This window comes from Echinops telfairi, unplaced genomic scaffold (genome assembly GCF_000313985.2).
Source record: "Echinops telfairi isolate 266 unplaced genomic scaffold, ASM31398v2 ScPeMD7_23;HRSCAF=83, whole genome shotgun sequence".
Lineage (NCBI taxonomy): Eukaryota > Metazoa > Chordata > Mammalia > Afrosoricida > Tenrecidae > Echinops > Echinops telfairi.
The window spans coordinates 59,920,890-59,984,710 of NW_022103920.1; the positions used below are offsets into that span (position 1 = coordinate 59,920,890).

At 41.2% G+C, this 63,821-nt stretch overlaps 4 protein-coding genes across 4 annotated transcripts in view; 3 read left to right on the top strand and 1 right to left on the bottom strand.

Annotated features, from left to right (window-relative positions):
- TFPI2 (tissue factor pathway inhibitor 2) overlaps positions 1-449 on the bottom strand; it is a 5,726-nt gene extending 5,277 nt beyond the window's left edge. Inside the window, exons 1-2 of the mRNA XM_004702813.1 lie at positions 368-449; positions 1-107 (exon numbers count right to left, since the gene is read on the bottom strand). The exon at positions 1-107 is cut by the window's left edge and continues 76 nt beyond it. Coding sequence (XP_004702870.1) covers positions 1-107; positions 368-449 — 189 coding nt within the window. The remainder of the gene's footprint in view (positions 108-367) is intronic.
- A 22,609-nt stretch (positions 450-23,058) lies between these two features.
- Positions 23,059-28,480, top strand: GNGT1 (G protein subunit gamma transducin 1). Its single transcript, XM_004702660.2, has 2 exons — positions 23,059-23,154; positions 28,295-28,480. Exons 1-2 carry the CDS (start codon positions 23,059-23,061, stop codon positions 28,421-28,423), a joined length of 225 nt encoding a protein of 74 aa, XP_004702717.1. The 3' UTR covers positions 28,424-28,480.
- Positions 28,481-37,290: 8,810 nt separating this feature from the next.
- On the top strand, positions 37,291-41,813 carry GNG11 (G protein subunit gamma 11). The gene is made up of 2 exons (XM_004702661.2): positions 37,291-37,482; positions 41,399-41,813. The coding sequence occupies exons 1-2, from the start codon at positions 37,387-37,389 to the stop codon at positions 41,522-41,524; spliced, it is 222 nt and encodes a 73-aa protein (XP_004702718.1). The 5' UTR covers positions 37,291-37,386; the 3' UTR covers positions 41,525-41,813.
- Positions 41,814-53,377: 11,564 nt separating this feature from the next.
- LOC101654395 (tissue factor pathway inhibitor 2-like) lies at positions 53,378-58,327 on the top strand. Its single transcript, XM_045288626.1, has 4 exons — positions 53,378-53,459; positions 53,753-53,935; positions 54,974-55,153; positions 58,238-58,327. Exons 1-4 carry the CDS (start codon positions 53,378-53,380, stop codon positions 58,315-58,317), a joined length of 525 nt encoding a protein of 174 aa, XP_045144561.1. The 3' UTR covers positions 58,318-58,327.
- Positions 58,328-63,821: the final 5,494 nt, after the last annotated feature.

The window sequence follows — 63,821 nt, forward strand, 5'->3', positions numbered from 1 at the left end:
CCAGAACCGCTGGCAGCTCTGCAAGTGCCTGTCATAGTAGTATCTGGCTATTCGGGCTCTACAGGGTCCTTTGCACTTGGGTAGGAGACAAATCTCTGCATTGTTGTCTGCCAGAGAGTCCCCAGAGAGGAAAAAATAGGGGAAAGGGTCAGTCACATCTACAGGGAAGGAGAGAGGGACTTCACAGGGACGGCTCCTCCAAGAGAGAAAGTGGAAACTTCCCAGTGGTTCCTCGGGGCTCCCCAGGAGCCCAGAGAAAGAGCAGAAAAGCACCTGCAAAGGGCGCAGTGGGGTGCTTGGGGTACTCTCTCCCACAGGGCATTTTTGGCTCTAGAAGCAAAAGTGACTCCTCTATGGGGCAACATACCTGCCGGAGAAGTGGCAAAATTGCCCAGGGCAGTCCCAAGCAGAGACAGAATCAGCAGCAGCAAGAGGCCAAAAGAACCCATCGTGCTGATTTCAAATGCACCCGTGGGCAAGGTCCTGCGATTGCTCCTGGCTATAGAAGGGTGCTCAGAGTCCAGCCTGAGGCAGCCTGGGTACCTGAGCAGGGAGTGCTCTATTTATGTGTGGTGAGTGTCCTCCTGACCCCTGACAGGGTGGAGTGAGTTTGTACTGAGTGCAGGACCTGTGGCGGATTCATGCTTCTTCTCTACCAGGATGATGGGAAGTGTGTGCAGGTGCGAGGAATCCCTCACCATGTTCAACTCTCTCAAACTTTCTGTTGTGATGCAGCAGAGGTTCACGTGGTGTGTTCTGTGTCAGTGAGGAGCAATCCACAGGGCAGAAGGAAAGGCCTAGAGGTAACTGCACAACCTAACAGCTTGCAGCATTAACTTCAAAGCCTGAGTCCACATCTTGAAAGTGAAAGTCCATGAAATTGAAGAACCAAGGGAAAGTATTAAATTCATGGGCTCATGATAGTAGATCCTTTAGAGTATGATAGCTATAGCAATTACACAATTTCATGTCAATTTGATAAATAAGAAGGAAGGGTGGAGTCTAGCCCGTCAATCACCGTGTGGTGATCCCTCTTTGTGGGCGTGGCCTTCTCATGAGGATTCTGAGACTTCTTCTCTTCCAGCCTGGAGGCCAGGCACACTCTCTCTCTGCTTTGCCTTCCTGTGGACAAGCCACATGGAGCCACGCCGATGGGAGCCAGAGCCCTGGAGATGGGTCCACTGCCATCAGGCCCACAGGACTTAACACCCACCAGCCTGTGATCTTGCAGCTTTCAACATCATTGCATTTGCTGCACGAGTGTGAAGAGGAATTCATGGGCTAATATCGGGTGTGTGGGCTAATATAAACTGTATGGACTTGGTCTGGACTGGGCTGGGATGTTTCATTGATGCATAATTACCTCTTGATAAAAAGTTCTCTCTGGATTTGTTTCCCTAGTCAACCTGGACTAACACAATAGTGTTATATTAATTAAAACCCACTGTTATTGCATCTATATTGACTTACTGGGACCCTCTAGGACAAGGTAGAACTGCTCCTGTGAGTTTCTGAGACTGGTTAACTGTTTACAGGAGTAGAAAGTCCCGTCTTTCTCCTAAAGGCAGCTTGTGGTTTGTAGCTGCTGATTTTGTGAATCACAGCCAACACATACCCAGTAAGTCACCAGGGATCCATAATTTATTATATACATATGCATGTGTATATGTGTGTGTAGAGATGATAAATAAATGGATAGATGATTGATAGATAGATCGATAGATCGATAGATAGATAGATAGATGATAAATAAATGGATAGATGATAGATAGATAGATAGATAGATCGATAGATAGATAGATAATACTTTATTCAGCAGAGCAAGTGAATGAATAGACTAAGTATTTCTTGCTTTTCTTAGGACACCAATGAGACTTTACGGAATTCTTCCAAGTTTCAATAAAGTCCTGAAAAGTGCAGGACTCTCACAGTGGTTTAATATTTTGGGATATTTCTCATCCTATACCCCCTACCCCTTTTCTATTATCCTGACCTTTGTCATAGGATCACAATCCTAGGAATCAGGGTCTTGAAATCCTCAGAGCCATTTACACTTTGTATAGTTTGCTGGTTTCTGTGATGTAAATACGTCCACTAAGCTGGTCTAGCATGTCAATCACAGAGACCGCCAGCCAGTTTTGAAAAGTCCCATTTATAGAAAAATCATAAGACTCGGTAAATCTATAGAGATATCAAGTAAATTCCTGGTTTCCTGGTGGTATAGCAAAAGAGATTTGGAGGAAATGGGGAGCTAGGAACAGTAAATACAAGAAAGAAGGATATGTTCTCAACTTGAATGTGGGGATGATTGTACAACTCTTCTTAATATGCTTGCACTATTGAATCATGATGTTGATTATATGCCAATAAAACGGTTAAAATGAAGGAAAAGAATAAATAAGAAGAATCATAAGAGGTGCTTCCTAGTACCCCCCCAAATATTATTGTTATTGGAAACCATGCAGTGGATTCCAAATCATAGCAACACAGTGTACAACTGAACAAGACCCTGCGTGGTCCTGCATGATCCTCACAATTGTTTTTATATTTCAGCCCAAAGATGAAGCCACTGAAATATTTTAAATTAAAAAACAAAATAAGAAACCAACAAAATCTCACCCACTGCCACCATCGGGTCAGTTTCCACTCATAGCAACCCTATATGACAGAGTACAACTGTCCTTGTGAGTGTATATGAGCAACTCTTTGCGGGAGGACAAATCCTCATCTTTCTCCAGTGGAGCTGCTGCTGATTTTGAACTGCTGATCTTGTAGTTAGCAACCTAACTCATAACCCACTGATCTACCAGGGCTACTGAAAAAAAGAAAAGAAAATATCTTTAGGGTAGGGAAATTTTACTGTTTACCAAGATCATGTTGTAGAGAAAATTCAAATTTACTTATTTTTCTGACTATGATTAAATACATTTATAAATAGACGAAAATAAAGCTCAAAGACTCATGTTAAGTTTCAGTTGAAATGCAACATTGACTATTGCTGCTTTTGTTCTTTGTACTCAGATATGGGTCTTTTCTATTTTTTGGCTTAATTATTCTTTGCTTCATATATGAAGTGACAATCTGAATCAGGACAGATATTTGGAAATATATTAAGGGGGAAAAAAACGTAAAAGTCAAAGGAGACACGGGTTTTATTTGTTTTTCATTCAGGCAAATTACCTAAAACTCAAGTTTCCATTTCCTTATGTGTAAAGTGGGGGCAATAACTTCTTCACAGGTCATTCTGAGAATAAAATGGGAAGGGTCAAAGCTACTCTCTTATGCTTTGAATATACATATTCAAAGAGATGTATATGTGTTTCTATCTCCTCACATACTGACTCAGATATTTCCTGTTCATCCTTTATTCCCCCTTATTCCAGGTCCCACTGTGGGCCTTGGCATGACATTTTTAGAGTGAGCATGAACTATAATCAGGAAGCTGAGCACCGTGAGCTTCTGACCTTCCATCCACGTCACCCTTCAGCTAAGCTCTCTCTGCAGAGGAAAGTGTCCCAGCAATCAGACATCACTCTGATGGCTTCTTCTGGGGTTCTTGAGCTCTAGGGCTTTCCGCCAACGCAGAACACTCAGTCCACTCAGGGCTGCTGCGTAATGGATGGAGCGGGAGGAGGAGAACAGAGGCAGCCTTTCCTCCTTCTGTGGAACCCCGGACTCTACACACGGGCAGAAACCAGTAGCCAGAAACTAACTCTGTAAAATGTTAGCTTCCTTTCCTTTCTCTGTACCAAACAGTGTATGTCTTTAATAGCTTTTTGGGAGAAAGATGAGGCTTTCTATTCCCAAGAAAAGTGACAGTCTTGGAAACACACAGGAACACCTATGTCTATTCTGTCCTACAGGGTCACTATGAGTTGGAATGGACTTGGTGGCACTGAGGTTAGTTTGGGTTGTAACACTTTTATGTCCAAGGAATAGGAACAGAGAAGAAGAGGTAAAAAGGATTGAAAATAATGGGTGGTTGAAGTTTTGAGATGGTCAAGCCAGTATTTCAGAAAGGAAATAATTCCTCTTGATTGCACAATACTTATTTTCTATATCCATGAAAAATATATTTTCCAATAGAAGGGAAGCTATATTTTCTAGAAACTACAGTACACACACAGACACAGACACACACAAACAGAGGCAGACACACACACACATACAGTACACAGACACACACACATACAGACACACACAGACACACACACATGCAGTATACCCACAGACACACACTTGCAGTACACACACACACAGTACACACACATGGAGACAGACACACACACATATTTGCAAATACATGCACCTTCTATATTTGCTTGCCAACTGATCTCTCTTCTATGGAGGTGTTTTCATAAGTGCCATTATGCCAAATTTGTTTTACATGTTGCTGAAAAAAAGGAAAGAAAAAGAAAAATCTCTTAGTGGAAGGAAGCAGTTGGAAAACAAATGTAGAAGTTGTGTTATTTGCACAACAATATAGATAATTTGAAATTAAGTTGACTAGTTGCACAGCAGTTGTTTCGGAAGCGCTGATGGCTCCAATTCACCTGCTCTTGGGAGGAGGAGGTGGCCATCTGCTTCCATGAAGATCACAGCCCAGGAAACCTTACCAAACAGTGCTGATTTGCCCTACAGAGTCATGGAGAATCCGAACAGGCTCACATGCAATGGGGGCTTTGACTTTGGAGAAGCTGGTTAAACTTGGTCAGCTACTGTGTTATGCTATCATTAGTCCACAATTAGCGTAGTCTTTCAGTCCCGATAAGCTTTCTTTTGAGCCCTTTGTTCCTGGGAAATTATCCCATCACAACAAGCAACTATCAGTTATAACGAGGTATGACGTGCCCATGATGCTCAGAAAGGACAATGACAAAGCACAGTTGACCCCAGAATGAAAGAACTTTGGTCAAGGAACAAAACATCTTTGAAATAAAGTCACCAGATCAACTTGAACAACATTTATGGGTTCAACAAGTAATTTCCTGACCAAGACAGATAATCATCCCTCAATTCTATGCTTCAGAAAACTGGTAGATATTGATGATCATTTTAATTTACTTCCTGGTGTACATGCATAAAACTGCAAATCTGTATATTTTTAAGGGCTTTCCTCAGAGATTTTGGTCCTAGTTTACTCCTTGTTTGATCAGCTGAAGTTAAACTTTCTCCTTTCATTTTCAGCTAAGTCTGACTTTTGTTTTTAAAGCTGTAAGGATAGGGAGAAAGGGGGAACTGATCACAATGATCTACAACCGAAAAGTGGGTGAAGGGAGACAACAGACAGTGTAAAACATGAAAAAATAATAATTTATAAATTATCAAGGGTTCGTGAGGGAGGGAGGGTGGGGGAGGGAGAGAGGGGAAAAATGAGGAGCTGAAACCAAGGGCTCAAGTAGAAAGCAAATGTTTTGAGAATGATGAGGGCAACAAATGTACAAATGTGCTTGACACAATGGATGGATGGATGGATTGTGATAAAAGTTGTATGAGCCCCCAATAAAAAGATTTAAAAACAATGAAACAAAAAGCTGTAAGGATGGACAACTGAGTTGGGAAAAAATCCAATTTTCCCTTGGTAATCAGAATCAACACACTAACCAATATGCTAACCTTTTTGCCTCTTGGTACAGAGGAATGAGAGCCCTAGGTGGCCTGAACGAGGGACCTTCTTAACATGTTTAATAGTGGTGTTAAGAATGTTCTCTCCCGGTGAGCACATTCCTCCTTTTGGACCTAAGATCTGTAGGTCCACAGAGTACAGGGTCACAGGGACAGGACGCAAACATTTTTCAAGTGGGTCCTAGGGGTAGTAGCAAATGGTTCCACTCCCATCTACATCCCTTGAATCTTGGAACCATGAATTTTCCCTATGGGAAAAACATCACAATAATTAAATGCTGGTTTAGAACATATGCAACTTCTTGGATAATATTCCCCCAACCCTCCATGGTATTGCCAGGGAACTGACGTTGTCATTGTGTCTTTAGAAGGCCATTCTATCATTATATCCATCTGCTTCAGGTTTCAGGAAGAGGCACAGTAAGAGCAGTGAACTCCACGAGCCCATTGCCTCGCCTCACTTACTGGGAAGAGACATGGGCGTTTGGGTCATGTCCCCGTGTAACTTACGTGCACATTTTGGGTCTCCTGGAATTTGTGTTACTTCAGGGTTCAGTGTCTGGTAATCTCTACCAAGTCTGATTACTTTCTTTTCCCTAGTGAACAGTCCCTCTTAGAAAAGGCTATAGAGTCCTTTGAGGAAGGCTAGGAGAAAGATGAAAAACATACATTTTTGGAAGCGTGATAAGATTCTTTTTCATGGCAACCACACTTCCGCTTCATTCAAGGGTATGTAGGTTTGTAACCTGACTCAAGTCTGAGAATTGTTTGAGGGGTTGCGACTCCCTATTCTGGTGATTCAAGTTAGACTGCTATGCATCTGGCCTAGAATTCTTCCCCTTTGTACAAATCAAGTAAATAGAGTCCCCATCAACTTAATTCCTAGGGACACCATGGTCAATTAGCCAAAGCCATCTTTACATGTGAGGTCACAATGAGCATTACTGCTTTGATTCCACTACCTATTAGGATATCCATGCCCACCTTTCTCTTTGTCAAGTAGGCGTGACCATTTGGCCCCTACCACCACAGAATCCAATAAGCCTGATTATAGTTGCTGATGTTTTTATGTACCTTCAAGTCAGTTCTGACTCAGAGAGCCCCTATGTACAACAGGATGAATCACCTCCCTGTCCTGAGCCATCCTAACACTTGCTATGTTTGAGCCCATGGTTGTAATCATGGGGTCGATCCCTCTCCTCAAGGGTCTTCCTCTTCTTTGCTCCCTGTCTATTGACCAAGCATCATGCACCTTTCCAGTCCCTGAGCTCTCTGGTAACATGGCCAAAGTACAGGAGAGGAAGTATTGTCATCCTCAATTCCAAGGAATATTCTGGTTATACTTCTCAAAGACTGCTCTTTTAGCAGTTCAGGATAATTTCTTTCAGTATTCTTTACCAGCAGTACAATTCAAATGCATCGACTCTTCCCTGGCCTTCTTTATTCAGTGTTCAGTTTGACATGCACATGGTGCAATATTAGGTGCCTTAGTTCAATTCGGATGATTTCCACTGTCAGCCCCGGCTTACATGAAATAGGAATCACAGCAAAGTTCAGGGATGCTCAGGCTACCTTCACAATTTTTACTCATTATTGTGGTTCCTCAGGACACTCTCTGAGTTTAACTTGATAAATCCACTCTGGCACTCAAATTTCCTAAGCTTTGGCTACATTTTCCCACAGCATAATCAAGGTAGGCCTGGCATTTCAAGTTGATTTAGTGTGGGCCACCACTTAAGTCATACTTCAATGAACCAACCAAATAAACATTAGATAATTTTCTAACCTCCATGGCTGAAACGCTGAATGGAGAATCTATTCTTAGTGAGCCCATATCAATAAATTAATATTGATACAACCTTATGTTCTTTGCACCATATCCTACATCCTTAATAGCCATTCCCTCACACATTCCTTAGGTTTCCGTTGGTCTGTATTAGAAAAAAAATCAAGCAGTGTTTGTCATGTAGCATACCACCTTCTGGGTCTCACTTTCTGGGCCTTTCACTTAGATATAGGTTTAAAAGCATAAATAAGTTGTGGGGTGGATCCTGGGGACATTCTTCAATATCTTGTGAGACCTGTCTCAGGTGATGCCCCATCACTTCGCAAAGTGATAGTTCAGGCAAAGACACTTCATTCACACCCAGATTAATTTCATTAGATCGGGGTGGAAGGGGGAAGATGCTTTATCAGAAAATGATGGTGTAATTTCATGAGGTGAGAGTCAGAGGGCTGCTTCTGTTGGTAGGAGTGACTCAATAGAGCCTAAGAATTCAGTGTCCCCAGATTTCTAACTATCTGCCCGGATGTCCACATTCCAAGCATCCAGATCCCGTTTTTCTCAACAATTACTTCAATTTAATGTCAAATACCGTAACATTTGGGGAATTCAATTGGCAGTATAATTCAGCTCCTCTTTCAATCAGACTCTCGGTTTGGTTTCAGAATGTCAGTTCTGTTACTACAAGAAAGGCGTTTTTTCAGGGGACAAAAGTCACTGTCAGGCCTGGGATGTAGTGTTGCGCTGTGACTAACCCTTTCTCTCATGACATTAAAAGGAAAAGCCAGAGTAGCCAACCAGATTCCTTATACTTATAATTCTGCGAAAGTAGTAAAAAGTATCAAATATTCAGTCCCCCGGGTCCTTGAATCTCACAAATATTTGATCCATTTGTGATGATATTTCGCATTAGCTGTGCCCACTTTGCCTTAAGCCAAGCATTTTGTGTATGTGTCTTTTGTTGTTGGTTTGTAGCTCCAAACCATTCTTGGTAGCAAATGTCTTAGGCTGGGTCCTCTAGAGGACCCAAACCTGTGACACATAGATTAATAGGTTGATCGATAGATAGATAGATCAACTTTTTTACTTACACTCCTATATTGAGCTAGGCTACATCTTTAAGGGAACTGTCCTTTTAACTGATGGGCTGCTCACATCAGATCACAAAATGGAGGGTGATTATATCTTATCGACCAAACTACTGAGAATTGTGGCCTTGCCATGCTGACACATGACCTTGGCCCTCGTAAGGGCTGCTTTAAAAGTTGGAGGCTTGAGTCTACTCAGAGGCAACTCAGAAGAAAGATCTAGAAATCCAGTTCCTCAAAATCAGCTGCTGAGCACTCTAGAAAGCATACGTCTACTCTAGGGGGTGTGGGATCGTCAGGAGTCACAGTTGACTGGACAGTAATGACGTGTCCTCTGCTTCCTTGACATTAACGAGCTTACACTTAGGATCATCCAGAAGGAGCAAAGTGATCTCTGCTGTAGCATTTCAGCGCCCTGAAAGCAGTCTGGCAAAAATGATAGGTCATTGTAAAAGCATTGGTTTATATACAGGAAGTGCAAGACTCTTTAAGGGGGAGCTGGGCTGAACCGTCATTCAAAGTATATTGTCCTGGCTGTACCAAGGGGCAACGGTGGTGGTCGTGTCTCAAAGAAAGGGGCTCAGTAGAGTTCAGTGTTCTGTCAAATAAGGCATGGAATTATATGCCTATTCAAAATTCGAATGCTAAAAGAAACTGTAAATATCATCTTTTACAGCATTTTTATTGTATAGAAGCTGAAAGTGACAACGAGAAAGATAAAATGGTTGGTCATAGTAGTTCATAGATCTGAGATTAGAGCCTATAGTTCTTGATTCTTTGTTTGGCATATTTTCCAAGTATCACACTATTCCAAACCTTAAAAGTGGGCCAGTAAATACAAGAATTCAAAAATGCCACAGTGAGTTCAAGAATATCTATATATGAGCCAGATGCCTGTCCTTGGCGTCCACCCAGCCCCTCTATCCCATAAAATTGGATATGAAGTTGAATTGGGCCACATTAGCTCCTAGAATTCACAAACTGATATGATGTTCTATTTCCTGAGCTTCAGGCTTAGTGAATGAATTTGAAGTAGGGACTGAGCCAGGAAGGACTCCAGGCACCTTGGCCATGTGTGAATGACTAGAATAGATTGAGTCCAGTGATTTGAGCTTACATATTATATTACATGACTTGGTCACATGAGTCAAATTTACACTTCCTTAATAAATCAAGGTAATTCTTGCAGCATGTTAATAGATAGATAGATAGATGATAGATAGATAGATAGATAGATAGATAGATAGATAGATAGATAGATAGATAGATAGATAGATATAGATATATGCCATCGAGTGATGCTGACTAACAGCGAACCCCTGTGATTTCCTGAGATGATAACTTTTTATGGGAGTAGAAAGCTCATTCTTTCTCCTTAGGATCTGCTGGTGGTTTGGAAGTGCCAACCATGCAGATTGCAGCCCAACTTGCAACCATTACACCGCGAGGATTCCTGTTTCTGTTAGTACAAGTCCTACTAAAACAAAACCTGGCAATGAGCACTAACAATGAGTTTACAAATCTGCTAAGAAAGGCAGTTAATGTGCTTGGAGAGACAAGAGGCCAGGAGGGTTTTGTTGAAGTTTAGCCAATTATGCCACCGATGAGCCATTTATCCTGCAAGTTGGGACGTGTAGGGAATATTGACTGCAGTGCTCCCTCTGTTGAACCCAGAGTGCATCCGAGTGTTAACTAAGAAGGTGGAGAACCATAAAAGGATGAGATATTTCCATCCTTCACTCACATTCTCATTCTCCTTAGAGAATAAGAGAGAGTGAAGGATATCATCTCTATTTCACTCATTAAAAAAATAAAACCAAATATTTAAAATACATTATACATTAGCTCCTCCATCCACCCATCTGTCGTCCTGTGATGACATCTTTTACCACGATGCTGGAAGCGATACTACTGGTACTTGAAATACCAGCAAGGCCAGCCATAATATACAGGTCTCAGCAAGGTTTCCAGACTAAGAAAAAAGCCTAAAATTTAGCCAATGAGAATTGTATAGATATCAATAAACTATTGTCTGATACAGTGCTGGAAGACGAGCCCCTTAGGCTGTAAAGTACTCAAAACACATGATGGCTACATCAATAGACTTGAGCGTAGCAGCCTTGTGAACATGGGACAGGGCAGGGTTTCTTTTTGTTCTTTAGGAGGTTGCCATGAGTTGGGGCTCATTTATTAGCAATTAACAACCACAATACGAATAAATAATAGGCAGTCTGAATCAGGATCCCCTGAGTTCACCCAGTCTTTTCCTCCAGGTTAGTTAGGGATGAAGTCGGGCTCACTGTGCATGTGTAGCATGTTCCCCTCACCCTGGTTCAGTCCCTAAAGTTCATAATGGAGGGCAAACAGATAGTTACAATTTAAATACATTGCTATAATGCTGTAAGAGGAACATCTGCCCGAATTGGTAATCAGATTAGAGGATTGAGAGGGTTAATCACTAAAATCCTCGTTTATAGAGTTATATTTAGCACAAGGTACTGGGCCTTGACCTTTCAAGGGAAGAGAGAGCTTGCCTTACAAAAATTTGGCTGCTTTTATGATATTCACAAAATCTCAGCTTCATTAAATTAGTTTAGTTTTTATTTACTAACTCTCACTCTCACTGCCATTGCATTAATTCTGACTCATTGTAACCCTGCAGCACAAAGTAGAACTGACCCTGTGGGGTTATTTACTATAGTGTTCCATAGATCCTTCAAATAGTAATTTGTTCAAGCTTCATAAGGAAAAAAATTGCATCTCAAATAAACCAATCTTGACCAGACATACTGAACCATCCAGGGAAAGGGGAAATGTCCCGGCTGGTCCATGAAGCTTCCATGTGCTCCCTCTTCCTTCTATTACAATGGAGGGAATGTTCCTGGTCTACTTAGAGAGCAGCCCCGTCGCTACTGCTCTGTGGTCTTGTCTCTCGGCTGCTCTGGGCTGCATTCCTCCCCATAGCCCCTCCCCCTTCAGCATACATGCCCAGATTTTAACAGTCCCAGTCTGGAATGTGCTAGCTTGGGTTTATTTATTTTTAAACTCAAAGTCAAATATGAAGGTCAAACATGACTCTAAATTCTTCTTTTGTCACGATTCTGTTGTCCTGCCCTATTTCAGCAAAATTTATCAGACGGTTATTTTCACTATCTGCCTCTATTTACTGATCTCTTATTTTCCCATATTGGGATAAGGAAGTACTCTTATTAGGGAAAACTTTCAAGTTGCTACATGTTATTGGGCCTCTAAATTCATGTGATAGCCAAAGGAGCTGTGACTAAGGTCACTAAATGTCACCTACATTTTGTATGACCTCTCAAGTAGTAGTTGACAACCTACCTCCTTCGTGAACTAGTTCTCGCCTAGTGTTCAATAAACCACATTCTTCTGTGATTTCTCCCTACTAATTAATTTCTTGCCACTCCTTCTCAATCTCTTTCACCGACCATGTTCTTCTCCTTGGCTGGGAATGTTTGGGTGACACAAAGACCAACTTTGAGAAGTTCCTTCTAAATGTATGCTTTTCTTACATGATTTCTAATAAATAGACACATAAGCTGTATGCACAATATATTATACACACACGGAGTCTCGATCTCTGTTTTGAATTCCAAACACTCAAATCTACTTAACATCTCCACTTAGATATCTAATAGACACTTCATACATTATGTATCCTAAACTGAAGTCCTACGCCCCCCCAAGAACCTTTCTGTAATGACACTTCCTTTTACTTAAATTCTCAAGGCCAAAAACTTTGGAGTCATTCTTGATACCTTTCATTTCTTCATCACCCTTTCCATCACAGATCTTTTAATTTCTAAATTCAAATCACACGCGAATCTTCCCATTTTCTTTATCCCCGCAGCACTAATATAGTTCCTATCCATCAGTGGGACCACACTAAGTTCTTATCCAAACTCAGTTTCTACTTTTGTTCTCCCTCGCTCAGCCAACACATAGCAGTAAGAATACTATTGACACAAAAGTCCAACCATGTCACAAGCTCCCAATCTTGCCACAAAACCCCCTACACAAGCTTTTTACTTTATTCTTCACTACAGCTTGTAGAACTCTCTATTATTTGGCCAGTATCTCCCTCAATCTCTCTTAATTTTTATCTAACTATGCAGTCGCAGGATTACAAACAAGTTCCCTCCCTAAATCTGTCTTGGAATTTAATTTGCATATAATCTGAACAATTTGGTGTCTCATGTCAGGTAGTCAAATCCTTGCCTTAGTTTATACTATGTAGGACACTGTACAAGGAGCCTGGGGAATTATTCATCAGACTGCTAACAGCAGTTCCATGGGGGCAAGATTAAGCTTTTTGCTTCTGTGAAGAATTAAACAGCCTTCGTTTTGAAACCCACAGAATCAGTCTTAGCCTGTTGCTGTGAGTTGGAATCAACTCATTGGCAATTGGCTTCCTTCTGGTCTTGGTTAATGTACTTTCCTATGCATAAAAATCATGAAAGATGCACTTCCACATACGTGAAAATATCTGACCATTATGATACTGTAATAATAATGTTTGGGTGCACATTGCAAAGTAGCATCTGTTTCTTATTACAATCCATTGCATGCACTTCAAATTTGTAATAGACAAAGCTTTTTGAGGATTGGTGCATCACTGCAGGCCTCTGTGGGTTGAACATTGTGTCACCCAGGGACTCCTTGTACCTAAGCTGCATGTCAAGTTCCAAGTTTGTCCCCCCTTTGATACTCTCTAAATCAGTGCCCTCTGCTCCCTGCATGAAATGCTTATTCCTGACCCACTCTACCCTTTATCCTTGGACAGTGAGTCTTGGTGCCCCTAGAGCTACCTTCAATTCGTTTACCTAATGTTGTTCCATCTCTCAGTAACTCATCCCTTAGTGGTATCTCAGCTGTTCTTTGTAGCATTAACCATTGGGGATTATCGTGCTGTTTGTTTTTATTCCACATGTCTTCTCCCTTTACTATTACACAAGCTGTGTGAGAACACAGAACTTACATAGATTATTCACCACTGTATCTCCAGAGTCAAGAGCAAGACCTAGGAAGCATGTTTACACATATCTGTGGAAAACACGTCACCATATGTTCTGGTGCTTCCTGCTAAGCTGATCCCCCTTCTTTGCCAGAGTCTTGAAAACGCTAAGGTCTCAGGAGAGACAGAGAAACAATTTCTCTGGGAAAGGAAATGAATTTTTCTGGACCAAATTTGCAAGTCTAAAAATCAACTGTGCCTTAAAAATAAGATGGTTCTCATGTAATAAAAGAACAGCTGATTCCAAAACAATCGGGTTTCAAAAGTTGATAAAATGTTGTGAGCTTGGTAGTTGGAAGAAAAACAAAAACAAACTATTTGAAATGGAACAGAAATATTTATCTGAGAAGAATGGTTTCTGCAGTGCTGACTTACTTCAAATAGTAAGGGACAAGAAAGATCATTTGTTTGCAGCTGCATCCCCAAGCCACCAGAAAAGTGTTTGCCTCCAGGGAGTTCTACACTCCTCGAGCAATCTAGGCCTATCCCTGACACACAGCATTTTCCCAGAGACGAGTTCAGGGGGCAGAAAAGGAGAAGTGAAAATGAAAATAGGAAACAAGGAAGAAATGACAAGAGCACAATCAGCATCACACACACACACACACACACACACACTGCATATATATTAGTTCTCCATTCAATAATTCATATATAATAATTCATACAATCAATTTACATATATATGAATTGTTGAATGGAAAACTAATTTGCTCTATAAACTTTAACCTAAATCTCAAAAATAGTTTTTTAAAAAAACAAACAGAACACTTGGTGTATGGTAATTAATAAATGATTTCTGAAGAAATAAATCACCTGTTTGCTGCTCCCACTCATGAGGCCAGGCAGAAAGGAGAGCAGGTACATTGTGAGAGATGCTCTACAGTGGAGGCATTGCACAGTCAGTAGCACACTATAAATGCTCAAACACTAAAGCTAATAGCGTATTAACACATGACCATGATCTTCTTCTCCCTTATTGATTCAATGTCATCTGCCTTAGTGCTCAGTTAGTTCTTTGTCTTCTCTCCTATTGACCCTAGAATTCTCTTCCATTCTCGTGGCTCTTTGATAAGCTCTCACCTTTCCCCCAGACTCTGGTCCTCCTACTCAAATAAATGTCGGAGAAAATCTGGATTCCCCTTCCTTAAAGAATTCATGATATTTGGAAAGAACAAATTCCTTCTTCTACTTGATCAGGCCAAAAGCATTGGAGTCATCTTGACATCTCTCTGTCTTTTTCACCCTACATCTTATTTGTTAGCACATACCATGTTGAGCCTATTCCTAAAAACACATGAAAAATTTCACCATTCACCCCCACTTCCTATTGCCCTCATATTAGTTACAATCATATCTCAATTCATATACTGAACTTGACTTCTAACTAGTCTTTCCTTCTTCCACCATTACACCCTACACTCTAGCCTCACCATAGTTACCAGAGAAATCCTGCTAAAACATATCACTCTATTATTTAAATAGCACTCTATTATTTAAAACCCTGAAATGTTTCCTAAGTCACTCAGAATAAAGACAGTCTTTGCAATGACCTTGCAATGACCTGCAAAACCCTCTGTTCACTGATATTACGCACTGCTCTTCCATCATGGTCGTGTGCCCCTGTATTCATTCTCACGGGGTCACTGCTCCTCTTGTACTTGCTGTAATCGGAATGATCTCTCAGGGTCTACATGGTGTACTACCTCATTGCCCTCGGGTCTTCAACCAAATCACATGAAGATATCTGCTTAAAAGATTTTTAAAGGAGTGAATAATGGGAGTTATAATTTATGAGGTAATTTCTGGGGGTAAAATAAAACACTTTTATTCTTATAACTCAATGCTCTGAGAATTCTAAAAAATCAAGATCAAAACAAACAACACCCCCCCACCCCAATCTAAAACCAGACAGTTGTTTCCATCCTAACATCAATCTTAACATTTCTAAGTCCCTTTTAGGCTTCATTGTTCTCCTTAGCACTTTTTCATTAATATTTGGATGCACTTGACTTTTATATTTTGTGTACTGATGGTGTCCTGGTGATGCAGTAGTTAAGCGTTTGGTTGCTAATCAAAAGCACGATGGTTTGAATCTACAAGCCACTTGGTAGTAGAGCACAGACTTGGCGATCTGCTCCCATAAAGGTTATAGACTAAGAAACTCCTTGAGACTGTTCAACTCTCTCCTACAGGGTGTATGGGTCAGAATCAAGGACCACACAAAAGAACAATGACACCTATGACTTTGTATCTCCCCTACTAGAACACAAACTCCTTGGATAAGACTCTTAAAAATGCAGATAATTTATTGTTGCTGAGAATATATACAGCAAAACATATGCCAATTCAAATTTCTATATGTGCTATTCAGTGTCACTGACAATGTTCTTTGAATTGGGTACTTATTATTACCCTCTTTTCTGAGTTATTCATCCCTCATTAACATAAATTGTCCCCAAATTTTCTATCTGATCTTTTGAGTTACTGTCATCAATTTGACTTACCTGGTTCTTAACAGAGTATAAGGCTCAAAGAACACCTTTTTTAATTAGGTAATCTAAATTACTGTTGGCTTGTAAGAAGACTTTAGATCCCACAGAAGAATCCTAATCGAGAGGGTAAGAAGCGGTACAGAATTCCAGGTTTCCATGGACTAGAGACTTCCTGAAGCCATGAAGCTAGGAGGGTAATTTTTCGGAGTCTCAGGTTTTTTAATCTCTGCCCTATCCTCAAGCACCTAGGATAGACGCACTCAATGTATGGTTACTAAATGAACACACAGAAAGTAGCTGTTGTCATTTTGCCATCCCAAGTTGAATGCCAGAACAATAGCAACAAACATAATGGTGTAGAGTTGGCACATTAATATCCATAGAATTATTATCAATACTGTGGTGAACAATACAGTAAAGGTATTTCCCAAAAGTGTTACATGGAATGCTTCTACATCAAATAGTATTTTACAGGTGCTGGTGACATTGCTAGTTCTAAGAATCTGTGATTTTTGGCATGTTCAGTGCATTCAGCTGTCACCAAAAGGGTGGAGGTTCAAGTTCACTCAGCGGCATCTTAGAAACCGGGCCTGATGATTACTTGTGCAAGATCAGCTATTGTAAACATTATAGACACACGGACACACCTATGGAACCCTGACACACATAGACTCAGAATTGACTGAGCAACGCTGGTTCTAACTTACACAATGCCAACCCCAAACGCATCACCACCGAGCGGAGTCCCACGCACAGCAGCCTTGTGGGACACCATCAGTGGTTCTATAAAATTTCCACGGCTGTACATATGTCCTGGATCAGAATGCCACATCGTTCTCCCCACACAGGACTGGTGACTTCTAAAGGAAGTCTGCCGGTTAGCAGCGAAATGTTTTAACCAACTTTCCCCCAGGGTTCCTTAGTTTTAAACCAACCCATCTTTATTCTAAATTAAATCAACAAGAAATTCATAGGGACTCTGAATGACACGAGTGAAATACTTGAGCTACTCAGCTATATCCTGCCAAGTGTTTAGAAACACACTGACACATGGCATCGTGAAGAGAGCCACTTACCCCTCAGGACAGGGCTCCTAGAATCAGCACATCCACTTAGTTCTCGTGTGCGTCACCAGTGGAAGTAACCCTCGCTGCTCGCTTAACACTACCACCGCTGGCTTCACTGTGAGCCAGGTTTTGCGATGAAGAGGTCATGCTGTTATTTAGACCACTGAAAGTACAAGGCAGCATGTTCTGCATCCCTTTCTCCTACGGCTCAATGACAGTGAGTTTTAACTCTATCTGACAAGCAATCTGCTTTTTATAAAAAGTAGTGTTTCATATTGGGCCATTTAAAACCACAATACAAAGCCTGGATTTTATTCTAATGTCTACAAAATTGCCACTGGAATGAATGCAAGTGTTTCTTAATATGAAAAATGTCCTCTTGGCCACATCAGATAGCATAGTGAAGTGGTTGGATACTTTCGCGTGTGTGTAGAATTACCATGGACACAATAACTCCAGTGAAAGAATGACTCGTGTACATCATACTCAGGGGGTGACATGCTGTTCCGAAAAGGTGAAAATGCTTGGGAAGGTCCTGATGTCATCAGAATATGGTCTTCTCTTAATATATGAACTATTTGCACAACTGGAAAATTCATTGTGTAGTAACCCGTGAATATTATTGTTTGCAAAATAAAGCTAGGTTAATAGTTCACATCGTTATGGACAGGGTTCTGTCCACAGGCGTATCAGCCATGTTCGACAGCATTGATGTGTGTGGGACAATTTCTAAACTGTAGAGTGTGGAACTGTGGACTACATGACTTTCTTCACCCACACACACAAAACCCGTAAAACCCATAAGCAAACTGACACATTTTCCCAAAACTCCGTGAAGGGGCAGTATTGTCCCCATTGGCAAGCACTGTTCTAAGAATGGGGTCGACTCTGAGACTCTGACATTTTCTCCTGGCCCTTTGTTGTAGTTTCCATGCCCTCCCCGTAGTGCAGGAGGGAAGAAGAGGCAGAAGTAGAAACCAATACTTACGTGGGTTGCATTTCTCCTCTGGGTTACCTGGAGCTGCTGCGTTAGCTTGTTCGTCTGTCAGTTCTCAGTTCGCCCCCTTGGATTCGGACAGAGTGCCATGGGCATGGTGGGTAGTAGGCCAGTAATCTGTCCTGTCTCATCACTGAAATCCCCGAGGACAGGCGGCTTCAACTACTTCAGTTCTGTATGATTAGAATATGGGGAAGAAGCCTGGCTTTACCACCACTCCAGGTTTTCTTTCTGTGTGATTCTGGGATAGTGGAAAGTAAATAAATTCACTCTTGCTACACTCGTTGGATGAAAGCATAGCTGAGGGAAGTGGGGTGGTATGGAAGACACCCCAGACTAGAAAACAAATCCTTGTGTCCCCACCTCAGTTCAGTCACTGTCCATTGTAGGATATTTCAATTTTGAACTCCCTTTGCATCAGCAGCATAACGGTGATGTTATAGCCAAAACATTTTTAAAAATCAACTCTTGACTTCAATATAACACTGAATGCATGAGGGCATCCTCACACAGTTGATCACTGCTGCTGTGGGGGTCTGAGTGCTTTGGAAGGAAGGGAAGGTTCTGACTCCCACTCTTGATTTTTTTCAGACAAGACCTGTAGCATTACATTTTGGCGACTGTTTTCTCATCTTTGAACAATACACTTCCACCAAATCAAGTGAATTTTTAGTTTAGATGTTACTAAACATTGTGAATCATAGCACTTCAGAGCTGAGGAATTAGTTGCTAATAAAGTGGGCTTAGGGAATTTGTACTGGTTGCTATGCCTAGGTGAACATTTATGACATAGGTTTAGTGGTTTTATCAACATTTCCTGATTTTCTTCTGCATTCCAAATAATCAGCAGCATGAGGGCATAAAAGTTATGAAAGGCATACCTTCTCTTAACAATCCCGTGTTTTAAGTTGGCTTTCAGAGCAGCCGAGGCTAAGACAGAAGGTCTTGTGCCAGGGACTTACTAAGGAAGAGCTTTCATGAGAGCCCTTACTGACTCACTGCTGTAGACTCAGTTCCACCACTTGTCTGTCGGTTTGTCATACTGCGTGTGCGTTGCTGCGATGCTGGGAGCTCTGTCGCTGGTATTTCCAATGCCCAGGCCACCCGAAGTGAACAGGTTTCCTCAGAGTTTCTAGACGAAGAACAGACTATCAAGCAGGAATAGGCCGTTCATTCCGAAGGAACAAGCCACTGAAAACCTTGTGGATAGCATTGGAACCTTGTCCGATACCGAAAGCCTCTCAAACAGCATCAGAGCTTTGCTAGAGATCCTGCCAGAAGATAAACTGCAAGCCCTCAACCATGAGGGTGAGCTGCCTTCTCAAAGTGGACTCAACCACTGACGTGGACGGCGTAAAGTCTGTGGGATATTCATGTGCTGATGGGCACAACTCAAACTGAGTAGAAACAGCTGCAAACATCTATTAAAAATCAGAATTTGGTTTGTACATGAACCTACAAACATTGGAAGTTGTCAAAAGACTAAATTGAGCACAGGAAGATGAATATTTTGGATGCTAGTGAGATGAAATTGACTGGTATCGGCCATCTTGAATTTGATTAGTAAGCTTTACTAAGTAAGTCATATGATTTACTAAGGATGACAGGTTTAAAAGGGATGGCGTCACAGTCATCATCAAAAAGGAACAATTCAAGATTTACCTTTAAGTACAGTGTTATCTGTGATAAGATGTTATCTTCCCACATACAACCAAATGCAATCTTTATAAATATTATTCAAATGTACGCACCCACCAGTAAAGCTAGTGATGTTAAAATTTAATAATTCTACCACGGTCTTCAGTCTGAAATCGATCGAACATGCCACCCAGGTGCATGGAAGGTGTTAGTGACTAGAATGCAAAAGCAGGAAACAAAGAAGAAGGAGCAACGTTGGAAAATCTGGTTTTGGGGGAGAAATGAAGCTGGAGCTTTTTGCAAGACCAACACCTGCTTCCCTCTACTCGTCTGTCAGTTTGCTGTACTGTGGTGGCTTGTGTGTTGCTGAAAACTATGTCACTGGCATGTCAAATGCCAGTCGGGTCACACAAAAGGAACAGGTTTCAGTGAAGCTTTCAGACTAAGAGGTGACAATGAGAGAAACACCGCTCCCCACGTCAGAAGGAGGAGTCGCTGAAAGTCTTATGTGTACCTTCCAAACATTGCCAGCTACTGAAGGCCTAACGAATGGAAGCAGAAACATCAGAGATAGTGCCAGAGGAAGGGCCTCTGGGGTCAGAGGGCACTCAAAATGTGATTGAGGAGGCACCGATTTATCAGAGTGGAGTCCACCGTGGTGCTGTGAGTCGGATCACGCGTGTGAGAGTGGAGCCTTCTGAATCTTCATTTCCTGAGGGGACATGCCTCAAGGGACAGAGAAGCAGCTGCAAAACTCTGCCTGTGATCAGAACTAGGAACATGTGAAGTATGAATCCAGGAAAATTGGATGTCATCAAAAAGAACATGGAATGCATAAAAACCACTATCCGAGGCATTGGTGAGCTGACATGGACTGGTATCGGTCATCTTGAATCAGAAAAATCATATGCTTTACTATGCCGGGAATAACGACATCAAAGGGAATGGTGCTGCGTTCATTGTCAAAAAGGGCATTGTAAAATCAATCCTGAAATACAATGCTGTCTGTCATAGGATCGTATCTATTCTCCTTCAAGGTAATGCCATCAACACAGCTACTATTCAAATTTATGAAGCAACTACAAAAGGTAGTGATGAAGAAAATGAAGAATTCTACCAACAACTTCAGCCTGAAATTGATTTAGAACGTGCAATCAAGATGCATTGATAATTACTGGAGATTAGAGTGCAAACGTTGGAAGCAAAGAGCAAGTAATAGTAGTTGGAATTGTCAAAGATTTCTTCTTGCTTGTATCTACGATCCATGCTCGTGGAAGTAGCAGTCAAGAAATCAATTGTGGACTGGTGTTGGACATATGGGTTAATGGGTTAATGTTGGACTTGTAGGCTTGGGCAGCACTGGGTTGGGATGTTTTCTTGATGCACACTTAACCTTTATATAAAACTCTCTTTTATATATGAGGTTCTATGGATTTGTTTCTCTCAAGTACCCAGAATAACGCAGATTTCTTTAAGTTGCTTAGATAATGAGAATAGAATTAATAATGGGTTCTTCAATATTAAATAATAATTATACAGGACGAAATACCTATTTATTATCATATCATTTCTTAATATAAATAACACAGTATCCAAAACAAAAAGCATAGGAAACATACAGCTCAGGCACCCATAGGTCCATTTTACCTCCATGATCGCATAGGCAGGCATTGGCTCCTAAAAATATGCAGCAGCACCTCTTTTTCAGAAGTGAACAGACTATTATGAATTTGGGAAGGGAAATTAATTTTTTCAAAAGCTTTAAAAATGAAAATGTGATACAAATACAATGAAGTAATCATTGGTATATTTTCAACAGTATTTTTCTTCCGATCTTCAATGTTACTCTGCTCTTTGAAGTCACTGAACATGCCTATTTCTATAAAAACACTTCATTGTAAAAATTGAATTAGTTTAACACCCTATCATTTAATCCCTTTTGATCCCTTTTTACTTTTTTTCTAGTTTTTAATATTTTCTGCTCTCTTTTCTACTGAGGTTTTATTTGCTTTACTTTGTTATTGGTTTGGTTTTTTTTTTTTTTTGTATAGGGAACTCTATCAAGACAGTAATTCGATTAATGGTTTCTTAGGGGTATGGCAAGGGAGGTTGGGGAAAATGGGGAGCTAATAGCGATAAGTACAAGGAGAGGAAAATGTTCTAAAGTTGATTGTGGTAATGATTGTGCAACTTTTCTTGATGTGATTGACCTATGGAATTTCATATGCCAATAAAAGTATTTTAAAAATTGAGCCAGGATATAAAAGGGTAAAAGAGGAAATCAACAGAAGAAAGGCTGCAGGTGTGATGCCATGTAGATACAATAAGATATCGTGTGGGGTAACCTGGCACGCAGCAACAGCAACCACGCCCACCCCACCGCCCCTCCCACTGCTGGGTCGCCTTCTTCCTTGCTCAGTGATCTCTTCGAGGACAGAGCAAAATGTGTATTCTAGTTGAATTAGCTTGTTGGACATTGGTGGTTCAAGTTAACTTTCTATAGCCCCTTTAAACATCTACATTCGTTCATCATGTTATTCAATTCATTGTGATAGTTACAAATCCCAGGTATTGCTTATAGAAATACTTCTAAGTAGTAACTTATTTCAGGTCCACAGAGTTCTTTGCTCACTATGTTTAGTATTTCAATTTGTTTTTTGTCGTGAATTTATAGTGACTTTTTATATGGTTTCCTGTTCATACCAAGGATCTCTGTTGGTGCCATATCCAGCTACCCACCCAATGGGAGTCAGCTATGGCCCTCTGTTTCTGCAAATATTGACACCTGTGGAAATCCTATGGGCCAAGTCTACTCTGTAGGGTCTCTATCAGCAACAGGTTTGGGGTTAATACCTGATTAAATACTCCAGGGATTTAGATAAGAAGTAGGCAGTCCTTAGAATGACCTCAAAATAATTTAACTAGCATACGTTACATGGCAGAGGACTTTGTGGTTGAGGAATGAAGGTTAAAGACCCCAAATTTTGACACCGTACTTTAGAACAGGGAAAAGAACAGCTTTAGGTATTTAAGATGCACACTAACTCACTAACTAAACTGACCCTTCCCTAGACACATACTGTTAGGGGTTTAGGATCAAATGCTTGATATAATCTTATTAGTGAAGATTATGAAAACACTTTAAACTCCCAAGGCTAGTGTTCAGTGTGATGATGTTCAGAGGGCATTCATGAGAATAGAAATTTAAAAACAAACAAGCAAACTGCTTATTTTGTAAGTCAAGAGTTGAGGGAAGGTTTTTTGTTTTTTAAATATTGGCCTGCAAGTTCCGGTGTGTACGTTAACTTTGAACGTTTTTAGCAGATAAATATGCCAGTGATCAACATTGAGGACCTGACAGAAAAGGACAGAATGAAGATGGAAGTTGATCAGCTCAAGAAAGAAGTGACCCTGGAAAGAATGCTGGTAAATTGTTGCTTCTTCTGAATTTTCTTTTAAATTAGAGCTTCTGGGGGAACCTCAAGTTAGCTGAGTCACTGAAGATGCTCAGTGTGGCAAAAATAAAGGGTCCGGTAAGAATTCATTTTAATTAAGCATCAGCATGATCTTAACCTAGAGTCTAAATCAAGGAGTTGAAAAACGATTACTCTCCAGACAATTGCAGCCCTTGTCTTGTTTTTGCTTGACCGTTTAGCAAAGAACACCTTCATATTTTCCAGCGAGTATTTTAAAATCAAAGGTAGGGGAGAGGGAAAGAGAGAGAGCAGGGTGGGGGTGGGACACACAGGACTATGATGCAAAAGTCATATTTTAACCAAGTAATAAAATAAAGCAATGCATATAGGCATTTTGCTTTTACTTCTTGATGTTGATAAGCTTCTTATTTGATGAAATATTTTGGTATTGTTCACATCCTTTTAGCCGGGACCTCGTCCTCCCAGTGTTGCTATGGCCAGTGATGAATGAGTCCGTTCGGTTCTTCCTTCGCACTCAAACACAGAACTCACCGTCTCTCCTAAAAACATCTGACAGATCTTAGAAATGGTTGTCATAAAAATTCCCGGCAGAAAAATAGTGGCTGGAAATTGGAAAATGTCTCTTCATATGAGGAAAGTTAATAGAACAAAAATCCCTCTATAAATGATAAAGGAATATTTCATAATTTAAAAAAGATCAGTTAACCTGTCCAAAGTGAACAAGTGAATTTTTAAACTGTATACTTGTTTCCAAACTCCTGCTCCCAATTAGAATGAGAACTTGGGGTTTTCTTAAGTTTACAAATGTAACACTAGACCCTGGTGCCATAGCAGTTACACCTTGGGCCGCTAACTGCCAGGTCAATAGTTCAAAACCACCAGCCACTGTGTGTGAGTAAGACAGGGTACCGTCTCAGAAACTCATGCGGGCATTTCTACCCTGTCTGTGGGCTCACTGTGCACTGGCATTGACTTCACTGTCGTGAGTTTATTTTTGTTTTAGTTTCACTTAGCCATGGTCTGAAACTTTCCTGCTACCCGATCCATAAGAACTGGGACACACACACACACACACACACACACACACACACACACACACACCCTTTAAAGAGACCGTTGGTTTCCTCTTCTTTTCTTCAAACACTGAGAAGCTGTCTTATGACTTACAACCCTGGATTGCTGTTGTTCAGGCAGCTTGGTTGTCATTGTGTTTATTATTCACTGTGATTAGCTTCCACTGGGATTTTTATTTTGGATAAATATCATATCATCCTCTCTTGGACTATTGGAGTTGTTTTCTCCATTTCTCAACTGCCTCCACACTCGAACACCAAACTATTTTTAATATCTTCGTGCAAAACTATAATTAAGAAAACCAAGTTATGTAGTAAATACCTGTGAGCCCCAACTAGGTGCTCAAAGTGAGATAAACATGGTGGGGTGTGGGGGGCTGGAGGCAAGGCTATGATAAGCAATACGGTTGCAGTTCATTCGCAAGCCAATCCACATTGTTTGATGGTGAGTTAGAAGTTTGAGGGATGTAAGTAGTAGACCCTTACTCCCAACTACGAGAGGAAAATGTGAATCATGATTGAGTCTGGAGATTGAAAAGGTCAGATAATCCAGAAATGATGGCCACATTGAGTGGAAGGTGGTGTGCACACCTGTCTTCTCCAGTGTGCGACTCGCAGTGAGCCTTTTCCTTTTACTGTTCCAAGTATAGAGACAGAGACTAACTAACGTCTGCTTTCCGGTTGTGTAGGGCTCCCAGACTCTTCTGATCACAGCCTGCCTCTGGGAAAGCCAACCTTCTACTGATTCTTGTATCTGGGACAGAAACTAAAAAATTCACTGCCGTCAGTTAAATTCTAACACACGGTGAGGCAATGGCCCTGGTGGCACAGCAGATTGAGCACTGCTCTGTTAGCCACAAAGTCAGTGTGATGAGTCCTGACATACAGGTGAGGACAAAACAGTTGGCATCTGGCACAGCTGGCGTGGGAAGAGGCAAATCTAAATTACTGTACATTTTGTAAGTGGATATAAATCAGAAAGTCTTATCATAGGACCAATCTTTCTCTGACCTAGCTAAAAATTATTTGTTCTGATAACTACACAATGAACTGCGGCATTGAAATATAACTTAAGAACTATTGGTATGGTATGTAAAAAATAAAATCTTAAAGGCCTAAAATATTTGGAATTCGCTTAACAAAAAAAGTGAAGATGTAAAAAAGTAAACAGTAAGCTGGAAAATGTGGTAGTTCTGTGTTATTTACATAAAAGATATGTTAAGTGAAAACAAAGGAGATTGAAAAAATATAAAAATTTTGATTCCTTGTGTGTGTGTGTAATGTTTCTTCTCTCTAAAGGAGTGTTAAGGGACAGGCTCAGAGTTGAATAAGACTTAAAGCTTGACTTTTTGAAAAAGAATTATTATTCTGGTGTAGATGTGGGAAGAGGAAACAATAAACAAATGAATGATTCAGTTCCAGCAATGTTTGTTTACTAAGATTCAGGTGCCTGGGATAAGTCAACCAAAGGTCCCACTTGGTAGTGCATTGTTATTATTAATCATTGTATGGAAGTTTAAAATGAAATTACATATGTATACTTCTTAGATTCCAGGGGGGTTGATAAGTCTGAAATATAAAACATGCACATATGACCTAGAGAAAGAAAATGAGTTTTAGAAGATATTTGCTGGGGTTGACCCTCAGGTAGTCTCTGAAAAAGTATATGAATCCTTTCATGCTGTTTTCTCATCTAGAAAATGAGACAAATAATAATGTATTTTCAGGTAGTTGTGACAATTAGAGAGAGAATATGTAATATGTGCACAATAAAAGCATTTATTGTTACTACTACTTTTGTATTCCCCATATAATATGGTACATATTCTGTAGATGTTCAAAGAACATCTTTTGAGTGAATAAATATATTATAGTAGTTCTCATTTTGTATGTATTACTTTTATATACATTTGATTATGTACAGGCAATGTGAACTAGAAAAATTATATAATGCATATTTATTCCAAATTTTTTAATTTTGATGTTTTTGAGAATATACACCACAAAACAGACACCAATCAGCAATTTCTGGACCTGCAATTTAATGACATCAATCATGCTAATCAAGTTGTGCAACCTTTCTCATTATTTTTCAGAGTTGTTTCTCCCTCATTAACACACCTTCCTCTCATTAACCAAAACCTGCCCTCCCGCCCCCGGAAGTGTCCATCTAGATTTTAAGTTACTGTTGCTAATTTGACCTCCTGTAAAAACCCACAGGTATCAAGTCAGTTCCAGCTCCTTTAGAAGCTCCCAGAGCTTGAGTTTCCCAGAGCATATATAAGATACATGCTTTTCTGATCTTGTGATGTAAGTGAGGTCATGCACTATTTGTCCTATTGACTTTGTTCATTCAGCTTGATGCCTCGCACGCTATCCGTGATGTTGTTGTTATTGCTGTTGGTAGCTGTTAGTCAGCTCTAACCCATAATGATCGTGTGCATAATAGAAACAAATACTGCACGGTCCTGCACCATGCTCACAATTGTTCCTAGGCCTGAGGTTATTGATGCAGCCACTGTGTCCATCCATCTCATCAAGGGCCTTCCTCTTTACCACACACGCCCTTCTCCAGGGACAGGTCTCTCCGGACGGTATACCCAAAGCATGTAAGACAAAGTCTTGCTGTCCTTGCCTCTGAGAAGCACTCTGGCCTTACTTCTTCCAAGACAGATAGATTTTTCCTCTTAGCAGACCAAGGTACTTTCAACAGGCTTCTCCAGCACCACAATTCAAACGTATTGACTTTTCTTTGGTCTTGTTTATTCCATGTCCAACTTTCCCATGCATGTGATGCAATGGAGAATACCATTGCTTCGGTTAGGGGTGCCTTTGTCCTCAAAGTAACATGCTTGCTCTTCAATACTCTAAAGAGGTCTTTTGTAGCAAATTTACCTAATGAAATACGTCTTTTGATCTCTCAACTGCTGCTTTCATACTGTAGCAGGATTTCATTTCTAGCGCTGGCTGAGTAGTATTTTATCATCTGTATGACCGCAATTTGCTTGTCCCTTCATTGGCTGATGGGCGTTTAGCTTGTTTCCGTCTTCTGACAGCCCTGAAGAGTGATGCCATGAATGTTGGTGTGCGAGTATATTTTTGAATAGGCAATATATTTTAACAATCACACTTATTTGTGATATTGTGAAGGGTTTTGCTTTCCTTATGTTGAGATGTGATCTGTACTGAAGCTGCAGTCTTTGACCTTCCTCAGTAAGCGGTTCAGGTTATCTTCATTTTCAGCAAGCAAGGTTGTGGCATCATCATATCCTTGTTGTTAATGACTTTCCTTCCAATCCTGATGCCGTGTGCATATAGTCCAGGTTCTCAGATGATTTTCTCAGCATACAAAGAATATATAATGAAAATATAGAACCCTAATGCAGACCGTTACTGCTCTGACACCAGGCAATATCCCTTAGTTTGGGTTGAAGGACTGCCTGATCTATATTTCAGGTTTCACATGAGCAGGTTCTGGAAATCCCATTCTTCATAATGTTATCCATATGTTTACGGACCTCTGCTATGTTAGCCACCATCAAATCTACAAAACTGAGGTGAACATCCTTCTGGAATTCTCTGCTTTCACTCAAGGTCCACCTGACATCAGCCATGATACTCTTTATTCCAGGGCTTCTTAAGAAGCCAGCTTGACTTTCTGGAAGCTACCGATTTACTGCTACAACCAATTTAAAATTATCTTCTGCAAAATTTCACTTCTATGTGAATTTACTGATATTGTTCAGAAGTCCCACACTCTGCCAAATCTTCCCTTTTTGGAATGGGCACACATAGACAAAAATGAATCTTTTCCAGTTAGTTGATAAGGTGGCTGCTTTCTATTGCATCAATTTGTTGAAACACATCACTTGGTATTTCTTCTGTTCCTGGAGCCTTGGAAAGTACATATTCCTTGACAGAAAGCTGATAGTAGAGCATTAAAACAATACAAAAAGAAAAGTTTTTATAATAAACACACTCTTGGATTCTGTAATATTGCTTTATACCAAAAGTATTGCTAGATACCAAAATTCATCTCTGTTTCTTTTGTTTAAGGTATCCAAATGCTGCGAAGAAGTAAGAGATTATGTTGAAGAAAGATCTGGTGAAGATCCCTTAGTGAAGGGGATCCCAGAGGACAAAAATCCCTTCAAGGAGCTCAAAGGAGGGTGTATAATTTCCTGAAAATTTTGTTGGAGTTTATAGAATTAGTGACAATACTTTTTTGTTCTCATAATGTAATATACTTTAAAGCATGTGCATATAAATGTAAATGTGGAATAAAAATTGCGATGTAATCATGCAGCCCTCTTTGTTTTTATTCATTAGCACACAGTCTAATAATGATTGGCAACATTAACTGAACCTTTCTTTTCAAAGTAATTACTATGGTTTATGGAGGAGCTTATTTTGTCTGAGATTGCCAGGATATAGTTAATATTTTATGTGTCTTCACTACCCTTCAACACACAATATTCCACTCAGAAATCTCAAGTTAATATCTATTTTTCCCAGACTTTCTCTTGTTTATAGAATTAATCTATTCTTTTGATAAACCGATAACCCATTTTGGCAGGCCATGTGCCAGGACGGTATTGTTGATATTTTCTTCTCTGCTTCCCTTTTTCTCTCTCACCTTCCAGTCAAGTGGTCATGGTTTTAACATAATCTCTCCCTACATTCTTACCCAATTCTACTTGTAACTAATGCTGTGGCTTTTTCCCACAAAAGGAAACGGGATGAAGAGTTCAGACTGTGGTCACAGAGCCCGGGGAGTGTAACCAGCCCTGAAACAAAGGTTAGGAACACACATTTAAGAGTCAGAGAGTTCTGGCATTGTCATTTATTGCCTGGCTGACTTCAGACCAGTTACTTAATCTTTCTAAATCTTTGTTTCTTCCTACTATAAGATAAAGATTATAATGATGTCTTCACTTAACATTTTGAGATTAAATATGAGACTGTCATAAATATAGCAGTTACCACATTGCCAGTTATATAACGGGAGTGATAAATACTCACCACTTTTATTGTTGAGAAAGAACTACATGAAAATTCCCTAATCCTTTAAGATACACACTTTCCCATCCATCCAGATGAAAACTTCAATCCGCACGTCCTTTTTCTGTATCAGTGTGAGGGCAAGAATACAGAGAAATAGCTATCATCTGCATCATCTTTCGATCTTATCTGTTTGAATTGGATTTATGTGACCCAATTTCACCACCTTTATTTCAAAAACTACCAGGTGCTCCGGTGGCGTAATGGTGAAGCATCGGGCTGCTAAACACGACATCAGTAGTTTGAAGCCACCAGCTGCTACTAGGGCCACAAATGAAGGTTTGTAAAAAGCTATGGTCTCAGAAGCTCACAGTGGCGGTTCCACCCTGTCCTACAGGATTGCTGTGCATCAGAAGTGACTTGATCTCAGCGCATTGGGTCTGGTTTCAGTGCCAATGACTAAAGGCTTCCTGGTGACACTGCCTGGTAGGCTTTTGACTGCTAATCGAATGGAGCAGCCGCTCTGAAGGAGACCCAGGACGCCATCTGCTTCCATAAAGATTACAAAGCTATGAGGCAGAATGGACTCAATGATACTGTGTCATTTCTGTTGTCCGTGCTAATGTCTAAGAGAGATTACTTGCCTTGACGTCTATCAGATTACTCAGAAATGTGAATTAATCATCAGCTTTGAAAAGCAAAATAAGAATAATCTATTATTGGATCTGTAAGGTCAATTTTTAAAGATCATACCATGTTGGATCCTAGAGCAGGGGCCCTCCCAGTCCGATCATCGTAAACACAGTAGCTATTGAATCTTATCCTAACCGTTCGTTTGATCATCATAAATATAGTACCTGTTGAATCTTGTCCTAACCGTTCATTTGGAATGTACAAAATCAAGGTTCAGAGAAATGAGTTGACTCATTTCTTCTGGCTTTATGGCACTTAATGGCAATGGACTTGTTTTTTGTTGTTTTGTTTTGTTTCAGGGGCGGGGTGGGTGATATAAACAGTTTGCACTCAACAACTACTAATCTAGACATTAGTGGTTTGAATCCACTCAGTAGTATTACAGAAGGAAAATTCTGGAGTTCTGTTTCCCAAAAGAGAGCAGTCAAGAAAAATCACAAGGTGCTGTGCTATCCTGTAACTCACGCGCTCACAGGGAGTTTGCATCGACTCAATAGCAGCGGGCTTGGTTTGGGTCTTGTGGTTTGGTCCTGCTGATTCTAACCCCTGAAATGTCCCACTCCATCTCCTTTCAGCCTCTGGACGTCCAACTTCTCTTCTAAGGCCAAAGGAAGCTGTCTCCAGGGCCCCTCATCTGCCCATATCATTTTGTGTATCTCTTAAGTTGTTTTAAGGATGTTTGGTGGCACAGCGGTTAAAGTGACTGGCAGCTAATTAATGACTTAGTAGTTCTAATGCTTTGGCTGCTCATCTGGAGAAGAGTGTAGCAATGTGTGGCAGTCTGCATCTTTAACGATCAAGCCTCTCCGTGTACATTCATATATAACGATAGGGAAATAGATCTATGTACATATATTTATTTGTTAAATATTAAGGCAGCAGATGGACATTGGGCCTAAACTCAAGTGCTCCCTCAATGCAAGAACACTTTGTTCTGATAACCTGGAACTCTGTGATGCTCACTTTCCCTAACATGATCGCTGAAGGCAAAATGGGTACATAAGCAAATATGGTGAAGAAAGCTGATGGTGCCCAGCTATCAAAATTTATAGCGTCTGGGGTCTTAAAGGCTGGAAGATAAACAAGCGGCCATCTAGCTGAGAAGCAACATTGCCCACATGGAAGAAGCACACCAGCCTGTGTGATCATGAGGTGTCAATGGGACCAGGTATTAGGCATCAAAGACCCAAAACAAAAAATCATATCGATGTGAATGAGGGGGTGGGTGGAGTGGAGACCCAAAGCCCATCTGTAGATAATTGGATCCTGCTTCAGAAGGGTCACAAGGAAGAGACAAGCCAGTAAGGGTGCAGGATAGCACCAATGAAACACAACTTTCCTCTAGTTCTTTAATGCTTCCTCCCCCTCCACTATCATGACCCCAATTCTACCTTACAAACCCAGCTAGACCAGAGCATGTACACTGGTACAAATAAGAGCTCACAACACAGGGAATCCAGGACAGATAACCCCCTCGGGACCAATAATGAGAGTAGCGATACCAGAAGGGCATGGGGAAGATTGAGGGGGGTGGGCAGACAACAAAAAGTGGGTGAAGAGAGACAGTGGTTGTTGTAAGACATGAACAAAATAATTTATTTAGAGGGAAAAATGAGGAGCTGATACCAAGGGCTTAAGTATAAAGAAAATGTTTTGAGAATGATGATGTCAACATATGTACAAATGTGCTTGACACAATGGATATATGTATGGATTGGAGTAAGAGCTGTAAGAGCCCCCAATAAAATGATTTTTTTTTTAAAGATTAAGCCTCTGACCCTCCTTGATACCTGTTCTCATGAAGAGATAGCTGAAGATATGGGTGCTCTAGTAAAGTGTGGTGAAGAAATCAGATGGTGCTCAAATATCCGGAAGAATAGCACCTGGAGTCTTAAAGTCTTTTTCTTCAAGTAAGCAATCATCTAAGTGGCATGTCAGCTAAGTCCACGTGGGAGGAGCACACCAGCCTGGGTGATCCAAGGATTGGAAATAATAAAACAGAAGAGCAGGAGGGAATGATGCGAGAGCTTAAATTCTTAGCATCCAGTTTCCAGAAGACTGTGGGTGACAGTGCAACCCTAAAGTCCATTTGCAGGGTTATCACTTGGGTTAAGCCTCCAGTGCATCCCCTCTGACATTGGCCAGTTGTGAATAGCCTCGCCGTCAGACACAGTGCCTTGGAAAGTGTGCTAATGCAGATATAATTAGCTTAAAATTTAACATCTTATCATTTGTTCTCCCTTTTGACCAAGTTGAAATTTTGTTCTAGTTTTATTATTTTATGTTATCTTCTCAACCAAGGTTTTTTATGTTTTAGTTATTGTTATTGGGTTTTCCTTTAGATTTCTTTTTTTGTATATTTTTTTCTATATGAAATCCAGCATAGCTAAATCTATAAAGTAACTGGATTAACAATTCCTTGGGATTATGGTAAAGGAGGTGGTGGGGAAATGGGAGTTATTATTCATGAGTACAAGGAAGAAGAAAATTTTCTAAAATTGTAGTGATGATCACACGACTCTCTTCTTCATATGTTTAAATGATTGACCTGTGTGATATGTGAATTATATGTTCATAAAACTGTTCAAATTAAATTTCAAAAATGTTGGAGCTTCAGGAACCCTGTATACTACTACTCTGTGCTAAAGGTTGTTGCTCCACAGTCATGTTGTTTTTTAAGTTGCTTCAGTTATTTTACTTTCTTTTATAATTAGCATGATTGTCTTATTCTCCATAGTATATTGGAAATTTTCACACCAGAAGCTTCTATTTTGGAAGCTTCTATACCAACTGATGTGAGAAAGATGGGGCTTTCTATCCCCATAAAGAGTTACAGTCTCAGAAACCGGCAGGGACAGTTCTACCCTGTCCTAAAGGGTCACTGTGAGTCAGCATCCACTCGATGGCAATGAGTACAGCCCCTAATAAACCGCCTCTACAACATCATTGATTTAATAAAACTTTATGCAAATAAAATCAGTGAAAGACAGTAGTTAGGAGAGATTTCAATGGAATAATTCAGACTTCCTGACTAATGGTTGGTTTAACTGATGATTAAACCAACAATAGCGTTAAGAAATTCCTTTCTATCTAAAACTACAGGTTGTCAGCAGAATTCTGAATAAGATAGAAATCATAGGAAGGAAAAGAGAGAGCAGGCGATGGTTCAGGAAGAAGGAAATGAAATCATGACTTTCCTATAGTTCATGCAGCTACAGCTGGCAGTTACTGTTTTTACAGAAGTTGGTTCAGGGCCAACGATGACCAGGTTAAAGGGAATAAAGTAAAACTCCAGGAAAGCAAAAAATTGCTGTAGCACAGCTTTACCATTTGTTCCTTCCATAAAGGCTCCTGATAATGTTAATAAGAATAAGTTTTCATAAGAGGTGGTCGAAAGTGCTTGGAAAATGGAATTAAAAGATAGTGGAATTTTCCATGAACTTTTCAAAAGCCCTTTTTACATGCCCACTATTATACTTGACTTTGACTCATAGAGATCTCTAGGATATATCTTTTGAGCTACTTACACTTTGGAAGGTTTTTGTACACATAGGTGGCTTTTAGGGGGGAAAAACATTCATTTTAATTTTAAATTGGATTACTCAGATTTTAGCCAGATTTCAAAACAAAGGTAATACACTTCATAAATTCATAAAAGACTAGACTAACATGAGAAAAATAGTAAAATGACTGATGAGATGAGCAATTTCCACATGATGGCAATTAAAGTCTTAGATGAATAGATTTGATGTAAAACATTACTTTGATAGTGTGAATTAGTCGCCATTTATGAAGACTCAGGGATCCTATGAGACAAAGTAGAATTGTTCATCTTTATGGGAGCAGACAACTTTACCTGTCTCCTGGGAGGGGCTGGTGTGTTTAACTGTTGGACTTAGGGTTAGCAGCCCCATTTTGATCCTCCTCGTCTACCAGGGTTTCTTGTTGTCGTTGTCATCGTTGATAGGTGCCAACAAGTCCGCAGCAACTCCTAGCTACCCTGTGCACAACAGAGGAAACACTACCCGGCCCTGTGCCATCCTGGGTATTGTTCTTGTGTTTGGGCCCATAGGTGCAGTCCCGGTGCCAATCACCTTGTTGAAGGCCTTCCTGGGTTTGCTGCCCCTTTACTTTGCCAAGCATGATGTCCTTCTCCATGGTCTGGTCTCTCCTGAGAACATGTCCAGAATACATTCAGTGAAGCCTCACCCTCCTCAATACTAAGGAACATTCTGGCTGAATTTCTTCCCAGGAAATTGTGTTGGTTCTGGCAGTCCAAGTTACTTTCAGGATGCTTCCCCAAGACCATAATCCAGATCCATAAATTCTACTGTGGTCTTCTTATTCCAACGTCCAGCTTTCACATACCTAGCAGGTGATTACAAAGACCATGGCGCTGGCCCAGCATACCCGAGTCCTCAGAGAATGGCTGGCCCTTCAACCCTTTCAAGAGATCAGGTGCAGCAGACTTGCCCCATGCAATGTGCTATCTGAATTTTGGACGGAAGCTTCTCTGAACAACTCTAGATAACTGCCTTCAGTACTTTCTGAAAGGTGTTTCCCATATGGCTTTTTAACAACATAGCTAACAAACCAGAACGTGGAGTATATCATTTTTCCTTTTGAAAAGATTGTCGGTGTGGGTTCTAGTCAGATATTGCCTTCCCCACCCTTCTCCATGGAGAGTAGGGAGAGCCGTGGGTGTCTTCGCTGCCCCCACTGCCTCCCACCTTTCCCTGCCCCCAGAATCCTCTGCATGAGGGAGACGCTGTAGGACAGAGTAGAACTGCCCCCGGGGGTTGCTGAAACTATAACTCTACAAGAGTAGCAAGCCTCATCTTTCTCCCTCAGAGCTGCTGGTGGTTTTGAACTGCCAACTCTGATTAGCAGCCCAATTTTCACTGGCCCCCAGGGCTCCTTACATCTCCAAAGACTGTGGAAAAATTAAACCAATATGGATTTATGAGTAGTTGTCACTGAATCTGACTGGAAGTTTTCACAGGGAAGAAATTTTGGGGCCAAATTAAATTCTATTCTTATAGTTTGGAGCAGACATACTCATATTATTTACTTAATTGAGTTATTTAAACATAAGTTAAATAATATCAACTTATATTTGCTAACAATAAATAATACATTAAATAATCTTAATTATATTTAAATCATGAGTTTATTAATTTAGGCCACATTCAAATTAACAACTAATGCTAATCACTTAGTTTTTACTTGTAGCCAACTTTTTATATTTAAGCAATGAGAAAGCATAAAAGGGCAGCAGTTCTGGAAACGGATGTGGTTTTCGTCTTGGCATACGGCTTCCTAACAGGGAAAGCTTTGGCAAGTGATCTGAATTCTGCAGGCCTACAAGATCCTGGAATGTGTGGTATCCCAAACAATGAAAAAGAATTTTCTAACCATTTTTCTTTGTGAAAGTAACTGGTCATTTATAGTTACAGAAATACACTTAGCGACCGAATATATCCTGGCTGATCCTTCTCTTTCCCATGTCCCTAGATTAATAATTAGAAACTAATAAGAAAGAAAAACTCCTTCAGCGTCTCTGTCATAAATGTGTTCCAACTCGTAGAGAGCCTGTAGGGCAGGGTAGACCTGTGGAGAGCCTCGTCTTTCTCTTGCAGGGTGGCTGGTCTTCTCAAACTGCTGACTGTGTGGTTAGCAGCCCAACAAGCAACTCACTAAGCCGCCAAGGCTCTGTGAATACTCCTTACGTAGCTCATCTTTTCCTTCTGGAAAAGTTGGTGGAGCCTGTGATGAACGATGACGTAATACAAAATACAAAGTAATTTATGGGTGTTGAAGTCCCTGGGTGGGCAAACCATTTGCCTGCTACTGCCTTGGTGGCGTAGTGGATTGCAAATTGGGATGCTAATCTCAAAGTCAGCAGATAGAATCCATCAGTTGCTTTACGGGAAAAAGATGAGGTGTTCTGCTTTTCCGCCTCAGAAATCCACTGAGGCAATTCTACTCTGTACCATAGAGTCAGAATCAACTGTTTGATCCTACTCAGTAGTGCAGTGGAATAAAGGCTTGCCAATCTGCTTCCCTAACATTTAAAACCCAGTTTGACTCTGTAACACAAGGACTCTCTATGAGTTGGAACCGACTCACTCCAACTGGTTTTCAAAGGGAAAGTTCAGTTAATGCCACCGTTTGTTTTTTGCTTCATAGTCAGGAAGTTATCTCTGGAGAGAAATATTTATCTGGCTAGGAAGGGTACTGACAGACGTGCTTGATTGTTCTTCTAGTCTCTGTAACATCTATAACTTGGTTTTAATTTACAAACAAAGGGTAAGATTGTCAAGAATATAGTGCATGTTCCCACGTTCCAAGTCTAGTGCCCCTCTTGATTTTTACAATGAATACTGCCTTCCTGATATGACAAAACCAGTACCGGTCAAATTCACTGCCTCCCTCCAAAAAGCTGTTCGAATCAGAAATTCCAGAACTTTGTTGTCAAGTGTCACCCAAACACTTGAGGGGAGCCGGAGTGGAGGGCATGTGTTAAGAGCTTGAAGACCACCGCTTCCAATCTTCAATTTTATTCTTATCCTACCAGCCACTGCAAATCGGCCTCCTGACAAATGAGACCCAGTGCGGAGGCTGTCGAGACAATTATTACATGAGAGCCAAATGGCCATGCGAGTTATAAACAATACTTACAACCTGATTCTGCCTCCTAGATGCCGCCCCCCGCCCCTGTCCCACTAGTGGATAGATCTATTTTAGATGGAACAGATAGAGGCCCACAGGCACTGATGTATCTCTGAGATAAAGGGCTAGTTTCCTTTTCCCCCCGGCTTCTACGCTTACTGCACCAAATACCCTCACAACTGGGGACAAGTTATAGCCCACGTGTTTATAAAACTCTGGTAGAGGTCACCAGCCATTCTTTCCTGCTGGGCCATGTCCTCCTTTTCCTAGCTTCACAAACAAAACCAGGATGTGATTGACTGGGGACTGGGGTTGGGGACAGAGGCTCACAAACACAGTACAAGGTTTGGCTAGGGGAGCGCCAGCCCTTTGGGCCCCAACCCTGCAGGCGGGTGGCTTGCAGGCGTGGCTGGTCCTAGAGCCAGGGCTGCCGGGGCCCAGCATCCTGCGGACAGCGCCCACAGAGGGAGGCTGCTCTGGGGCTCCCCCAAACCAAACACTCAAGGCACCCCGAGAGGCAGGCTCCTGGGGTGGTGGACACTTGAGAAAAGGCCCAGGGGTTTTAGGCTCCGGCTTGTGGGCAGGGCTGACGGGAGGAAACGTCCGAGAGGAAGCGCCAGCCCAGGGGAGCCCGCTGGGGACCCCGGAGCCAGAGCAGTCACATCCCGGCGGCCGGCGGGCGGAGGTGGGCGGCGCCGCAGCGATTCCGGGAAGGGCAGTCCCTCGCTGTCCCTCCCCGCTCCAGTCCCCCGCTCTTGCCGGGCCCTGGACTTGGGGCGAAAATGCCTGCCCTGCACGTCGAAGACCTTCCAGAGAAGGAGAAACTGAAAATGGAGGTTGAACAACTTCGCAAAGAAGTCAAGCTGCAGAGACAACAGGTAACTTGCTTGTTCCAGAATCCTTTGTAAAACGAAAGGAGGCTCAGCGGATCCCGGTTCGTTAGCGCAGAACAGAACCGGCTGTCCTCTGGCAGCTTCTCTTGAAAAGGGGCTTCGGCTGTGCCTGGAAAGGGCCATTTAGATGGTCAAGGAGCGAGCAAGGATTGGGGAGTAACTTAAAGTCAAATGTCCTAAAGATTACACAGCCAAACATGGGCGGGGGGGAGGGATAAAGTATCGTGCCGTCTAAAACGCCATCAAAACCCAGTTGTGTGGCTTGCACAGCGTGATGAATGTCATCAATGCCACTGCACTGTGCAGGTTAAAAGCAGGTTGAAATTGTGTCTTAGTGTGATCGATATATATCAATAATAAATGAACTCAGTTGTAGGAAAAAGCTGGTTGCTACTTAGTTTTTTAAAAAAATCGCTTTTAATATCTGAAAGTGTAGTGTTTAAGGGTTTGAACTTCTCCAGGTTCTCCAAAGTGACTTGCAGGCAACCCACTGGGCCCAGGGGAGAAAACATAGGAATTGTTGTTAGGCATTTGTAGATCAGAGCTCCTTATAATGTCCAGTTTATAGATGGTTTATAGATTTTCAGAATTTGACAAGGACAGTGGTATTTACTTATTTATGAGTTAATAGGTTTATGTATACTAAGGTACTCATGAAAATATTTTTAGTGATAAAACTATAAAGAGAGCATAGACGTGGATTACACATTTAGTGGGAAGGGGTGGCCCATTATTAATTAGTTTCCACTGAAATTTACTAGAGTTTCTGTACGTTTTATTTCCGTTTCTAACTGGCAGTGGGGTTTTTCTTCCTTCTTTACTCGATCAGCTCATAGTCTAGGGATAAGCTTTTAAAGGAAAATTGCCTAATCTTTCCTTCACAGTAAGAAAAAAATTGAGTTGATTCTTCTTTATGATTTTAGCATTAGAAACACTGTGAAAAACAATGGAAATTAGGCAAATCTTGTTCATAAGCCCACTTGCCTTCCTGCTTAGTTGCCGTACTAAAGCCTTGAACGGCGAGAGTCTTGCTATCTGGGTGCACGTTTCAAGGGATGACTTGGCCATGCAGGCTCTTTGGAGTTCTGCCTTTGCAGCATCTCTTCAACTTAACCTTTTACTCTCAAATTCCTGCTCTTCTGAGATTTGGGAGAGCCCACTCAAACACCAGGGATCACGGCGATACCAAATATGAAATATTTCAATGTCTCAATAAGGCAATTCTATATTTCAGTATAGGCAACAGGTGGTGTGCCGGGCCACACCTAGGGCTGCTAATGGCTAGGGTCAGTAGTTCAAATCTACCCACTAGTCCCCCTGAGGGAGAAAGATGACTCAGCTGCTCCTGTAAAGGATTTCCAACCTAGGAAACGCTGGAGAGTAGTTTTGACTGGGTCCTAAAGAGTGGTGAGGAGTAGGCGTGGACTGTGAGGCAGTGAGTGGGTATAGGATGTATAGGAGGCAACAAGAGACAAGTGTCTTGGGGTTATTTTAAGTTTTAAAGTAGATATTGGACAGAGGCTTGGGCACAGCCAACTTGTGGAAGTGAAACTGATCATGCATTCACACGATCTTCCTGCATCCAGGGCACACCCTGCGGCATCTGTTTTCCCACCCTTGAGCGTAAGCAAAGGGGAAGAAACTGCTTAGCGACATGCTGAGGGCATGGAGGGAGAGGCATCTAAGTCCTAGTAACAACATTCAAACATATTTTATTGTGCCACTGAGGATTCGAATAAATACATGAACCCTGAGTCTCCGGAAGACTTTATAACCAGCCCCCAATGTAAAAGTACAGATGCAGCGATAGACCCGGTTCTGTTCTCTGGCCTGGTTATTCGGGCCTATTATTCTGCCCATAGATTGCTAAGGTTAACAACTAAGCACGGACCAAGGATATAGAACCTACAGATTGAAATCTGCCTGTAGATCCTCTTGATCACGAGAGGAAGGGCGTCAGAGGTGTAATTGTTCACGTGGGAAGGTTACAGCCTCTTTTGGAAGTCTCATGAAGGCTCTGGAAGTATAAACTCACTTTGGGGAACATGAACCTTACCAGGAGGATCTCTGGGCTGACCCCGGCCCCAGGTCATGGGTGTCTGTATCCCCAATTCTGAGAAAGTATCGAGAATGTGCACACTCTGTCTGCTGTACTGGGCAGAACATATTAACTGAAAGAACCGTCCTTGAGAAGATTTTTATTTTGCCAAAGTCGCAGCTACACCATGACACAGCAGCGTTAAATTTCAGGGTTGTCACCTCCACACTGGCATGTGAAGAGCAAGCCTTTGAGGTGTGAGATGAAAATGTTAAAAATATCTTTTTATTTAAGTTAAAATCTCATCATTTTATGATTTCCAGTTTCTTTTTTATATGTGTGCATAATGTATTCATTCAGTAGTGTGAACTTAAGATTCAAGAGTAAATAATTATATACATTCTGGGACGCCTATGCAAACATGTCTTAGAGATCATCATTAAGTTTCTTTTTAAGGTTATTAGTGCATATGACAAATTCAGTGAGAATTCTGTCCCTATTTTAAGAGGTCTCCATGGAATTTTGTTGTTGTTTCTGTAAGTCTTACTTTTAATTTATTGCTGCCGGTAGGGCTTTTATGAAGGCACAAATCCCTTTAGACCTCTTTGTTTCTCCTTCCTCACCCCACCCCCATTCTTAGACTCCGTGTACTAAAGATAAATTTAGAAAGAAACTATGTAACCCCATAGAACAGATCGACTTTATAATACATTAGGTTGCCATGAGTCAAAACGAACTCTATGACATCAGGTTGGTTTGCTTGTTTGTATGATTTATTCAGTCCTTTCTCCATTCAGACATGTTTACTTTGGTTGAAGAAACACAGCACTTTTAGGGGAGCCTAGAAATGCTTCAGATCAGTCTTTTATTATGATCAGTAACTGCATGCCGGCTGAACAGAAATTCTAAGCAGAAATACAGAATGGAACTCCGGCCTTTCCAGAGTGCTCTCTCCAATGGTTCCATCATCGTAGGGGATTCCTGAACATAGTACATATCCATAATAAGGGAGGAATTGGACCAGACACGCTTAAAAACATTTGGCTTTACTTGTTTATTAACAAGGAACATGGAACAAAAACAAGAACAATTAAAACAAAAACAAAAAACAAACTCAAACTCAAGGCCATGGGATACATTTCGACTCATAGCAGCCCTATGGATGGAGCAGAACTGCTCACTGGGGTTTCCAAGGCTCTAAACCCTTACAGGAAGAGAAAGCCTCATCTTGCTCTCACGGACAATGGATGGGGAGTCGTAAAGACTGGCATTTCCGTTAGCACCCCAACCTGTAACGCACTGCACCGCCAGGCCTCCTGGTGGAAAATTGAAGTGGGGTGTATTTTAGTTTCCAAAGTAGTATAACCTCACCACCATTGAGGTGATTCTGACTTTGAGCAACCCTGTTGAGGGCTTCAGGGACTACGGATTTTCACAGGCCCGATGGCTTCACCTTTCTCTCAGAGAGTGCCTGGTGCTTTTGAATATATGACATTGGAGTTGGCAGGCCAAGGCTCATCCAAGAGCGCCACCAGAGTTCCTTAAAACAGTACAGAGGTGTCATCATTGTATTTTAGCAGAGGATGGAAATCATGGGCAAAATGGATAGAGATTGCTGGGGGTTATCTTGGGATTCTGCAGTGCCTTTCAAAAAATGTTTTAACCTTAACCAATAGTAAGAAATACATATTATGTTGATTATTTATGTATACTCTCTGTTGCACTCTACTAATTCTATGTCATTGGAAAATAGTTCTTACTCCCAATCATATGAGCTTCACTCAAGGGCGGCGGTAACCAGGTTGCACAAGCCTCACCTAATACTTTTTCCCTCTGTTTGTTTTTGTTTTGTTCTTGCTCAAGGTGTCTAAGTGTTCTGAAGAAATAAAGAACTATATTGAAGAGCGCTCTGGGGAGGATCCCTTGGTTAAGGGAATTCCAGAAGACAAGAATCCCTTTAAAGAAAAAGGCAGCTGCATTATTTCCTAAATAACTCTGGGGAGAAACGTCATCTCTTTGGAAGGATTTGTTTGCTGTAGTTTTTCCAAATGAAACCGACAAGCCTTTTAAGAAAGGAAAAAATGAAATTTAAATGAGAGTTTCTTAAGCACCCGATAGATATGGTTATGTGCTTCTTATCTTTGCTTATTATACACCCTTCACTTTTAAGAGGCTAGGGATTATCAAATGTTCACTTATGGAAGTACAGACTTCACTGTGCATGACTCACCTCTTTCAGTATGTGCTTGATGCCTCAAATAAAGTATTGTCTCCAGAACACGAGTGTTGGCGATTTAAGAGGGCGTTCGTCATACGTTAACTTTTTATATTTCTTCCAGTCACCTTTCGAATGCTTTAGAAGTGAATCACCAAAAGATTAGATAGATAGCTTGTTAGATCAAGACTCCAGCCCAGCTTTCTTTGCTTCCAGGCTCACCTGGTTACAGCGCCAAGTCCTGACCTCTGGAATGTGCTTGATCTAATTTAATCATGAGAACGGAGTGAGTAGAATTCCTAAGAATAACATGGATACCGTCAAATGATTTGAGTGAGGAGCCAAGCCAAGCTGGGTCTCCATTGGCACAGCCCTGGTTTGCCATCGTTCAGCCCTTTGTGCAAAGTGTTGCTGCCAGTGGGAAGGAGGCCAGCAGACCATTGGAGCTCAGGCAGAGCCTCCTGCCTCCCGCAGTGCAGTGGCCCAGCCAGGCCCACCTGCTGGCGGTGAGGAGGGCAGGGTCGAATGGACTTCTGCTGTGCGGTTGACATCCGCACTTGACTTTCTGCAATTCTTTCACCAGTCTTTTCTGACAGACCCAGAGCAAAACACCGCTTTTCCTTACCCTCCGAGAGCCAAGAACACAGTGGGGAACCATAGCTCTTGTGATTTTCAGCCCACAGGTGCCACGTGCCAGAGCACGTGGCCTGCTCAGATCCCTTGGAAAAGGCTCTGGCTTTAAAGAAAAGGGCCTTTTAGTGAGCACTTATATCTCTCTCCTTTCTGTCTTTGCATTGCTCCGGGTGTGGGCCAAAGAAAGATGCAAAAATCCTTTGCTGCGTAGTCACAAACTCCTCCTGCAATTTGAAGGGCATATGCACCACGGGTGGGCCCCCAAAACACAAGAGTTTTGACTGTTTCTGAAGCCTAGAGGAAGGAGCCCTAGGTGGCATATTGGGCTACTTGCTGGGCAGACATTCGTACCTGTGAAGATTCTACAGTCTCAGAAGCCTTACAGAGCAGTTAGCTGTCATACAGGGTTGACTACGGGTCAGAGTCAACTCGTAGGCAGTGGGCAGATGTATAGATTTAACGTGTAATAAGCTGTTGATAACCCGGTGTCTGCTTAATTGCTTTGGCACCATTTATTAGAAAGGCAATATTCCTCCATTGAATTGCTTTTGCTCCTCTGCTAAAATCAGTTGAGCACGTTTGTGTAGACCTATTCTCGGGTGTTTATTCAGTCCTATGGACCTTCGGTGGTTATCATTCTACTCGTATATCTCTTTCTGCCACCTTTGCACCTACCTGGTGTTAGGTCCCATCTAATTGCTGCCAAGTCATAGTGACACTGTGTAGCCTCGCATGGAGCACCTTCCGGTCCTGCGCCCCCCTCACAATGGTTGCAGCCATTGTGTCAATCCACCTCATTGAGGGCTTGACTCTGTTTTGCTGCCTTCCTCCAAACCTGATTCCACATTCTTCTTCATACCATCTAGCTTCTCTGATCGTTTTCTCAGCATACCTTTTCAAAGTACCTGTTTATAACTTCGTTTCTTTTGCTGAATCACAGAATAAAGCATAAAAACCTCAATTGAAAAGCAGAAAAATTTTAAAGCTAGAACAAATTTAAGTAGATAATAAGGAAGATCAAATGACAGGATGCTAAATTTTAACCTACCTGCTTTTTCAATAATCCACTTTCCAATGCTTTCTGCATGCTGGCTCTTCACATTTCTGGTTCATGGGTAAAGGGTATACACCAGGGGCTTAATCCACGTGTCTTCTTCTTCTTCTTTTACCTGAAACATCTTTAAAAGTGTCAAAAGGAAGATCAAATGAAAAGAAAATACATTTTGGCCTAACAATGTCTACCATCGTTGACTTTGCAATGTTCTCTGTCTGAGGACAGAACTCTTCACGTCCCTCAACTGTCACTGGAACGGATTCACCAGAGGCTTAATCCATGTGTGGATCCTGCAAATGGATTTTGGGATTCCACTGTCCTCCATATTCTCCTCCAAATAAGATGTTCACAATTTAAGCTCTGATATCATTCCCTCCTTGAGTTTTGGATTATATTATTTACAATCCTTGGATCACACAGGCTAGTGTGCTTCTTCCATGTGAACTTTTGGCACCTCACTTAGATGGCTGCTTGTTTTAAAACAAGCCTTTAAGACCTCAGAGACATCTATTCTTTCAGAGAGCTAGGCACCATCTAATTTCCTCACCACAGTTTGCTATAGCACCCATAGCCTCAGTAATCTCTTCATGATGGTTAGCATCAAGCAGGGCCATGTAATAAGAAATAATTGTTCTTAAATTGGGGCTAGAATTAAGTGCAAGTCCCAAATCCATCCTTGCATCTATAGTTTATATATTTCTCTGGTTCACTCTAGAGTCATCATTGTCATTTTATACTCGAGAACAGTATTAATCATCCTCCTGGGCATCCCTTCTTCTGTAAGCAAGTCAATGCTGACTCATTATGATGCCAAGGGACAGGATAGAAATGCCCCTGTAAGTCTCCAAGAGAGTAATATTTTAAAATTATTCATTTCAATTTGACTCAATAAATGGAATAAGGACCTGTAAACGTGACATTTAATGAACAAATTCAGCCAATGTTTTCCTGCATTCTAGGAATTCACAGTCAAGGCAAACACGATTACATTTATCAAGTCCAGTTAATAGAGTCAACTTTATGTACAGAATGTACAGATTGAACAAGTCTGGTGAGAAGATACAACCTTGACAAATATCCTTCTTGATTTTAAATATGTCAACATGGATGTAAGGTAATGTCATAAATGATTTTATTGAGATAATAAGCCATTAGATCAGGGGACGTTAAACTTTTTCATAAAGGACTTTAAGCTTTGCAATCCACACTGTCTGAGTGGTGTCAATTTGCATGAAAAAGCAGCCATATACAATAAATGTAGACATATTTATGGTTGAGTGTGGTTATGTTCCAATAAAACTTTATTAAAGATAAAACAAAACAGGAAGCAGTCAGGGTTTGTCCCAGAGGCTGTATTTTATGGGCCTTTTCTCTAGGGTAGCATTTTCAAACTACACATCGGGATCCATTAGTGGTCTTGTTAGTAGAAGGTGATTAATATTACTATCTAAAATTTTTTTAAAAAGAAAATCTCAGTCTACATTGTAAATCACAAAAGGGTAAGTATTTTTCCCTCTCTCCTTCCCTGGACATGTGTCTGAACCCTTCCCCTTTCTTTTCCTTTCCTCAGACTTTGTTAGAGGCAATAGCACAGAGGCTTGCCTCCTGCCCCCAGAGGAAGGGTCCTGTCAAGAGCAAATCCCCAGCACCTCTGAGGAGACTCAAATCTCTAACTTCTCAATAGCAGTTATGAGCGTCAAAGTCACGTGTCAGCATGGTGGGGCCATGATTCTCGGTAGTTGGTAGATAATATGTAATCATTCTCCATTTTGTGATTCTGAAGTAAGCATCCCATCAGTTAAAAGGGTACTTCCTTTAGAGGTGTAGCCTAGATTGAGTATATGAGTGTAAGTAAATAAAGTTTATCTCCATCTATCTATCTATCTATCTATCTATCTATCTATCTATCTATCTATCTATCTATCATCTATCTATCCTCTAGTGGTTCTGATCTTCTAGAGGACCCAATCTAAGACAGTTGATTCCAAGAATGGTTTGGAGGAACAAAATCATAGGGATGGGTTTTCTGAATTTGTTCTCAAATGTAGCTTGTCTTGAGGTTCTGATAATTCTATCTCCAGTAGTAAAGAGGGCACAGCTAATTACTATATGGTATGAGATGACAATAAAAATACATAAAAGATCACCAAAAATGGGATAAATATTTGTGAGAAACAAGACCTCAGGGACTTGTTTGAAATATTTTACAACTTTTTCAGAATTACAAATATAAAGAATCTGATCATTTGACAACGTTTTGAAGGAATGGGATCAGTTACAGCTCAAACACTACACTCCAGACCTGAGAGTTGCTTTTGTGTCCTGGGGGGGAAAAGCCTTTTTAAAATCGTAGCAGAACTGATATTGCTGTAAACCAAACTCAGAGTCTAATTGTAAGAGGGACTGAATTATACTGCCAATTGAATTCCCAAAATCTTATGGTATTTGAAGTACAAGTGAAGGCATTGATTGGTGAAAAGAGGATCCTGAGACTTGGAATGGGGACATATGGGCAGATAATTAGAACTCTGGGGACATGGAATCCCTAAATTCTATTGAATCACTCCTGCCAACAGAACCAGCTCTCTGACTCTCATCTTAAGAAATCACTCCATCATTTTCAGGTAAACCACCTTCCCCCTTCCACCCCTCTCTAATGAGATGAATCTGGCTGTGGAGGCAGAGTCTTTGCCTGAGATATCGCTGTGGGCAGTGATGGGGCATCACCAGAGACAGGTGTCTCACTGGATATAGCAGAATGTCCCCAGGAACCACCTCCACTACTTATTTGTGCATCTAAACCTGTAAGTAGATGAAAGCCCCAAGAAGTAAGATCTAAAGTGTGACCCAGAAGGAGGTACGTTACACTACAAATAGCTACTTAAAGTTTTTTTTTAATATGCACAAACAGAAACCTGAGGAAAATGAGTGGGAATGGCTATGAAGAGTGTGAGATAGTGCAGGAAACATAAAGATGGATGGGTATGAGTTTATTGATATGGGCCCAATAAGCACAGATTCTCCATTCAGTGTCCCAGCCAGAGAGGTTAGAATGGATTAAGCGTTTGCCTACACTAAATCAACTTGGAGTGCCAGACCTACATTGATTATACTATAGAAGAAGTCATCAGAAGCTTAGGGGAAATGTGGCAAAAGAGTGGATTTATCAGGTTAAATCCAGGGAGTACCCCGAAGATGTGCCCTTTACCACAATAGTGAGGAATACATTTGTGAAGGAAGTCTCAGCGTACTTGAACTGTCATTCCTATTTTATGTAAGTCAGGTTTGACAGTGAAGATTCTAGGAACTGAATCAAGGCACCTACCATGCCTCCTATGCATGTCAGAGTTGGATATTGAATAAAGAAGAGCGGAGAGGATGAATACATTTGAATTGTGTTACTGGTGAAGAATACTGAAAGTACCTTGAGCTGCCAAAAGAACAAACAGATCTGTCTTGGAAGAGCACAGAATAATCTTTGGAACTGGGGATAACAAGACTTCATCTCCTGCACTTTGGCCATGTTATCAAGAAAGACAATTCCTGTAAAAGGACATCATGCTTGGTAAAGTAGAAGAGCAGCAAAGGAGGAAGACCCTTGAGGAGAGGGATCGACCCCATGATTACAACCATGGGCTCAAACATAGCAAGTGTTAGGATGGCTCAGGACTGGGAGGTGATTCGTCCTGTTGTACATAGGGGCTCTCTGAGTCAGAACTGACTCGAAGGTTCCTAAAAATACCAACAACTGCAATGAGGCATATTGCTTTCCATGGTGGCAGGGCCACATGGTGGCACCTCCTTGACAAAAAAAAAACAAAAACGGTGGGCATGGATATCATAATGAGTAGAGGAGTCAAAGCATTCATGCTAGGAGTGTGTCTCATATGTAATTATGGCTTTGGCTAATTAACCTTGGTGTCCCTAGGAATGAAATTGATGGGGAATCTGCTGAATGTTTACTTGATTTGTACAAAGGGGAAGAATTCTAGGTCAAATGAAAGGCAGTCTAACTTGCATCATCAGAATAGAGAGTCACAACCCCTCAGTCAATTCTCGGACTTGAGTCAGGTTACAGGCCTACGTACCCTTGAATGAAGCCTACAGACCCAAAAATGAAGGCCTGTTGTCATGAAAAGGACCTTACTCCACTGCCAAAAATGCCTAGTATTGATTTTTCTCCTCACCTTCCGCAAAGGACTCTATAGCTTTTTATAAGAGGGACCGTTCCTTGTGGAAACGGAAATAATCAGACTTTGTAGAGATTACTAGACACTGTCTCTGAAGTAACACAAACCCCAAGAGACCCAAAGTGTCACTGTGGCCCATCAATTACAAGTAAGTTACACGGGGACATGATCCAAACGCCCATCTCACTTCCCAGTAAGTGAAGCAAGGCAATGGGCTCGTGGAGTTCACTGCTCTTACTGTGCATCTTCCTCAAGTCTGAAGCAGCTTGATGTAATGATAGAATGGCCTTCTAAAGACACAATGACAATGACAGTTCCCTGGCAATACCATGGAGGGTTAAGGAAATATTATTTAAGAGGATGTCTATGCTCTGAACCAGCATTTAATCATGGTGCTGGTTCTCCCTTAGGCAAGACTCATGGTTCCAAGATTCAAGGGGTGGAAGTGGAAGTGGAACCACTCACTACTATCCCCAGGACCCACTTGCAAAATGTTTGCCTCCTGCCCCTGCAACCTTGTACTCCTTCGACATGCACATCTTAGTTCCAAAGAGAGGAGTGATCTCTTAACTCCACTAGTAAAAATATTAAGAACCTCTTAGGGTTTCTCAGGCCTATGAAAAGACAAAGAAGAATGTTCCCATATTATCTGGTGTGACTGATTCTGATGACCAAAGGGAAACTGGGTTTGTTACCAACCCATTTTTCTCTCTTTGCAGCTTTAAAAACAAGAGGCAGAGATTAGCTGAAAATGAAAGATGAACATTTTACTTCAATTGACTAAACAAGGAGTAAACCAGTCACCAAGGCAATCCCTTGAAAAAAAGTAAATTAGTAAATGTGTGTATGTACACCAGGAAGTAAATTAAAAGGATTATTAATATGTAACGGATTTTGAGAAAAGCCCGTGAATATGCATTGGGGCAGGGTCATGTTTCTTGATCAGGAAATGGCCTGTTGGACTCCTAAATATAGTTCAAGTTGGCCTGGTGACTTTATTCTAGAAGTGTTTTGTTTCTTGATCAAATTCTTCTTGTTCTGGGGTCAACGGTGGGTTGTGATTGTTCTTTCTGTGCATGTTAGGCAGATCAGATATGGTCATAACTGATACTTGTTGAGGCGGGATAATTTCCCAGGGGAAAAATGGCTAAAAAAATCATAATAAAGATTATCAGGAGAGAAAGGACAGGTTAATTGTAGGCTGATGCTAGCCCAAGACAGCAGCTGAGAATGCTTAACCAGCTTCTCTAGGGTTAAAGAACCTCTTGAGTTAGAACCTATTCTGACTTTTAGTAACTCTGTATTCCAAATCGGAACTTTTCCATAAGGTTTTCAAAGTTGTAAATATTTATGGAAGTAGATGGCCCCATCATTCTCCCTCAGAGCAGCTGCGTTCGAACCACCAATCTTCCAAAGGATTAACCACTGTGCAACGAGGCTACTGAAAGTCAAAGTACCTGTGTTTGGTGCAATTAACACACAACTTCTACGTTTGTTTACCAACAGCTTCCTTCCATCAAGAGATTTTTCTTTTTTTCCCCCAGCAAAATGTAAAACAAAGTTACCATAACGGCACTTATGAAAACACCTCCATAGAGGAAGGAGTTCTGCACATGCCAATTTACAAGGTGCATGTATCTGCAAATTAGATAGATAGATGATAGATAGGTAGATAGATAGATTCGTTTCTTCCAATAGCTATTGGAAGATATTCTTCATGGATATGAAACACTTTAGTATTCTGAAATCAAGAGGAATTGCTTTCCTTCTTACATCTGGTTTGACTATCTCAATCTTTTATTTCAACCCAATATTGTCAATTATCTTTATTTCTTCTTCCCTGTGTCTGCTCCTTGGTCAGAAAGGTATTAAGACCAAAACCAAACTCACTGCCAATCCGATTCTGACCCAGCAGCTCTGTGGGACAGAATAGAACTGACCTTGTGGGTTTCCAAGATTGTCACTCTTCTTGGGAATGGAAAGTCTCATCTTTCTCCTTCGGTGGTATTGAAGATGTACCTGATTCGGTATAGAGAAAGAACAAGACACTAACCTATTACGGAGAACCTTACTGGTTACTGGTTTCTGCCTGTGTGTAGACTCCACTCCCAGAAGGATGAAAAGCCTGTTTCTGTTCTCCTACTCCCGCTCCATTCATTACACAGCAGCCCTGAGTGGACTGAGTGTTCTGCGTTGGCGGAAAGCCTTAAAGCTCAATGACCCCAGAAGAAGCCATCAGAGTGATGTCTGATTGCTGGGACACTTTCCTCTGCAGAGAGAGCTGCTGAGCTTTGCTGGAGAGTGAAGTTGATAGAAGGTCAGAAGCTCCTGTTGCTCAGCTTCCTGATTCTAGTTCATGCTCAGTCTGAAAATTTCAAGTCCAGACCCACAGTGGGACCTGGAATAAGTGGGGATAAGGACCGAACTTTCTAGATCTGTGTCTGTGTGTGAGGGGGCTAAAGCAACGACCTTGGACCCTCTAGGCACTTCCCATTTTATTCTCCTGATATACTGATGAAGTCGTTATTGCCCCACTTGACAGATTAGGAACTGAAGCGTGTCTGAATGTAACAAGAATCAAAACCTGTGTTTCCTCGGATTCTGAAGCTTGTATTCCCATTAATGTTTTGGTTCTTAGTTGCCATGGCATCAGCTCAGACCCATAGCGACCCTATGCACAACTGAAGGAAACATGCCCGGCCCTGTGCATCCTTGCAATTGTTCCTATGCTGAAGCCGATTGAGTCTCTTTTTCGCTGTCTTTCCACTTTACCAAACATGATGTCCTTTTCTGGGGACTGATCTCGCCATCCTTGAGTCTAAGGAGCATTCTGGTAGTCCTTCTTCCAGTACCAGTCCGTTTGTCCTTTGAGTAGTACCTGGTGTTTTCGATATTCTTTTGCAGCACCACGATTCAAATGCACCCACCATTGGCTGTCAATTTGCCTTACTGTGGCAGTTTATGTGTTGTTGTGATGGTGGAAGCTATGTCACTGGTATTTTAAATGCCAACAGGTGTTGGGGCAGCCAGCCCCCCACAACTAATTGCGGGTTCGGTAGGCACAATCATATGGTTAAGTTATATAAAAATTATCGTAAAGTCAAAGAGAAATGAGAGAGATGGGAGAGAGAGAGTAACATAAAGAAGTCAGACACATTTCATGGTAGCATGCTCACCTCAGCTCCTCTTGATGGTACATGTGGAGGTGCAAAATGAGAGGGCAGGAGAGAGCTCTCGTGAAGTTTTATTTCTAACCGAAGCTTATATATCTTTGGGGGCATGCAAGCCCCCTGATTCCAGATAATGACCTATGCCATAGAAAGGGGTTGTAACATAGGCAATACAAGCAATAGGAGGGGGATGAGATAGGGGTGTACACACAATAGTAAAGAGAGGAATAGGGGTGCACATGTGGCAAGATGGGCAGATCCTAGACTCAATATAGTAACCTAAACTTAGTCATCCTTGAGTGGTCCTGGGCTTGCCTTTGGGCTCTCCTTCCAGGGAACAGTATCAGAAGGGAGTGGGCCCTCCTTGGGATTAGTCAGACTGGTTGATACCCTTCAGGAGAATAACCTCTGACCTACTTTCATGGACCTCCTAGTGTACAGTCATTTACCATGCGTAGCATGCAGCGTCTTGGGTTTGGCATATATTTGGGGGAGACCCTGGAAAAAAATATTTCTACATCCCACAAACAGGGTCATTCAAAGTGAACAAGCAAGCTTCAATGTACCTTCCAGGCTAAGAACAGACAACAAACGAAGGAGGATGTGGCTCCCCACGTTGGAGGAGGAAGCTGCTGAGCTTTGAAGCTTTGCCCTTTAGTTTCCCCAAATACCTGCCCTGATTCAAGTTTTCTCTTTATATACGATGCAAAGAATAATTAAAAAGAAAAAAAGTAACGAGCCAGGTCTGAGTACAATGAATAAATGCAGCAATACTCTGTCAATATTGCATGTCAACTGAAAATTAGCATGAGTTTTGAACTTTATTTTAGTTCAACTTAGAACTATATTGAATCATAGAAAAACGAGTAAGTTTGAATTTAACTTTTCAACAAAATATGATCTTGATAAATGGTAAAATTTCCCTCTCTTACAAATCTTTTCTTTCTTTTTTAGGAGCCCCGTAGAACAGTGGGTCATGAGTTGGGCTGCCAGCTACAAGGTCAGTGGATCAAAACCACCAGTTGCTCCACTGGAGACAGATGACACTTTCTCCTCCCATAAAAAGTTAGTCTCAGAAATCCACAAGGACAGTTCTTTTCTGTCTTATAGGGTCTTTATGTGTTGAAACCCACTCGACGGGGGTGAGTGAGTTTGTTGTTTTTGAGTTTAAAGTATTTTCAGTGACTTCATCTTTGAGTTGAAACATAACCACAATTGCGAGGATGATGCACTACCAGGCAGTGTTTTGTTCTGGTTTACATAGACTTGCTGAGTCATAGCCCCTGCATGGTACCTAACAAAAGCAACTACAATATTTTGGAGCGATATTTTTTTCTTTTCAAGTTTTATATATAATATAAATTTAATATAATTCACATATTATACAATTCAATAGTTGAATCATCTTAAGAATAGTTGCACAACACAATCTATTTTACTTGGAACATTGTTTCCCCAGCTCTGCCACCCAATCTCCTACCCAGTTCTGTTTCCCAAGATTTCCCTACTATTATGATTTTTCTATGAATGTGACCTTTCTAAACGGGTTGACTGTCTCTGCGATGACATTCTAGAGCAGCTTACTGGAAGTATTTGCACCAAAGAAACCAGCCGGCTACACAAAGCAGGATTTGACTTGCTATTCTTTCCTTTGGGAGAGCTGTTTGTAGTCACACTCTCAGCTGCCATTTGTAACTGCCAGCTCTGGTCACGGAAGCCCGCAGTATAAATGGCTCTGAGCATCTCCGGACCGTCTTCCCGGGACTGTGATTCTGTGACAAAGGTCAGGATAATAGGGGGTATGGGATGAAAAATACCTCCGAATATTAAACTTCTTTGAGTCCTGTGCTTCTCAGGACTTTGCAGAAACTAGGAAGATTCCAGTAAAGTCTCATTGGTGTTCCCCGAAAAGCAAGAAATATTTAGTCTACTCATTCACTTGATCTGTTGAATAGAGGACCACACACACACACACACACACACACACACACACACACACAATTATAATATAGTTCAGACTTTTGTAGAGTTCCTGCCAGTCGACACAGACTCCCTGGTAGTGAGTTTGATTTTATTTAATATAGCACTATCATACCCTGAAGGATCATGAGCCCAGGATGTCCACACTTTCAGTTCTTAAAGGCTGCTTTTGACTTGCAAGAAGTGGATGAAGGCTTTGAAGGCGACCTGCCAAGTGGGAAGTTTGTGCCATCACCCGCAGCAGGTCAGGTCCCTTAGCTTCAGGAGGATTTCGCATCACTGCCACAAGCACACCATGTGACCTTTCTGCCTCATCGCAACAGAAAGTTTGGGAGACAGTTGAACATGGTTCGTGAATTCTTCATGCCTGCACACACACTTTCCATCACCAAGGAAGTAGGGAGGCCTGAATCAGCCCTAGGCCTTGGGCTCGGTGCAAACAAGCTCCGCCCCGTGCCGGTTCGGAAACACACTCTTCCCGCATAAATAGGGCACTCACCGCACCAGCACCCAGGCTGCCTCGGGCTGGACACCTAGCACCCTGCTACCAAGGGAGCATTCTCAGGACCTCACCCCAAGGGCGCATCGCACGTCAGCGCAATGAATCCTGCGTGCCCCTTGGGGCTGCTGATTGTGTCTCTGCTGGGGACTGCACTGGGAGGTTTTGCCACGCTGCCAGACGGTACAGAACTCAGCCAAGAGCCTCCTTTTGCTCCTGCAGCGAAAAAGACCCTGTGGGCCAGCTTGCCCCAAGCACCCTGGTGAACCCACTGCGCCCCGGGGTCCCCTTGGGCTCTTTCCTCAGGCTCCATGGCGCGCGCTCAGAACCACTGGGAAGTTTCCACTGGGTCTCTTGGAGGCGGTTGCCCCCCTCCCCCCCAACTCCACTCCCCCAAGAGAAGTTCCTCTCTCCTTCCCTGCAAATGTGCCTGACCCTTTCCCCTGGCTTTTCCTCTCTGCTTACTTTTTTTGTAGGCAACAGCCTGGAGGTGTGCTTCCTGCCCCCAGAGGAAGGGCCCTGTCGAGCCCGCCTCCCCAGTTACTACTATGACAAGACGACCCAGAGCTGCCAGCAGTTCTGGTACGGGGGCTGCCATGGCAATGCCAACAATTTCATACTGGAGGAGGACTGTAAACAAGCCTGCGGGTGGATAGAGAGTAAGTGCCCGCCTCCCCTCTCACCGGAAACTTGCAGGAGGACTAGTGAACTCTGCAAATCCCATTTTCTCTAAGTAACTTTTAACTCAAATTTTCTAAGTAAGTCTCCGTGACATTGAGTTGCCCCAAAGTAAGGACAGCTTTATAGGCACGGACACTGATCCTCTCTGCTGGCAACTTTTTGCCTGACTCAATTCAACTTCCCGTGAGCAACTCAGGAAAAGACTTGTTTCTTCACGTTGATGGGGACTCAAACACCCAAGGCAATTACTGGGGGTGCAAGAGAAATGCTCTTCTGTCGTATCTTGTGTTCGATAGCTGAGGGTTTTAGTCTCCCTCAAGAACATTATTTCTTAGTACGTACCAGCTATCAGTCTGAAATACTTCTTGGTGGGGTTTATTATTAAACTTGCATCTAGTTCATTATAAACATAAAAGGTTTTCTTTGCCCTGAAACCAAACATGTCTTGAGTAGAGATATACAATGGAAAATCCCGGGATACTTATTTTGCTTGTTTTCTTTTATAATTATATTCTATTTTTTTATATGAGTTAAGACAAGGAGCAGAACTTGGGACTTTAAAGTAACTGAGCCAGGGGAAACTGTGTGTTTTTATGAATATCCTTTGGTTAACATCCTATGCAAAAACAAAGGACACCGAGAGAAAGGTTTTTCTACTTAGACTTGAACTATCTATCACAGCGGAGCCAGCTCTGGATATGCACTCTTAGATTTGGGTGTTTCAGGAGTCCCAGAGGGACAGTGAGTTAGGTGTTCAACTGCTAGACACACCAGCCACTCCTTGAGAGACAGACGGGGCCATCTGTGCGCTTGAAGGCTCAGCCTGGGAAATCCGATGCGGAGTCAATATGAGGTGGAGAGTACCCAATGTCGGCCGGCTTGGTTTTTGGTGTTTGGGGGTTTCTTACACTACTACTAAATATGATTTGTTTCCCCCCAGGTGTTTCTGAAAAGACATCTTTGAGAGTTAGAAGGCTGTTTTGACTAACATTGTTTTATTGCCCTCTTTTTCCTAGAAGTTCCCCCAAATTGCCTGCTGGAAGTCAGTGAGAAACCATGTAAAAATGCCACAAAGCAATATTATTTCAACCTCAAATCCATGACATGTGAACAAGTCAAGTCTGGTAACTGCCTCGGCAATGAGAACAGCTTCCCAGACAAAGCTGCATGTATGAGACTCTGCGTATCAAGGAGAAGTAAGCATGAGCTTCATGGTGTTTGTATGAAATTTCTTTATTGAGACTTTGGGGTGAAAAGTCAGTAATTTGATGAGAAGTTAGCATAGTTTGAATTTGGGTGCGTTCTTCGCTTACCCTACAAACTCCCTGCCATCGAGTCATAGCTGACTCATAGCAAACCCCTGTGGGTTTCCATGACTAACCATTTATGGGAGTTGGAAACTCTGTCTTTCTTTCATGGAGCTGCTGGTGGTTTGGAACTGCCGACCTTGCGCCTCAACATCCATTGTGTAACCACTATACCGCCAGGGCTCCTGATTAATCTTCACTTCACTGCCCTGTGAGAAAGTATTAGCATCCCTGTATTTACATGGGAGGAGAGCAGCTGGGAGAACTGAATGCCTTGTCGGGTCCTTAGGGCTGGAGAGTGACCAAGTCATGATTCAAACTTTTCCTGCCTCCCTCTTCTCCACTGTATCTTTAGAAGTGTTTCTCAATTATTCAATCTCCTCATAAAGTTATTTTCAAAGCACAGAGGCACTATTAAAAAATAGTGTTTACTAATGGATACCATAACCTCAGATTTGTAGGAAAGCAGTGATAAATATGAGCCAGTGGAGAATATACAGGTGAGATGGTGAAAGCTGAGTCATTGCTTGCCCACGCCTTTAGTTGGATCCTATAGTCTTTGCTGCACAAGCAGATCTATAGCCGTCTTTTCTTTCTCCACATTCCCTACCTACTCGTTCTTTCCCATTGCAGTTCTTGGAACAGTGGATTACTGGGACAGTAGTTAATGTTTTTGGAGACAAGGCAGGCATTTTTCAACATACACAGCAGGGACATAGGTAACTACACAAAAGTTTTTTAAAAATAACAACAAAGGGAGAGTCTGGCGGAGAATCTAGGTATATTTTATTGACTCTGAAAAATCTTGGATTAATGGAGTGACAGTGATTACTGCTGGTGCTTTCTTTATTGTTTGTATCGCTGAAAAGTTACCAATGGTTAGTTGGGGTGGCTCTGTGGTTAAAGCACTTGACACTAAATGTACCCACCAGCTGCTCTGTGGGAGAAAGATGAGGCAGTCTGCTTTCGAAAAGACTTACAGCTTTTGAGGCCCTATGGGGCAGTTCTACTCTGTACTATAGGGCTCTGTGTGTTCAAATCCACTCAATGGGCTTATTAGCTGTCCCACCAGAGGTGATGGGTTTTTATGGATAGGCAAAAGATACAATGACTGCACACAAGGACAGCAGTTTGAAATTTCCAGGAGAAAGAGGAAATATTCTTCTCTTGTACATTGTTAGAGTTTTGGAAATCACAGGGCATGTCGAGCTTATTTTCGAGAGTCAGTGTGAGTCAGCAATGCTCAATGGCAGTGAGAGTTTGAGAAAAAGCTGTAGCGATGCGCTTCAAGAAACACTACCGTCTCACTCTGAGTCAACTGGACGGGAATGCGCTACTGAGCAGAAGTCCTTGCAGGATGTAAGTGGTAGAGATTCGGGTTAGTCGTGGAAAAGTCACCGTCAGACCACTCCATGGGCCAGTTCTTCTCTTCACATAGCGGATGCCATGAGTGGGAACTGGTTGGGTTTTTGTTTTGCTCATAATGGAAGAGGTGGTGACTAAAATATGTAACATAAAATTGCTAACACAGCATGTTGACAAAATCATGTCACATACTATCTCTTGAGTTTTAGTCTATTTTTACTTCACCTCTATGGCTGAGTCTTGAGCTCGGTGGTGTAATGGTTACACATTCAGCTGCGAAACCCAAGGTGAGCAACCTGAAACCACCAGTCGCTTTCCACTCCTGCGGTCACAGACACACGCAGGCGTGGTTCTACCTTGTCTTGTGGGGTTGCAATGAGCCAGGATGGACTCAGTGGCAGTGAGCTATGGTCGAATATCTGTTTATTCAAAATTATGCAAAGATAGAACTTCAGAAAACGCCTTCTGGTTTATGAAAATTTAGAATTACTAAAGTATAGCACATCCATTCAATTTGAACACACTTCCTAAAATGATGTAGTTTGATATTTTTTGGCTTCGCAAAGAAGTTTCCTTGAGATTCATTTTTCTTGACTCGCTTTAATAATAATCACATTTTACTAATTCTAATATTCAAGCATTTATCATTTTAACTTCCTATTTCATAAGGCCCATCATTATGTTACAGTCCAAAAGGTGAGGGACTGTGTTCTGTCGATGTGACTCACTACTATGCTAATCCAAGACAGAAAGCTTGTGTGCCTTTCCCCTATCCTGGCTGTGGAGGAAATGGCAATAACTTTGTTAACAGAGGATTGCAAAAGAATTTGCAAAAGAGGTAGTGGGTTTTTTTCTTATTTCATTTTAAAATAACTAGATCTTTCGAAATCACTAGATCATAAAAAGATCATAGATGAGGTTATATTTTATTTATTCAGTTCACTAGTATTGTCCTGATATTTCTAGAGTACTTGTAAATAAATAGAACTTTAGTATTGATTAGTTTTGTCAGAAGGCCTATGTGTGTGTGTGTGTGTGAATTTCCAACAATTCATGGAAAATGAATTTTAATTCCATAATCTCTTTAATGTACCCTCGTGCACACAAGTATATGAGTAACTACATATAAAGGATCCCTGGTGAAGTGCTGGTTTATGCATTGTGCTGACATGTGAACCCACCATGTACTCCAGGGGAGAAAATTGACATAGCATGGTTTTCTTAAAGATTTAGAACCTTGGAAAACCTAAGGAGGAGTTCTACTCTGTTCTATAGAGTGGCTATGAGTTGAGACAGACTGAATGGCAATGAGTGTAAGGTACTTATTACATAAGATTTTCAAAAAATTGCAGGAAAATTCTATTATCTTTTAATTCTATTGTTTCTATGAACTTTATAAAGATCCTTCGATAACTACGAATATATATTGCTCTAACTTTGTGTTTTAAAAGTACAATGTTATTAGCTAAGTTTATAAAAAGTGTATTTGACTTTATAATCCTTAAAATGTGATGAGATTAAGTTGTAAGTATACAAAAAGTGGGGATGTATTGTACCCTGTATATTGGAGACATAAAGTTTTGATTTTGATTTTGTCTTTGTCTTTAGCCTTGACGAAGGAAAGGAAGAAGTCCCAAAGGGCTTTCTCTGTAAATAGAAACCTGAGAACTCAGAATACACAATTTTAACTATTATTCCTGAATGTCATTTTGTGAATGTTTATAACATTAATGGTGATGTCTGAAAAAAGTATATGGTAAATTAAAGAAACAAATCAGATGTGATGTGTTCATCAATTTTTATTGATATGAGTTATTTTATATTTGTATATTTTTGTACATCACCACTACTTAAATGTGAATCAGTTTTAGTTTACTCTTCAACTGTTTATTTTTAGTAAGATTGAATTCTTTTAGTTCTTTAAATCGAAAAATAAATATGTTGAATTACCAGTCCTTGGGGCTCAAAAAAAAAAAAAAGTCAAACTCCCCACCATCAGATGGATTCTGACTCATGGTAATCCTATTGGGCAGGGTTAAACAACGCCTATGGGTTAGCAAGACTGGAAGTCTTTACAGGAGTGGAAAACCTTGGTTTTGCCCAGTGGAGCAACTGGTGGTTTCAAATCCTGAACCTGGGGTTAGCAGTCCAGCATATAAACACTATGTTGCAAATATTCCTAATTTCAGAAGATAATATCAACCGAAATAACAATATAAGCATGTGCTTATAAGATGTGTAGACACAAAAGGAAGTGGAAAATATACATTTCACTTTTCATTTAAAAATTGGATCATAGTGGGGCTCACGTAGAAAAGTTTTAGAATTACCAGCACTTTAGAAAAATACTTCAAGTCTATTATTTAAGTATTAAATGCTATAAACTCATTTTTATTGGGCCGGACTGTGCTGAGAAGAGTAAAGGGATTTATTTATGCAATATTGTAACTTTCTTGGCTGTATTAAAACTAAACTCATAAATACTTTCCTCCCACGTGCATACATTGGTATATCAGATTTACAGATGACTTTTAATTTTTCCTGTTGTTTTCTAAGACCTAGTGGATTAGAGACCACAAAGGTTGTTAATTTTTTCCATGAATTAAATCCAACTAACAAATTGTTCTGCATAAGTGTTTTATTGCAGTGCAAAACTTTGTTTTCTATTCTCTGTATTTCTTAAATACTACAATTTCTTGGCTGAATTGACACGTGTAAAAGTACGTTCTTTGTCAAAGGATTCTCCTTTGACTCCACCAATCTCTCTTTGAAGAATCCTTTCCAAAGTTATTGTGACAAAAATACAAAAGTTTGTATGCGTGAGGGCATTTATTGATGCGTTATTTGGAATAGCTGAAAACTTGAAACAACCTAGATGCTAATTAATTGGGGGTTGATCGAATAAATTATGAGGGAATAGTAAATTTCCTTTGTATGGAGGTAACTTGATTTCAAGACTTCATTATAAAGGACAGTCTTGTGCAATATGAATAAACACACACATGTTTTTACATAAGCATCACAGGCGATAGGAGGAAATTCAAAATAGTTGCTTCTTGGAAGAGATAAGGGAACAAGTATGAACTGGTATGAAAATGAAATTCTATGAATTGGCATGTCATAATTTTTTTTATTTAGTCATGTACATATTCTAGTTAGTTAAAAAACCAAATAAAAGAGTAAAAAGTATTCCTTTAGAATTTAAAATCAAGTCAAACCAGCTGTCCCTAAATGAAATTTAAATAGTGGCATAACTATACATAGACTGTAATTATTTTCAGATATTTCAAAATCATTGTAACAGTCTTATTAACATATAGGTCGCATAATGAAGAATTCAATGGTTTGAAAAAATTAAAAAGAGTTTGGCAGTCCTCACCACAGGAATTTTAGAACGTTTTCTTAATTCTTGTTCTCACTGTTTTTAGCTCCCAATTTCCCAAAGAACCTATAAAAAAACCAATACACCATGTTTTAAAAAAAGCAAAGAAATCATAAGACAGGAATGCTAAAGGTTGCCTGTTGACCTAAACAGAGACAACAGGAGCCTCAAATACTACTACTAATGATGATAATTATAATAATAATAAAACTATCAAATACTTAAACATTTACGATTTCATAATTATATATAGGCATACATACACACAATTATTCATCATATTTGGAAGTTCTTGGGGAATGATATCATTGTTTTGAAAAAGCTGATGAATAAACTGCAGAAAGGACGATATTTGTCCCATACTCTTTGCTTTAGTCTTTGATAATGGTACCATAAATGAACTAATCACTGTATTAGAATTATTCACAAAAGAACCCCAACTAACATATGCATTTAAATGTTAGAAAATATTTATAATGAAAGTATGCTAATGATCTTCAGTTGATGCTAAAGCCATTGGGTGCAAGGTTGAAGGGTGCCTTACCAGAGAGGATTCTTAAATCATTGGTAATTTTAACCTCAACAAAAATGTGGTAACAGACATTATTTTCTTTCTAATGTAAGGTGACCAGATTTTAACATTGGTAAAGCGGGACACCATTGACCTGTGGGAGGGGGGATGTTGATTAAAAATGTGGTCTACATGGAGCAACAAAAATTTTCATAGAATGCAAAAATAGTATTGTAATATATTTTTTAAAATTTCAACATAAGTACAATTTACAAATATAATACATTAAAAATTATGTATAGTATTATTTTATTCTTTGGCATATTTGAGTGAATTTTTTTAGTAGATTGCTGTCGTTTAAAAGGTCATGAAAATTTTCACAAGAATTTGTTAAATTATATTTCACCCATAAAATGGCTTTCAAAGTTCAACACTTAATTGTGATTTTTCTAATTTATTATATTCATATTATATAAAAGCACAGTAAGTAGGTATATAATTACATGAACATATTTTATTGTCAGTTTATAAATTAAATTAATTTGATTGTTATAAAGTAACCATACTTAAAACATTATTTTAATTTTAATCCTATATTCCTTTCTAAATAATAACAATTCTAACTTGTATTATTTTTTTCTCTGAATTTGCCGTAACCTAAGTCGTGTCACTTTCAAGGCCGGAGCTCGACTTTTTGCCGCCACTATAAAATATAAATAATACGAGTACTGTCTGCTGAATTCAAGAAAATTTATGTATTTATGAAATAAATAACTTACCTAAATTATCTGAATAGCTGATTTGTTGACATCACTTGTTTAACTAGCACTAGCACGCAGTACGATGTGTATCATCTGAGAGACAGTTACAAAATGTTTTCGTCGTTGCCAATGCCAAAAAATGCCATTGTTCATACAATGGTGGTCGAATTCTAGCAACTGATCAACAATGCGAACTTTGATAAGCAGTTCTCAATAATCAGTTCTCAACAATTAATTGTTATTAAAGTTTAACATTATAAAATTAACAAAAATAATATAAAACTCATATCCTAGAGAAATAGCCACAGGGCAGCCGAAAATCATCTATTCCCTTCCCATTCTCCCGCCGTTCCCAAGCTTGTCGTGCATTCTTTCCAAAAATTGGGACTTTTTTAAAACGCTCTGGGACGGGACAAATTGTTAAAAATTAGCTGTGTCCCGCCAAAAGCGGACATCTGGTCACCTTATTCTAATGTGATGAACAAGAAACGTACAACTCCACCCATCAAGTGTTCTTGAAAAAAGGGGGCAAGCGCCTTGAACTTGAAGTCAATCAAAGCAGACAGCCAGGAAACGCTGGGATCAAGAAGTGAAATGCGAGGAAGCACTAGAGGAAGCCATCAGCCAAATGCACACTGCTGGGAACTCTACAGGCATGCTTCTTGATTTCCCCCCAATACATCAATGGCATTAAAAGGAGGAGGAGGTGCCGTGGTCCCCTAAGTGGACAACCCCTGCCAATAGAGGAGGCAGGGTGTGGACCCACACAAGCCCCACGTCATGTCCAGTAACAGCCCTGAAGCAGCCAGAGATGGTCGTTGCCAGAACCCCCAAAGATTTGGTCCATACGCCTTCAGTATGGAATATTAACTCGCTAGATTACGGACAAAGTGGGGTTGTCTCCCCCAAATGCCTGCACTAGCTGAAATCGCTTGGTAGGGCCGGAAATTGGGGTTGGAAGAAAAGCAGGCAGCCGTTGGACACCTATGGGGAACCCAGAACTGGGCATGTGCAAACTAAGCCCCTCGCTCAGGTGAAACCTCAACCCTAGCTTCCACCTAAGGACCAAGACATCGCACAGGTGGGCCTATCCCAGCCCTTGAGGTCAGTCAATTCCCTCAACCAGGCCTCCCCAGCAGGGGGATGGGATAGAATAAGGGCAGCGAGCACAGCCCTGAATGTCTCCTGGCACCCCTCTTCCTGGCACCCCCTCAGGGCCGCTGCCAGTCTCTTTTACTCTGGTCTTGCTCAGGTGTGTGCTGTGAGGGGAGGACCGCCCTCTTGCGGGGCGCACAGGGGCCTGCATGGCCCCCTGAGAACCCGTCCACACCCTGCTTGGGCGGCAAGCTCTCTGGGCCTCTTGGTCCCTGGATTCCCCAGTTCCGTGCGTGCGTGTCACCCTCGTGTGTGTGTGTGTGTGTGTGTGTGTGTGTGTGTGTGTGTGTGTGTATGTACCTCCTGTTCCAGCGTTTCACGCCAGCTGTGAACCCCAGCACGCTTTCCAGAAATACCGTGTACCCGCTTGAGACTATAAAACCTGAAACCCTTTCTTTCTTTCTTAAAAGTCACTTGGATGACAAAAAAAAAAAATGGAGGAGGTGGTGGGAGAATACACAGCGAGACTAGAGTATGAGAGAGCATTTTTCTTAAGTATGTGATATGTAAACCTTTGCTAAATAGACCCGCATTTATGGCCACTTCCCAGGTGTTTTTGTTTACGAGAACAATGGTAGTAGAAGGAGCTTGTGTTTGTAATGATTGTAAACTGAGTGATTGGAGTTTGCGGGGTTTGGAGGTGTCGACACCCCAGGAGAACTTAAATTAATGTAGCTGCCTCTTAATTCTCCGCTAGTTCTAGTGCTTAAGACATCAGAGACTAATGGTTGCCCTTCTGTCCAGCATGGAGAGAAATCAGACTACATTAACACAACTAATTGAATGCCTCGGTGTCTGCCATTGTGTTTTAACAAAGAAGTAAAAGTGCTGTGAATGGTTGCACCCACAGATTGGAAGTTCCGACCACCCTGGGGCGCCTCCGTAATCAAGCCTTCCCTCTGCACACACGAGGGCTTCCTGCGTGAAGCGCGTGCTGGCAAGGCAGAAGAACAGCAGCAGTCGACAGTAGACGAGAATTCCTTATTAGCACCCTTCATGGCCATCCACTAGATAGATGCCAGTTCTTAGTGACCCCCGCGGGATAGAACACAACGTCCCCCTTGCGCATCTAAGTCTGTAACTCTTTCATGTGAGTAGAATGCTGGGCTTTTTCCAGAGGAGCAACAGGTGGCTTTAAAAAGCAGACCTTTCAGCTCACAGTCATCATGTGATCACTGCCGTGAGCTTCCAAACAAATCACTCTTTTATTTCCACCGGAGCACTTGATTAAAAGGCGTGTCTCCTAATAGGCTTTGGATCTCCACTCCGCACTCCCCCCATCATTCACTATGGTAAGAATTTTTGTTCTGATGATGCCTTACACCTGATCCCTTCGACACCTCGTGGTTGCATAGGCTGGTGTGCTTCTTCCATGTGGGCTTT

Coding starts and splice junctions, on each gene's coding strand:
- GNGT1 (XM_004702660.2), top strand. CDS start 23,059: ATGCCAGTGATCAACATTGAGGACCTGACAGAAAAGGACAGAATGAAG. Junction 23,155..28,294: donor TGACCCTGGAAAGAATGCTG/GTAAATTGTTGC, acceptor CTTTTGTTTAAG/GTATCCAAATGCTGCGAAGA.
- GNG11 (XM_004702661.2), top strand. CDS start 37,387: ATGCCTGCCCTGCACGTCGAAGACCTTCCAGAGAAGGAGAAACTGAAA. Junction 37,483..41,398: donor TCAAGCTGCAGAGACAACAG/GTAACTTGCTTG, acceptor TTCTTGCTCAAG/GTGTCTAAGTGTTCTGAAGA.
- LOC101654395 (XM_045288626.1), top strand. CDS start 53,378: ATGAATCCTGCGTGCCCCTTGGGGCTGCTGATTGTGTCTCTGCTGGGG. Junction 53,460..53,752: donor TTTTGCCACGCTGCCAGACG/GTACAGAACTCA, acceptor CTTTTTTTGTAG/GCAACAGCCTGGAGGTGTGC. Junction 55,154..58,237: donor ACTCTGCGTATCAAGGAGAA/GTAAGCATGAGC, acceptor CTTTGTCTTTAG/CCTTGACGAAGGAAAGGAAG.